We start from the raw sequence: 71147 nt of genomic DNA, 5'->3' as shown, positions 1-71147 counted from the left end.
CTGACTGAGGTGGATGCAGAAGGTGCTATAGAAAAACTTCCCTACTTACTTCCCTTGCTTACCTACCTTCACTGCACAGTTAACAGCTGCTGTGGAAGACTGAGTAATTACTGCAGAATGAAAGAACTACGTTATGTTCTGTGATAGATACGAGCTGGGCTGGTGAGAGAGGATCCCACAGCACATGACATAGAGGAAAGGCAGCAAAGTAGTGAATTGTCAGGAGGGGTTTTTATTTAAGACATTTGAGAAGAAACCCCCAGGAGATGTACGTGTACACATCAAAACCAAAAAACTCCCCTATCCGTTAACAGCTACTGTCAGAATGTTTGATAAAGCTCTTTGTCACACAGTAACTTCATACATGCTAATGAAATGGTGACATATGGCAAGAGGATAAGCCTGTCTGTTCATCCAAGTGAATTAAAAAAAAATAATCTCAGAAGCAGAGCTTGGTGAAGCTGAGAGCAGCTTTGGCATTTGGGGATCTAATGATAACTTCATGAAGAAATCTTCTTCAAGAAGAATAAGTGAATGTTATTCTTTGTCTTGAAAGTCCAGGTTTAGTCTCTTACACTAAACAACTATGGTCAAATCTTCTAACCAAAAGTGATTTTTTACTTCTATTTCCATCAATGGATTTATACGTTTTTTCCTTTGATTTTTTTCTGAGAGATTTTATTTGTTTGTTTGATTTTATACGATGAGAATTCATATAAAAGGCTTGAGAATCATATATAAGGCTTGAGAAGTGCCTGTGTATTTCCACTAACTGTGGAAAGGCACTCGGACATCGGTGCTGAACTTAATGTGCAGGATTTATACCTGGTCTGTCACAAGACATGTAATATCCTTGAACATGCAGTCCAGATTCTCAGTTTCTTTGTGCCACGTGGAGGCTAGAGGGACAGGAGGGACAAAATAATGCAATAAACTCACTTCCAAACAAAGATTTCTACTAGTTTTGCAATGAAATGGAAATTATGAATTGGAGAAATCCTGTGTTGGGTCAAAAACTTGCTGGATGGGATCTTGTAAAGTTCTGTGGGTGTGAATTCCATAAATCTGGCAAAAACCAGATTCAGCTTACCCTCAGCAGCTCAGTGCTCAGGCATGGAATGTCCCTTGGTCAGTTTGGGTCAGCCATCCTGGATGTGCCCCCTCCCAGCTCCTTGTGCACTCCCAGCTTCCCTGAATGCAGGGCAGTCTGAGAAGCTGAAACAATCTTGACTTGGTGTCAACACTACCCAGCAATGGTTATAACATTGGTTTGGTATCAGTTCTGTTTTCATCAGAAATCCCAAATGCAGCACCATGCAGGCTACTATGAAGAAAAGTAGCACTACATTCACCTTTGGGAAAGCAAATAAACTGAGTGTAAATCAGTTGTTTTTTCGTAGTGAAGAAATGCCTTGTAGAGGTTTGAAAGCAATGGAGCAATGATTGCTCCTTGATGAAATCACTTATTTTCCAACTTAGTGGAAATAAAAGGAAATCAGACAGCTACAGGTACTATTGCCTCTTATATCTAACGAATTTATATGTAGCTTGTTGAGGGTCATCTCCTCATGACAAATTCAGTAATAAACTATTGATATCATCAGTTAATATTCTCAACTGAATTTAATTAAGTTTTCTTCTAGGAGAGAAGGAGTTAAAAAGACACACGTATTTCTCTGGATGGTTTTTGTAAAGCACTTGTTGGCTGTGCGAATACAGGAAACTCGAGGGCTGTAACCTTTGGCCAAGGATCAAATCTTTTCATAACACCAAGTAAGTGAAGAAGGAAAGAATTTCATACATCAGCCTTTACAGTCCAGCTTCAGTTTCCAAGGTTCAGCTTGCTATGTCAAAGCAGCTTTACACATTTCACTTCAATTTTTTGCTTGTTTGTTTCTAGGCATTAAATCTGTTTGCAAATCTTGTGTTTAGGAATCTAGTGACTGTCCTGTGTAGTATCCTTAAGACTGAAAAAACTTCTCAGTATTACTTTTTCATATTCCAACTTTCAAATGTACTGTCTTAAAAGGGTGACGAGTAAGGAAGAATTAAGAGATTTTTTTTTTTTCCTCTTTAAAATTAACATGCTGGCATAATAATGTTTGCATAAAAACATTTCATGCTAAATGAAGCCCTCATTTTATATACATATTTGATATGAAATCTCTCAATTAGAAGAAACTTCTTTGTTTTTAGGGGACTCAAACATGTACTGACATGGGTAGCAAAGTATTATGCTGTTTGTGATAAGGTTTGATTCAGCATGCTTTTAACCTACTACAGCAAACTTTTGAGTGTACAGTGATCAGCACAGAAGGACATACTGGTTCTAAGGATTTTGGAATGACAGCATTTAACTCTGTAGTTCAGCAGTGATTCAGAATCTGCAGTTTATGTAAAGCGCCTTGTCACAGTGAGCTCCTGGGAGCTATGGAAGGATAACTTTTGGTGGAGGAACTCACCTGTTTGTGCTTCCAAGTGAGTAAAAAGAGTGATCTGAAATCATATGGCTTCAGCATATTCCCAGTTCAGCAACATGTCCTCAGTGGAGCTGGATGTGCAGAAATGTTCTTGTGCCCTGACCATAGCTGCCTTCTTTCAGTGCATCCGCACACCTCTCCGGTGAGTGCAGATCCATCCTGAAACTGTGCAGCAGTACAAATCACACAGCTTAGCATCAGCTTTCTGCTGAATTCTCTTCTCCCCTTAAAACTACAGTGAGGTACCTTAGAAAGGAGATTGTATTCAAGCCGTTCAGTGACATGCTTTTATTTACAAGCTATATTTTGGATAAAGTGAGGGCACTTTTTCAGGGACTGTGAAACAAGTCACTACAAATTTTCTGTGTATTCTGGTACTTCAGCAAGGCCTGTTCACAGCTGTTTTATTGCCCATGTAATATTAAGTAGAAAAGTAATTAGCAAACTTAATTGACTGCCCTTTTCATCTCAGATACCTAGATACTTAAAATCTTGTTCTGCGAAGATGACTGACTTCATTGTCTATTGAATCTTTGTGACTAAATGGTCATTCAAACTTCTGTTGAGAAGCAGAGACATAACAGGCAAATATACCTGAAATCTGTAGAATAAAATGAACTTTATGCTCACTTACCAGAAAGAAGTCAGAACCATCATTCAAGAAGAGGACAGAAATTTGCAATTTGTGACTTTAATTCAAAGAAAATATTTGAGGCAAAGGAAGAAAACCAATCCAGATGACATTTAAAATATTATTTTTCTATATACAGCTATATATTTTTTTCTATTTTATCTTCCAAAAGTCACAACTTCTGCCTTACACTCAGGTCCTGGTATGACAGGGAGGTTTTTAGCCAAGAAATTCTTAAGTTCAGACTTCAGAGCTGACTTTTTACAAGATTTTTGGGCAGTGAAAGTGCAGGAAGAAGAACTGAGCTATTTGGGCAAAGCACACCATCAATTGTGAAGCCAATAAGCGTGGTCTAATTAACAGCACTTTCTTAATTGCTTTTACCTGCTTCTTCTCATAGTCTTTAAGATTTGTAGATCTGTCTGGCTGTGAAGATAAAGTGCAGTGGGGGAGCAGCTGAAAGCTAAAAGTGAATCGTGACACTGTCAGTGTCATCAAGGAGTTTATTCAATGTGTGTGTGTTTTCCCAGAAGAAACAACAATTCTTAACGTATTCTTCTGCAAATTGGTCTATGAAAGAGTGCCAGGATTGAGTATGCTCAGGTGATGAGATTTAACAAAGGACATTAAACTAAAGTTTGAAGGGACAGTTCACTTGCTCTGAATTGCAGTAAAAAATGTCCAATGTTTTTCAAAATTGTACCTAGCTGAAGTTATTAGTACATAATGCTAGCCTGTAGAGAGTGATTTTGTTTCTATATTAAGAACCTCAGGTCCTGTAGGAATCTTATTCACTATTTTCTATCTTCTGTTGTGCGGGGTCCAGATAAATAGTTGTAATAAATCCTAACTCCTGATTTGAGATCAAAGCAGCATTCTTGATAGATTTTGCCTTATATTAGTAGTTGGGGAATCATGGCTCTGCTGAAATCAGTGGCAAGCATTTTGCTGTTCCAAAATTGAGGAAAATAGTGTGTGCTTGTGTAAATTGGGGAGAGGGATATTGGTAATGAGAAGTGAAATCTAAGAAGTGTTGGGAAAAAACAAATTGTTCATAGTAAATGAGCACCACCACATTGTGTGATTGATGTGATTTCAGTTATAGGTTGACTTGAATCCAATCCCATTTTAAATGCAGTGAATGGTTTCTGTCTTGAGGAGGTGGGAAAAGGAGAAAGATGTGAGGCTGAGTTCATGACATCTTCAGTACTGCATTGCTAAAAACCTTACAGTAAAAAAATCATCCTCTTACATGTATGTGAGACTGCAGAATTAATGCATATAAAGAGCTGAGACATGCATTCCTTCATGCTAATGCATTAAAAACACAGTTAGTTACTGGCCTGTAAAGGCAAGTTCTATTTTTCTTGTCCAGGTGGCTTGCAGATGGAAATATTTTTCATGAGCATTCTTTGCTGGGCTGAATAAGTCTGAGATGGGGGTCAACTTGGTCCATTTCTGTCCAGAACTCATCACGGATAAGGTGTTTCCCTGCTTAATGCACAGCTGCAGAACAGGAAAGGTATTTTCAAAGGAGTTAAATGATGTGTGACTGCAGGAGGCAGCTACAATGAGCTGAAGTTTGGCGGAGGAACAAGGCTCAGTGTTAAAGCGAGTAAGTGCATGATCTGAACAGATGATTTTGAGAAGTGCTGGCAATCGTGATGCTTGGAAATGGTACTCCATAATGATCCTGGTAAGGGGATCCACATCCTCTACTTTTAGGGCAGGAATGAATGTGTGCTGGAACTTTTAGTTCAAGGTCTGCCAAGAGAAGTGGTGGAGTCTGTACTTAGGACTGTGAAAGTACTAAGAAACATATGGATATGACACTTAGTGGTGAATTTAGTAGTGGTAGGTTGGTGGTTGGACTTGATCTTTTCCAACCTAACTGATTCTACAATTCTATTTTGACGACTCCAGTCCGCAGTCATAAGACTTTTTTTTTGTAAAGGAGATTTGGACTGTGTATATTCAGGAAACGCAGACAGACTCAGCTTTGGAAGAGGAACTAGGCTGCTGGTGAAGCACAGTAGGTATCTTTTCACAAGTACAATCACCTAAGAACAGAGTACTTAGTTTGCTGTTTTTGTTTGTTTGCAGGACGTTAAAATACAGAGGGAAGGGATTTTATAAAATGAATAGGGAAGAGGGCATAGGGAAGAAGTGCACATTCTAAATAACTCTCCTGTAACTTCTCTGTCCCCTTGATGTGACTGAAACTAATCAGAGTCACTACTGACCTGCTAAAATACATGAATTACCTCTGTGTTGTGGAAAAATCATGTTGGTCGGAGGAACCCTACAGTAAGATCCATTTGAGGTGATAATTCATAACTTCTGTTAGGTGAAACTGGCTCCAGAGACTTAGGTCTATTTTGGATCCTTCACCTGACTTACTGCCCGCTGAATAAACAAGAAAAAATAGGATGTAAATCCTTTTCTCTGGCACTTTCCTTCCGTTTAGTTTATCATGGCTTCTGTCTTTATGACGCTTTCTTTATGTGCTTTTCTTCTGAGACTGACTAAGAGTGAAGGAGTGTATACAGATTTCCCAATGAGAGAAGCACTAAAAGCTGCTATGTTGTTCAAAATAACTGCTGGAAATTCCACTCCATTAAAGCTGTATCTAACAGTGTGTTCAGGCTTCTAAATGCTCAGACTTGTCTCCCCCAAGATTTCCTGGCAAATTTTTTGCATAGGTGTTTTCAACCATGGGAAAATTGGATCTACCTGGAAAGTCATCTTTGGGAGAAGCACCAAACTAGTGCATCTTAAAACAAAGATGCCTTTTTTCAGTATTAACTTAAGACTGAGATTTTCCTGTCTTCCTAACTGTGGCAAAAAGTGCTCTACGTGTAAAGTAACCAAGGAATTTCAGTGGAGTTGTGCTGATGGGCTATTCTGCCTCATTTTCCACTCATGCACTTCTGTGCAAACGTGTAAGGAATTATCCCAACACAGAACTAGAGGTATGTGATCATGGTCTCTCTCTTGATATCACTAGGAACAGGAAGTTGTTCTTTTGGACCAGAAGTTGTGTGGGGTTTTTGTTAGTGAATGTATCACTGTGTCTTCAACATCCAACTGGAAAGTTATCTTTGGAAGTGGAACACAGCTGATGGTGAAACCTGGTAGGTAGAAACACAGCCTGAGTGAGAAGTGATGGAAAAGTCAAATTCTTCTTTCTGTGTGAAAGCCTTTGAAATTCTGCTGTCCTCTCATTTTGTGGATGATCAAAAGTCAAGTTTGATCTTGAGTCAGGAAGAAAATATCTTATATAGCTGAATAGGTGTTTAGAGCTAATGGGAAAGTCTTACAAGAACATCCAGTTTTCAGCTTTTCTGTCGTATTGACAGCTAAATGCTTTGTTTCATTTGCAAATATTCAAAACAAGTTTAATACGGGTTACTGGGAAGCCTCTACTAATGTCCATAGTCAACTGCAGGACAGAGAGCACGCATCCCAAAGGTCTGCATGCTGGATGTTTCTTTTTCTATAGAAACAACTCAGTTACAGATTTCTGTATGTGTGGAGAGGAGTCCCACCCTCCTCACTGCTATGCTTCAGCACTTTATGTTCCTAGAAATCTCAGGAACTCCAGGTACCCTCATTACCCTTTTATTTCCATTCTCCAGAACCTTGTCTAGGTGAGAAGCTGAAGTTTGTGCTGCTGCTGATAAACAAAAAGTTTACAATGACCATTTTCATTGACAAAACTAGTGGGTTGTAAAGGAAGCAAAATGGAATAAGCAGGGTGTATTTTGGGGCAGATCAGAGAATTGGAATCAGGAAAGATACTTGGAAGGAATGTGCAATGTGCAGGAGGGCCATTTGAAGGTTGATCTGACGTTGAAAGTGCAGTTTGCTAGTAATTCTTGCATCTTTTCTTTGTATGGATGAAGGAGAAAATGTACAGTTAGTGGTGGTGCCTGTCAAAATTTAAAGGCCAATTAGGAACATCTTCAAAGGAAACGTATGATGAATTTCTCAAGGAACTCACTTGGGAAGACTGTACGTTTGCTGTTGTTGTTTGAAGCCATTCTTGTGAAAAAAAATACTGTGCCTATGGAGGAAAATCCACCTTCGTAAGTGGAGTCAAACTAAGAGTAAAACCAAGTAAGTTTTAAGCCACTTTCTGCTCAGTGTTGAATAACTTTAAGCAAAGAAACACACAAAAAAACCCACCAACCCCTAATTTACTGCTGGGCTTTCTTTTTACGTTCTTTTAAAAATATGAACAATATATGCTATTGATTTAGAGAAAAGATGCAATGAAGTAGAATCAATGATTCAATTCTATCCTCTAGTCACGTAGAACAGAAAAATGAAGTTCCAAAAACACCACTTCTAGGGAAAAAGCTTATGAGCGGTGGCCATCGCAACTTGTGACATTTGGGTTGGCTCAGATGGCTCTCTAACAAGTTGGGAGTGGATGGCCTTTGCACTGGTGTAGAATAGCCAGAACAGTCGTGCTCTTCCTTGAACGCAATCGTCTTTCCTCCCATAGATGGGATTCCCCAAGAACTAGTGGTAGGAGTGCTGAACTCATGTTGGATTCCTGTGCTCGTAGGAGCAGTAACTGTTGAAATTTCTAGTGGTTTGCGATAAAGTTGTGAGAGGTGATTGCTCTTAGTTCATTCCTAAAACAGGCTTGAGATGGTGACAGAAATTCGTGGCTCCCGACAGATGGTTTTGACGGAAAGGAGCTGTTCTATTTTGAGTTGCTTTGTGCAGTCAGTGGCGGGAGACGTGATGGTTTTTGCTGTGGGGTGAAGGGCTGTGTGAATGCTGGAAACTCCAAAGTGGTGCTGGGCACAGGGACGCGCCTGGTTGTGAAGTCCAGTGAGTACAAGTTCTGTCCTGCTTGGCCATTCTGCCGCAGAGGTCAGCACTTTCCAAGTCCCCCAGCATTCCCTTTATCTGCTCAGAGCAGGAATGTTCTTGTCTCTGGCAGCCCCCTGAATGCCCATGGCCTTTCCTGACCTGAGCTCAGCTGGGCCCTCCTTTCCCAACTTAAATGTCTTCCTCTACTCGTGGATCAGCACCTGGATTGTCAGGGGAGCGCACCATGGAATGGGGACAGGTTCTGCCTCAGAAGAGCCAGGGTGAGCTTTTTGTTAGGGGAGGAAATGCTGTGTGATTATAACTACAACAGCAAGCTGACCTTTGGCTCAGGGACCAGGCTCTCTGTCCAGCCACGTGAGTGTGCAGCTTCCATAGGTCTTCCTTAGGTGCCTTTTCCATTAGATGTAAACCTGTGTTCTTGTAATTTCACCCTTGCAGAGCTGAAAGCAATTCTGTAGCACTGCAGGTTCTGAGAATGCCCTCACTGCTGTAGTAATTGAAACTGGGGGTGGTGGGAGCCAAGCTGAACTGGAGGTCTGCAGGCTTTTGGGAAAGGCTTACCTGAGTATTGCTGGGAAAGCATTTGGCCAGCCACACAAAGGGTCTTCTTGTTATGGGGAGAGGAGAGCGTTTGCGTAAGGGCTTTTGTTGCTGTGAGCAATGTCCAGAGCAGGATCACCTTTGGAGCTGGAACAAAGCTATGTGTAAAGCCCTGTGAGTACTGCTGGTGGTATTTTGAATCCTTAGAGAGTAATGAGAAATGCCCAAGTCAATTGGGATTGATTTTCTGCTTGGTGTGTGTTCCGGGGTCTTCCTTTCATGGAGAATTCAGAAGAGCATGACCAGAAGGTCATCCGAATTTGGAACTGGGCGTAAGGGAAACTGAGAAACATCTGCTGTCCCCCTGCATTTTTCTGGGGAACCTGGTTCTGTTTCTGGAGTGTATGGTTGTCTGTAGTATTTGCCATTGTGTGAGTTCAGCACCCAGCAGGAAGGTGGTCTTTGGAAGTGGGACACAACTGACGGTGAGACCTGGTAGGTAGAAAGCAACCCTGAATGAGAAAGGATAGGAAATTTGCTTTCCCCTCCATTGCATTAACTAGCTGTACTGCCTTGGAAACTGCTCCCCACAGGGATGGACTCATTGTGTGTTTGAGTGCACTGTGTGTGTTGGGCATGCTGCAGTCAGGTGTTAGAATGACACACACTGTGAGCAGAATGTCCAGGTGAAATGGTCTGATTGTAACACTGATCCAGGTCTGAGACTGAAATGGCCGTGGCCTTCCCAGAGCTGCGCTCAGCTGAGTTCTGCTTTCCAACTTAAACTATTCTTCCACAACTCATCAATCCGTGACTGATTTGTTTGGCGAGTGCAGCACAGAGTTGGAAGGAGTGCTGCCACTCAAGTGCCTGTGTGGGCTTTTTGTTAGGGAAGGAAATGCTGTGTGATTCTGGCTATGGCTCCAGCAAGCTGACCTTTGGCTCAGGGACCAGACTTTCTGTTCAGCCATGTGAGTGTTCTGCTCCCACAGCTCTTCCGTATGTGCTCAGTGAAGTAGAACTACTTTAGTGTTCCACTTTTTGATTTCACCCAGGCAGAGCTGAAACCCATTGCAGGCTGTGAGAAATGAAGGGTGTGTTGTGAGCAGAGCTGAACTGGAGGTCTGAGTACCTTTGGGAAAGGGTCATCAGTGCTCTCAATCCGTGCTGTGTCACGCTGGTATTCTCACATCTGGTCGGGGATTTGCCCTTGAGATGGCAGCCTCTGGGACAGCATGGGTGGGTGGTGATGAGAAGAGAAGAAAGTCTGGGGGTGCCCCTCAGGTACAGCTCCAGCCTCACCCCATACTGCATGCCTGATAACTTCCACTCTTGCTTAGGGATGAGGAGGACCCTCTTACCCTTCTGCTGCCTCTCCATGACTTACCATGGTCAGACTGAGCCTTGGGAAGCACTGTTAGTTCTCAAGTGACTGGATGGGCTTTTTGTTAAGGAAAGCAATGCTGTGTGAATACAGAATCCAGCTACACGAAGCTGACATTTGGCACGGGGACCAGACTCTCAGTTCAGCCCCGTGAGTGCGTGGTTTCCATAGGTTTTCCATAGGTGCTTTTTCCAATAGACGTAATTTTATGTTCCCATACGTATTTCCGACTTGCAGAGCTGAAATTTCTTCTCTGCCATTGCAGACTCCCAGCATGTCCTTGCTGCTGCAGTTATGGTGGTTGTGCGTGGTGGTGGAAGCAGAGCTGAACTGCAGATTAAAGCTTTTGGAACAGATCACCTGAGTGTTTTTTGGGAAGGGGTTTGGCCAGCCACGCTAAGGGCTGTGTGTTATGGAGTGAGGAGCATGTTTGCGTAAGGGCTTGTGTTGCTGTGAGTGATGGCGTGAGCAGGCTGTCCTTTGGAGCTGGAACAAAACTACATGTAGTGCCGTGTGAGTAGCATTGGTCCTGTTTTCCAGCCTTGCAGGTTGATCCAGGAATACCCAAGGCAACAATGTTAGCACGTTCATTTAGGACAGGCTTTCTGTGAGCATGCGTGATCCTGTGCCTGCTGTCTGCTTATGGAAAAGGAGCTGCAGTGTGGCGTGGGAACAAAGGGAGACAGAGCAGAATTTTGTATTTGAGCAGAGAAGGCTATCTGCAAAGCAAGCTCAGTGCTGTGGACTGAGAGAAGATTCTCCACAGGAATGTCCCAGGCAGAACTTGCCACTCCTGAATAATCACAAGGGCAAATATCTGCTAGATAAGGGCAGTGTTGGTGGTGGAGCCACTATTTTTGGGGAACAGCTTGTGATAAAGGGCTTTGCAGATTTCATAGGAATGATCTGCTTTGTCTTTCATCATTTATTCCATGCCCCATGATGAGTTATAAATGTCAGCCTCTTCTGAGGATGACTGCTTCTTTTCTCTCCGAGCTGAGAGGTTTCTGTAAAGCAGGCTGTGACTGTGGCAATATGGAGGCTCTGGTTTTGCTGGCAAGCTCAGCTTTGGGCAGGGCAGCAGACTTTCTGTGAAACCCAGTGAGTACCTCTTAGTTACCTGCACATGTTGAACTGAACTGCTGAGGTGGGGCAGGCAGTCATTAAGGTGAAGTTCAGCCTGTCCCAAGGGAACATTTGTGTGCTCCTAGAAGGTCCCTGTGAAGCCACAAGCTCTGGCAAACCTGAGGTCATGCTGTGTGCTCAGAGCTCCCCGCTGCTGCTTCTGCTTGTTGTTGTGCAGCTGGAAAGCCTTCTCTACCTCAAGATGTTGATCTGTGCCTGTATTATCGGGAGTGTGCACCACAGAATGGGGACAGGTGCTGCTTCCTGGGTGCCTGAGGGGCCTTTTTGTTAGGGCAGGAAATGCTGTGTGATTCTAACTATGCCTCCAAGCCGAGCTTTGGCTCAGGGACCAGACTCGTTGTCCAACCAGGTGAGTGCAATGCAGTTTCCGTAGGTCTTCCACAGGGGCTCCTAGCAATAGATCTTGTGCTCTGTTCCTCTTTTCCATCTCAAAATTGCACTGCTCGAGTTTCTAATCTGCCGTTGAAGACCCTGACGGTGCCCATGCTGTGGAAGTGAAGGATGTGTTGAGTGCAGAGCAGAACTGGAAGTCTGAATGCTTTTGGGAAAGGGTCTCTGGTGTTCTCAGACAGTTCTCTGCACTCACACTGGTATTCTCATAACTCATCAGGGAGTTGCGTTTGTGGTGGCAGCATAGAGGACACTTTGGATGGGCTGTGGGGACAGGAGAAAGAGGAGAATGTTTGGCATTCCCCGCAGCTTCAGCCCAACCTCACCCCATGCAAGCAGTCTGATAACCTCCAGTCTTGCTTTGGGATGAGAAGGACCCTCCTCATCCTTCTGCTGCCCCTCCATGACCTGGCATGGTCAGACTGATCCCTGGGGACCAGTGTTGGTTCTTGAGTGTCTGGATAGGCTTTTTGTTTCCTGTGTGAATACAGGATCTGGTTTCAGAGAGCTGACCTTTGGCACAGGGACCAGACTTTCTGTACAACCATGTGAGTGTGCATCTTCCAAAAGTCTTCTATAGGTGCTTCTCCAAACTGATGTAGTTTCATTTTCCACTTTTTGATTTCACGTTTGTTGAGCCGAAAGGCATCCCAGCCACCCCAGGCATCGAGAATGCCCTCACTGCCAAAATTAAGGATGTGCTGGGAGCAGAGCTGAGCTGTAGGAGGGAATGCATTTGGGATAGGGTCATCTGTACTCCCGATCTCTGCTGTGTCACACTGGTGTACTCACATCTGGTCAGGGATTTGCCTATGTGATGACAGCGTCTGGGACAGCATGGAATGGCTGTGATGTGAGGAGAAGAAAGTTTGGGGGTGCACCTCAGTTACAGCTCAAGCCTCATCCCATACAACCAGCATGGTAACTCCCACTCTTGCTTTGGGATGAGAAGGATCCTCCTCACCCTTCTGCAGATTCTCCTTGACTTAGCATGGTGAGACTAAGCCGTGGGGACCAGTGTTTGTTCTCAAGTGTCTGGTTGGGTTTTTTGTTAAGGAAAGCAGTGCTGTGTGAATACAGGATCCAGCTATGCTGGCGTTAAATTTGGCTCAGGGACCAGACTCTCCGTCCAACCATGTGAGTACACAGCTTCCATAGCTTTTCCATATGTGCCTCTTCCAGTAGTTTTAATTTTGTGTTCCTGCATTTGAGACTTGCAGAGCTGAAATCGTTCTCTGCCACTGCAGGCACCAAGAATACCCTCATTGCTGCAGTTAATGTGTGTCTGTGTGGTGGGAGCAGAGCTGAATTGGAGGACTCAATGCGTTAGGGAAAGGATCATGCAAGCGTTGTGAGGATCAGGCTCTGCCAGCCACACTCAGGGCTGCCTTGATATGGGGACAGGAGAGTGTTTGAGCAAGGGCTTGTGTTGCAGTGAGCGTTAGCTGGGGCAGCTTCACGTTTGGAGCTGAAACAAAGCTTTGTGTAAAGCCCTCTGAGTACTGCTGGTGGTATTTTGCATCCTTGCATGGAAATCCAGAAAGACCCAGGACACGAATGACAGTATGCATATTACGGAAAAGCTTTCATTAGGCATGCACGAACCTTTCACTTTTGTCTCGTTATGCCAAAAGAGATGCAGGGTGGTATGGGAAGAAGGGGAAACAGAACAGAATTTTAAATTGTGTCTGGGAATAAGACTGTTTTCAAAGGCACGTCAGAGCTGTGGATTGAGAGAAGACCATTCTTCTCCTCAGGAATGTCCCAGGCAGAACTTGCCACTGCTGAATAATCACAAGGGCAAATATCTCCTGGATAAAGGCAGTGTTGGTGGCAGAGCCACTACTTTTCAGGACTGGTGTGTGAGAGAGGATACTGGAGATGACTCATCAGTGGCCACCTTTGTCCTGTATCATATAGTTCATGCTCCATCACAGCCTATAAATGTCAGCCTCCTCTGAGGGTGACAGTGTTTCTTCTCTCTGAGCTGAGAGGTTTCTGTAAAGCAGGCTGTGACTGTGGCAATATGGAAGCTCTGGTACTGGCAAGATCAGCTTTGGGCAGGGCAGCAGACTTTCTGTGAAACCCAGTGAGTACCTCTTAGTTACCTGCACATGTGAAACTGAACTGCTGAGGTGGGGCAGGCGGTCATTAAGGTGAAGTTCAGCCTGTCCCAAGGGAACATTTGTGTGCTCCCAGAAGGTCCCTGGGAAGCCACGAGAAGTGCATTCCCGAGACCACAATATCTGCTCAGAGCTCTCTGCTGCTGCTTGTGCTTGTTGTTGTTCTGATATGAAGCCATCTCTTTCTCAACACGTCCACCTGTGCCTGTATTAACAGGAATGTGCCCACAGAATGGGACAGGTGCTGCTTCCCAGGTGCCTGAGGGGCCTTTTTGTTAGGGAAGGAAATGCTGTGTGATTCTGGCTATGGCTACCAGCTGACCTTTGGCTCAGGGACCAGACTCACTGTCCAGCCATGTGAGTGCAATGCAGGTTCCATAGGTTCTTCCACAGGGGCTCCCTGCCATAGATGTAGGTTTGTGTTCCTTCTTTTGATCTTAAATTTTCCAAGCTAAAAATCCATCTCTGCCATGGAAGTCTCCAGTAATGCCCACAGTGCTTCAGTTAAGGATGAGTTCTGAGCAGAGCTGAGCTGCATGTCTGAATGCTTTTGTTAAAGGGTCACCTGTGTTCTCAAGTGACTGCATGGGCTTTCTGTTAAGGAATGCAATGCTGTGTGAATATAGGATCTGCTGTCAGAGAGCTGACCTTTGGCACAGGGACCAGACTTTCTGTGCAACCCTGTGAGTACACTGCTTCCATTGGTCTTCCAATGGTGGTGGGAGCAGAGCTGAATTGGAGGTTTTCATGCGTCAGGGTAAGGGTCGTGCAAGTGTGGTGAGGATTGGGCTCAGCCAGCCACACTCAGGGCTGCCTTGATATGGGGACAGGAGAGTGTTTGTGCAAGGACTTGTGTTGCTGTGAGTGTTGGCTGGGGCAGCTACAGCTTTGGAGCTGGAACAAAGCTTTGTGTAAAGCCCTGTGAGTACTGCTGGTGGTATTTTGCATCCTTGCATGAGAATGCAGATATACCCAGGGCAATAATCATTCATTATGGAAGAGCTTTCTAAGAGCGTGTATAGTCCTATCTTCTGTACAGTTATGGCAACAGAGATGCAGTGCGGTGTGGGAAGAAGGGGAGACAGCAGAATTTTAAATTGCCTCTGGGAATAAGATTGTTTACAAGGCAGGTCAGCACTGTGGATTGAGAGAAGACCATTCTTCTCCACAGGACTGTACCAGGCAGAACTTGCCACTCCTGAATGAGCACCACTGCAAATATCTCCTGGATAAGGGCAGTGTTGGTTCATGATCTGTCACGACTTATAAATGTCAATCTTTCTGAGGGCAGTTGTTTCCTTTCTGGGAGGTTTCTGTAAAGCAGGCTGTGACTGTGGCAATATGGAGGCTCTGGTTTTGCTGGCAAGCTCAGCTTTGGGCAGGGCAGCAGACTTTCTGTGAAACCCAGTGAGTACCTCTTAGTTACCTGCACATGTTGAACTGGACTGCTGAGCTGGGGCAGGCGGTCATTAAGGTGAAGTTCAGCCTGTCCCAAGGGAACATTTGTGTGCTCCCAGAAGGTCCCCGTGAAGTTACTAGCACTGCATTAGCAAGGTCACACTGTGTGCTCGGAGCTGCCCGCTGCTGCTTGTGCTTGTTGCTGTGCAGCTGTAAAGCCTCTGCAGTGCTGGCTGAAGTGTGGGCAGAGGAACAGGAGAGCGATCTCTGGGCATGGCACAGAGCTCTCTGTGAGTGCCCACACGGGTGGTGGCTGTTTCCTTACCCTGCTGCCTGAGCACTGGATTGGTTTCCCACTTGGGGCGTGTTCCAGGATGGTTCCTGTGTGGAATGGTCCAAAGAGCATGACCAGAAAGGCATGCTAATTTGGAGTCAGTGGCAGAGGGCAAGGGAAACATCTGCTGTCCCTCTGCACTTTTCTGAGCAACCCGGTTCTGTTTCAGGAGTGTAGGGTTGTCTGTAGTATTTGTCATTGGGTGTGTCAGGGTGTGAGTTCAGCATCCAGCAGGAAGGTGACCTTTGGAGGTGGGACACGACTGGCAGTGAGTCCTGGTAGGTAGAAAGCAACCTTGAAAGAGACAGGATAGGAAGTTTGCGTTCCCTCCTTTGGTAAATCCAGCTGTACTGCTTTGGAAACTGCTCTCCACAGGGATGGAGCCTGTGTGTGCCTTTGCTCATGCACGTGTGTGCGTTGGGCGTGCTGCTGGTGGTAAGACACACACTGTGAGCAGTACGTCCAGGGGAAATGGTCTGATTGTAACGCTGATCCAGGTCTGAGCGTGGAACATCCTTGGCCTTTCCAAAGCTGAGCTACAATTTAGTTTAAATATCAGGGGGAAGTTATTTACTAAGAGAGCGGTGAGGTGCTGGAACAGGCTGCCCAGAGAGGTTCTGGATGCTCCATCCCTGCACCCAACGCCAGGTTGGATGGAGCCCTGGGCTGCTAGGTCTGGTATTAGATATGGGTGTTGGTGGTCCTGCCTGCTGCAGGGTGTTTGGAGCGTGATGGTCCTTGAGGTCCCTTCCAGCCCAAGCCATTCTATGATTCTATGAATCCTTGATACCTTCTCAACTTAAACTGTTCCTCCTGAAGTCATGGATCAGTGCCTGGATTGTCTCGAGAGTGCACCACAGAATGGGGACAGGTGCTGCCTCTCAAATGCCTGTGTGGGCTTTTTGTTTGGAAAGGAAATACTGTGTGATTCTAACTCCAACACAGGCAAGCTGAACTTTGGCTCAGGGACCAGACTTTCTGTTCAACCACGTGAGTGTGCTTTTTCAAAAAGTCTTCCATAGGTGCTTTTTGCAGGAGATGTATTGCAGTGTTAATCCTTTTATTACAGCTTTGTGAGCTGGAACCCTTCTCTGCCATTGCAGGCTGTGAGAATGCCCTTGCTGCAGAAAATAAGTGTGTGTTGTGAGCAGAGCTGAATTGGAGGTCTGAATGCTTTTGGGAAAGGGTATTCAAGTGCTCTTGGGTCTGAGCTGTGTCACACTGGCATTCCCACATCTTGTCAGGGATTTGCCTTTGTGATGGCAGTCCCTGGGACAGCATGGATGGGTGGTGATGAGAGGAGGAGGGGAAGAAAGTGTTGGGTGCCCCAACATTACAGCTCCAGCCTTATCCCGTACAACCAGCATGGTAACTTCCACTCTTGCTTTGGGATGAGGAGGTCTCTGCTCACCCTTTTGCTGCCCCTCCAAGCCCTGGCATGGTCAGACTAACCCTTGGGGACCAGTGTTTGTTCTCAAGTGACTGCATGGACTTTCTGTTAAGGAAGGCAATGCTGTGTTAATATAGGATCCAGCTATGTTGACCTTACATTTGGCTCTGGGACAAGACTCTCTGTTCAACCATGTAAGTACACTGCTTCCAGAGGTCTTCCAAAGGTGCCATTCCCAATAGATGTAATTTTGTGTTTCACTTTTGGATTTTAACATGACAGGGCAAAAATCCCTCATCGGCCATTGCAGGCACTGAGAATCCATCACTGCTGCAGCCATGAGCTGCACTGAAGTTCAGAAGTGCTTAATTTTTTCTTGATTTGTGCTGTGTTACGAAGGAAGGTCGGCGCGACAGGTGGAGATAAGAGCGTTCTTCTCAACAGGAACATCCCGAGCAGGACTTGCTGCTCTTGAATGATCTGAAGCAAAGTTCTCTTCCGAACAAGAGCAGTTCCTCTTTCTCAACTTCACCTCCTCTTCATCTACACGTCGATCTGTGCCTGTTTTACTCGGAATGTCACCATTGAACGGGGACAGGTGCTGCCTTTAAAGCTGCTGTGAGGGCTTTTTGTTAGGGAAAGAAATGCTGTGTGATTCTGGCTATGACTACCAGCTGGTCTTTGGCTCAGGGACCAGACTCGTTGTCCATCCGCGTGAGTGCAGTGCAGTTTCCATAGGTCTTTCAAGCTGTTTTTTGTGACAGATGTAGGTTTGAGTTCCTCCTTTTGAACTTAAATTTTTGTAGCTGAAACTTCCTCATCTGCCATAGTAGGTTCTGATAATATCCTCACTGAAGAAATAAAAAACGTGTTGTGAGCAGAGCTGAACTGGGGTCTAAATGCTTTTGGGAAATAATCTCTCCTGTACTTGGACAGTCCTCCGCTGTCACACTGTTATTCTCACATCTTGTCAGGGATTTGCCTTTGTCATGGCAACATAGAGGACAGTTTGGATGGACTTTGAGGTCAGGAGAAGGAGGAGAATGTTTGGAAGTGCCCCTCAGTTTCAGCCCAGCCTCATCCCTTACAACCAGCATGGTAACTTCCACTCTTGCTTTGGGATGAGAAGGACCCTCCTCATCCTTCTGCTGCCCCACCTTGACTTAGCATGGTCAGACTAATCCCTGGGGACTAGTGTTGGTTCTCAAGTGACTGCATGGGCTTTTTGTTAAGGAAAGCAATTCTGTGTGAATACAGGATATGGTGTCAAAGGGCTGACCTTTGGCACAGGGACCAGACTCTCTGTGAAATCCTGTGAGTACACTGCTTCCATAGATCTTCCAAAAGTACCATTTCCAATAGATGTCATTTTGTGTTTCACCTTTGGACTTACAACATGACAGGGCTAAAATCCCTCTTCTGCCATTACTAAGAATGCTCTCACTGCTGCAGTTAATGTGTTTCAGTGTGGTGGGAGCAGTGCTGAACTGTAGGTCTCAATGTTTTAGGGAAAGGGTCACCCGAGTCTTACAGGGTTAGGCTCAGTCTGCCACACCAAGGGCTGCTTTGTTATGCAGACAAGAGAGTGTTTGTACAAAGTCTTGTGTTGCTGTGAGTGTTGGCTGGGGCAGCTTCATCTTTGGAGCTGGAACAAAGCTTTGTGTAAAGCCCTGTGAGTACTGCTGGTGGTATTTTACATCCTTACATGGTAATCCAGAAATATCCAGAACAATAGTGTTATTTTGTACATGTGGGGATTTTTTCTGCATGTCAGCATGCAGAATTTTTTGTCTTCTGACTGGTTATAGCAAACAAGCTGGAGGGTGGATTGGGAAGAAATAGCAATTGAGCACAATTTTACCACTTTAGAAAGGGGAAGATATTTACGATGGAAGGTCAGAGGTGATAGACTGCGTGCATGGGCAGACACACTGTGAGCAGTATGTCCAGGGGAAATGGTTCTGATGGAAACACTGATGCAGGTCTCAGAGTAGAATGCCCTTGGCCTTTCCAGTGCTCCGGTCATCTGCATTCCTCTTTCTCAACTTCACCTCTTTTTCTCAAGACATCAATCAGTGTCTGTTTTATCATGAGTGTGCACAGTCAATGGAGATGTGTGTTGCTTCCCAGATGCCTGGGGGGAGGAGGGTCTTTCTGTTAGGGTAGGAAATGCTGCATTATTCTAACTATGACTCCAACCTCAGGGACCAGACTCTCAGTTCCATCACGTGAGCATGCAGCTCCCAAAGGTCTTCCATACGTGCTTCTTCCCATAGATGTAGTTTGTTGTTCCACCTTTTGATTTCACATTTGCTGAGCTGAAAGCTTTTGCCTGCCATTACAGGCTCTGAGAATGCCCTCACTGCTGCAATTATTGTGGTGATGGGAGTAGAGCTGAACTGGAGGTCAACATGCTTTTAGGACTGGGTCACCTTTGGACATGGAGAGTGCTCTGTGACACTGATTTTCTGAAACGTATGAGGAATTTACCACTGTGATGGCAACCTAGGGGATAGTATGGATGAATAGGGAATATGAGGGGAAATCTTGCTGGGGTGGGGGTCAGCCACCCACACTAAGGGCTTCCTTATTATAGGGGGAGGAGAGCGTTTACGTAAGGGCTTGTGTTGCTGTGAGTGATGGCTTGAGCAGGCAGACCTTTGGAGCTGGAACAAAGCTTTGTGTAAAGCCTCGTGAGTACTGTTGGTGGTATTTTGTAGCCTTGCATGACAATGCACAAATATCTAAGACATTAATGTTAGTATGCACATTATGGACAGCATGCACAATCCTTCGTCTTCTGTCTGGTTATGGCAAAGGAGCTGCAGGGTGATGTGGGAAGAAGGGGTGACAGAGCAGAATTTTCTCTCTGGACATAGGAGAGTCTATTTACAAAGGATGGTCAGAGGTGGTTAATTAAAGGTATGAATTAGAGTGGACGTGAGCCAAGACTTGGGTTCTTGAGGCAGCAGGAAACACTGTGGGTATAATGCAGCCGGTGGAAAGATGACATTTGGTGAAGGAACATTGCTGACTGTAAAGCTCTGTGAGTACAAGCACTGAGTCCACTCTGGCACTTTGCAGCCTATGAGACTACCAGGTGCTTTCTTTCCCTATGGCTTTTCCTTTTTTTGCAAACCAATGTAATTTAGGGCTTCTTTTTAATTGGTAAAAATCTGTCTGTATGGCCTGGCCCAGAAAATGGTGGTGAATCAAATTAAATCTAGGCTGCAGTAGGTAGTGCTCCCCAGACATCGGTACTGGAGCTCTTCCTGTTTATTATCTTCACTGATGATATGGACCAGGGGATTGAATGCACCCTCAGTAAGTTTCCAGATGGCACAAAGTTTGGGGGGAGTTTTTCTGCCTCGGGGTAGGAAGTCTCTACAAAAGGGTCTGAACAGGCTGGATCAATGGGCTGAGGCCATTTGTACGATGTTCAACGTGACCAAGTGCTGGGTCCTGCGTTTTGTTCGCAACAACTGCATACATCACTGCACGCTTGGGACAGAGTGACTGAAAACTGCAGAAAGGATCTGGAGGTGAAGGATCTGGAGGTGTTAAAACATAACATGAACCAGTAGTGTGCCCAAGTGGTCATGAAGGCAATGGCATCATGACTTGTATCAGAAGCACTGTAGCCAGCAGGAGCTGGGAAATCATCTTCCCTTCATACCCAGCACTGGTGAGGCTGTGCTTTGAATGTTGTTGTTGTTGGCCCCTTATTAGAAGAAAGACATCAAGGCCCTGGAACATGCCCAGAGAAGGGCAAGAAACTGTTGAGGAGCCTGGAGTACAAGTCTGATGAGGAGTGGCTGAGGGAGCTGGGATTGTTTAGTCTGGAGAAGAGGAGGCTCAGGGAGACCTGAGGAAGGAGGTTGTGGCGAGGTGAGGGTTGGCCTCTTCTCCCATGTAACCAGTGGTAGGGGTCTAGAGGAAATGGCCTCATGTTGTGCCAGGAGAGGTTCAGGTTGGATAATATGAAAAAATCCACTCAGAAAGAGTAGTGATGCATTGGAATAGGTTGCTCAAGAAGTGGAGGTGTTCAAGAAATGTGGAAATGTAGCACTTTGGGACATGGTTTAGTGGGCATGATGGCAATGGGTTAATAGTTGGACTAGATGATCTTAGTGGTCTTTTCGAACTGTAACAATTCTGTGATTCTAAAAGTACAGGCTTGGGTTCTCAAGGACATGGGGTTGCCTTTCTCACAAAGGATGTAGAAGGGCTTGTGTTCTTGTGAAGGTGAAAACCACTGTGGGAACTATGGCAAGCTCACCCTTGGACAGGGGACACAACTTCAGGTTCTGCCCAGTAAGTTCAGCTGCCTTCCACTTCCTTGGCTTCCCATGCAACATGTTATGGCACTTAAACTTCATTACATGCTTGTTTCTGCTTCTCCCTTCACTCTGAGCATAGATGGATGTGTTCTGCCCTTCCTGGCTTTGGCATTTGTTGGGCTTAGCCTTGAGGGCTCAGGCTGCTTCTCAAGATGTTGGATGAGCTTTTTGTTGTGGGAGGAAATGCTGTGTGATTATAGTTCTGCATATGGCACAGTGACCTTTGGTTCGGGGACCAGGCTGTCCGTCCAGCCAAGTGAGTGTTCAGTTTTTCTGTGTCTCCTTTGTCATATTGCTTATGTATCCACTGTAGATATCTCTGTGGCATCCATATCACCTTACAGAGGTAGAGGAAAAAATAGGTGCTATTTCATTTTATGTAGATGTTGTAGCCATCAGAGGACTCTCTGGAAATATGACCTTGCGTGAGATCCCTACCCAAGTTAGAGATCACCACTGAAATGTGGTCTTGTCCTTAAAAATGTTTCTATGAGGTGGACTTATGCTGTTGAGAGAAAGATGCTTTGAACATCGCTCTCCTGGTTGCTGATAGTCTGTGAGCAAGCAGGAAAGAAGGCAGAGGAACAGGTAGATCAACTTATGCCCAATGCCTGTATGTGGCTATGAAAGGTGGTGGGGGATGCAAAATTGGGTTTTGGTTCTCTTTCTTACTTTTTTCCTTTCAGGTATCTCAGGCAAGGCCCAGAATTTGCTTGGTGCAACTCTTTCCTGTTAGTTAAACTAGATAGCTCTCAGTACGTAGACTTTTTCTGAGTATAACTGGAGTGAAAAGTACACCACAGTTGCTTTCAGCCTAAAGAAGTATGGACAGTGATAAAGGCCACCTTATGTGGGTGAGCAGACAGCCATAAGTGGGAGGAGGACTTCCAATAAAGCCAAGCAAGTCCACTGTCAATCCAGCCTTCAGAAAGGCAGACTGTTTCCACCTGAATGTGAGCATTCTACTTGCCCAGGGTGTAAGCAAGGAGGCTACCAGTACATCCCCAGTGCTGGTTTCACCTGCTGGCAGCTGAACCCTTCAAGTTTCTGTCAGTTGCCATGCTGTTGTGACAGCACTCTCAAATTCACCCTTGGCTCTGCATCTAAAGCCACCATCTTGCCAATTAGGTGAGTTAATGGTACGATCTCATCTCACAGTCACGTCCTGTGGCTTTGCTTTAGCAATAACACAGGAAAGAAAAGCAATCTAAGCCCTCACAGAATGCTTGTTCTATTGCTAAATCAAAAAGATGGCAAGAACACTACATTTTGTTTGGCATAACAGCACTTTGTGTCCAAGCTCTTTTGGGACTGTGATTGAAAACCAGAGTCAGCGAATGGATGGTATTCTCAAAGAAGCCCCACCAGGATGAACAAGTGTATCTGAAACATTGTTCGGGGAACAGATTCCACTGTGTTCCAGGTAATTACACTGTTTTTGAGCATGTTGTGACAGAGCTTTGCAACAGCTTATTGCACAAGGCCGTGCACAAGGCTGACAGAAGTATTTTTGTAATGAATTATGTTAGAGTGTGTATATTGCAGACAGAGTCACATTTGAAAAGGAAACTTTGCTTTCAGTTGTAGCCTGTAAGTAGCCAAGTACACTGGAAAACAGAATTTGGGTGATTTTTTCTCTCCATACTTTTTGTTTAGTGGAGATAAACTTATGAGTTGAACTGTGAAAATCTCCAGAAGCTCTTAGAAAATGACCACAGGCATGTCTACCATGGCCTTGGTCTCCTCTGCAGTATTTCATAGTGTCTAAGTTAACAGAAAAAGACTTCTCCCTTTAATCTAAACTTAGCAGCATGTGGTGGAGATAATGGCATTCCAGATAAATTTGGAAACCTGGTCCTGTTGAAGCTCAAGCAGATTTTGGAGCTGTAGTGGTGCAGTAAGGGTGGCGTTTTCAGAATGTGTCCTGCAAAGCTATGTGCCTTTCAGCTTCTATGTCTGAAAAATTCTGGGGTACTTTCTGTTAAGCAGTGAATAAGCTTTCTAAAATTGAGTTGTTGTGTTTTCCTTTTCTTGTGATGTCTGAAGTTTTAGGTGTCTGTGTATTTTAAACTTCATTTTCCAATGATCCGAAATCACTTGAATTCTTTGGAGATGATATAGGTTCCTCAGTACTCCTTGATGCTGCTTCCAGAGGGCTTGCTGCAGATCCAGGTTCTGCTCATCTCTCTGGATAAATTCATTGCCAGCTCTGACACTTCACATTTCAGGATAACCATCATGTTGACCTCATCAGAACAGCTGCTATGTTTGCTACCTCCTTGGCCACTGTGTGAATGCTGGTGTGGGGAAGGTGATGTTTGGTGGAAGGGTTATTTTAACCCTGAGACCTGGTAAGCATTGTAACATGTAGAATAATCAGTAATTTACATTTTCAGTACTGAGCTGGGCACTCAGCTCAATAGGTCTACATGTCTACGAATGCAGAAGAATTTTTCCAAGGGCCTCAACTCCTCCACAACGTTACAGGAGCCTATAAGGCAACAAAACAAAGCAGATCCAAAGCCCTTCAGTGCTTGGCTACCCTCAGGCTCCAGATGATTTTGCTGTTGTCCTTCTGATACTTTTAGCTTGAGTACTTTTTAATGAGATGGCAATAAAAATGGATCTGGAGCCTAAGTATGCAGAAACAGTTTGACATCTTTACTCCCTGTCTGTTGATAAATAATGGGATTTGTAGAGGGAATGATGGTGTCTGTGCAAAGAGAGATTTTGACAGAGTGCATTGCACTGGGTGTATGATGCAGGAAGAAGGGTTCTCTTTGCTTCTGGAACAAGATTGGCAGTGCTATCTTGTAAGTACACAGTGTTATTTTCTGGAGAAAACGGTCATGAATAAGCCTGCAGAACAAAATGTGATATTAAATTCAAGGGTGGGGATGCAGATGCGTGATGGTGTGTTCTGTCCATAAACTTATCCTATAGTCATCATATATTCAAATCGTGTTCTGGTAAAAATAAGGTTGTATAATTGGATGTGGCTCAATTTGTCCTTTACATGCTTTCTTCTGAACATACTTCTGGTTTATCTTTTTGAGAGGTCAGCTACTGATCACACTGGAAAAAATTAAAGAGTAAGTGGAGCTAAACTGAAAGTTGATCTTAGTAAGTATATATAACCTACAATTTGACCTTATATAGAGAGAGAGAGGGAATGAACAAGAAATGCTATACCTGAGCAGGGTATTAAGCCTCAGTTTTATTCTATTCTGAATTATATCCACACTGCTGTGCAATCCATTAAATTGGGAAAAGTCAAAATGTCTGTTTTAAAACAAGTCCAAATGAAGTTGACAAATTCCTGCTGAATTCTGTGGTAATTCATGTAAATTTACAGACACAAGGCTGACAAAATATTCAAACATAGGTGGGAAAAGATAAGAGGGTATAAGAAGTAGATAGGTCCAGTCCAATTACCAGTCTTCACAAAAACAAGAGCTAATTTGATAAAATGCCTTAAATGTATTGAAAATATGGGCAAAAATTAATATTTATGCAGTAGAATATTGGAAGAGTCAAGGACGAAATGCTTAGACTTGGAAATTCAAATTTAAAAAAAAAAAAAAGCCTAAAGGAAATTTAATACAGTTCACTTTCTTTAAAATGTAGGGTTGTACTGTTGTTGTTTAGTTTTTCTACGACTTTGGGCCATTATTGCATGAGAGCAGTATGTGGCACAGTGGATTCTGGATGTGCTTGAATGATGTCTTACTTCTCATACCATCATTTGAAAATCCCTACACGCAGAACATCTGATAGAAGAACAGCAGCTGGATTAAACATTTAAATTCCCATATCACAATCTTTCCATGAAGGAACTGCTGTATTTCATGTTTAAATTTCCTGAGATAGATCAGACAAACTGTAGTTGTGCCCATGGATGTGATGGCTTCAAGGATGGTTTTTGTTGGCTTGTTTTTCATTGTGTGAACACTGGCTATAAAGTCATCTTTGGAAAAGGGACAGAGCTTATTGTGAAACCAAGTAAGAAACATGTTTATTATATATGCTTGTGTTTTTTATTGTGAATTTAGACTTGAATAGCAGAGTGGCTTTTCAGATCGTGACTTGGTAGTGAAAGGAATTGGCTAGTTGAAATGTGTAGTCCTGATTTGAATTACTGTATTTTTTCTTGTGTTATCTACCCATTTGATGTATCATGGAAAAAAAAGCTGTGGAGGGAAAAGTGGACTGATAGGAAGATGGTCCTCATCAGTTATTCTGATCCTAAACCATGGTCACGTTCTTGTTCCCATCCTTTTCTAGCCCAACAAGGCTTTGTGCTGAAGCTATTGTACCACGTCCAAACAACAAAGTCAACAAATTGTTTTGCTTCAGTGGGGATCATAAGCAGCTTCGTTACTTACAGTAACTATCTATTGGTACAGTTCAAAAACTTCTCATCCTTTATTGGTTGTGGCAGGGAACATCGCCTCCAAGGATGAGGAAAAGGTGGGGATACTCAGTGTCTTCTGACTTTCAAAGTCAGCGCAGTTATCTTCAAGGTACTCAGCCTTGTGAGATGGGAGGCAGGGATGGTGAGCAGCGTACACTCCTCACAATTCTGGAGGAGCATACAAAGATTTTTGCTATGCCAGACAGCACTGTGTGTCTACGAATACCTACCAGCTTACCTTTGGAGATGGAACCACACTTGTGGTAAAACCAAGTAAGATTTCTGAGACTTGGGACTTTGAGTTGTTTGGTGGAAAAATCCAGCCCACCAAAAATAAAGTGAAAGCTTGCTAAAAGAGTAATAAAATGCAGTTCAGATGCAGGTTGTTGCCAAATGAGAATTGCAAAAATTTCATTCTTACTATACTATCTGCTAGATATTATAGGACAGAGATCTTCCTTAGTGTAATTATTTAAATTTCACAAGCTGTGGAGTTTTGCTATGGGGGAACACTTAAAATCTGGCAACATAGGTGCATGCAACTTACCTTCCCACTGTGAGTAGTTCCACACTTACATCATGGCGTAGGCAAGCTTTGTGTCCTGGTGTTTCTCCTGGAAATTTTAAAAAACTTATATTTGGAGTTGGAGATAATTTCCTTCTATTTTTCTCCAGATATGTGAACTTTTTTTAGCTTAAGTAAATACCTAACTATAGGTATGCTTAGTTTGCAAAATATTCACAGCAGACTCTTTATTCTTTCACTTCATCTGAAATAAAATTAGGAATTGGTCCCTACAAATGCAACCAACAGAGACTTCCTTTTAGCTGCTTGAATTTGGAGACATATAATAATACTGATGGAAATTTTATATATATATTCTCTCCTTTGAAAATTGTGTGTGTGTTCTCACACCTAACAAACTGTCCTGGGCATTTCCTGAGTCAGAAACCTCGTGTTAATTTTTTATTACTTCAATTAAATCTCAAGCAAATTTTCAGTAGTCCTGTAGATTCATCAGGGAATTTCTAAATTTGGAAAAGAACTATATAAGAAAAGCAAAGTTGTTCAGGAAGATAGTAAAAATACTTTTCTTTTTTCCATTGGAGGAGAGTGAAAGCAATTAAAAATTCTTCATCTGTGTCTTAGATTTTATCTATACTTTCTTAGAAATTCAGTCCCACTTTCTTTTTGGGATGGAGAGCACATTTAATTATGGTCTAGGTTTTGCAGAGAGAATGAGAGAGGTATCACTGGTGACTGGATTTTGTTCACATATTAACTAATGATTTAATTATGATTTCATTCTCCATTTAATATGCAGCAGGGATCTCTTATGGGTTGTATTCTTAAGGAAGGATTCGTCTTGATGTTAGCCAGTGGCTGAGGTTTTGACGTGCTTTGCCTTGATATCCATTGTGGTGTGAATGTATTTTTCCAGCTACATAGAACATGGTACACAGAGCTTTCACTATGTTTAGCCCCCTTTTGACATGCAAAACTAGATAGCCCTGCAAACTGGGAGCATGTTGGTTTATTATGTTATTTATTGTGTTATTGTCTTATTTTTACTCCTTTTTTTTTTTTTTTTTTTTTTTTTTTAGCTCAGATGCAAACTTCCATGAATATATGGCCTGAATTCAAATTCTGGAATTCGATTTTTCTGTTTTTTTTTTCCTTTCTTTCTTTTTTTTCCAATCCTTCACATTAGTTATACTGTTCAGTTTTTCTGCTATCTGGGGCAATTGTTGTTTCTGGCTCTTGGTAATGGAAAATGGACTATATATTGCACTGAGAGTGCTTATTAGTGTGTGTAGTTGAGTACACATCAGAGTTCAGCCCAAGCTGCCATGGAAGACCTGGTTCTAGAGAGAATGGAGGGGAGATTTCTACTGTGTCCTGAAAGGCTGTGTAGAATTCAGGGCAAGATCCAAGCCCATGTTTGGTAGTTGCACTCATCTTTGGGTGAAATCCAGAAGGTGTTAAATAATACAGTGTAAAGTGCAGCCTTGAAGAGGAGGATAGACAACACAAGTGAACTGAGCAGAAAGGCAGCACAGACTGGTCAGACTCAACAGCAGTGGTCAGAAGGCTTCTAAGCACCTTCTGGAAGGCTATGTATGCATATACTAATTGATACACATAGGAAATAATAAGCAGATGTCTGATTAGACTGTGGGCAAAGGCCAGAATAGTGAGTGTCAAAAATTAGAGTAATGGGTCTAACATGTTTATTTCACTGTACATGCTGAGGAGATGGCAGTAACTTGCCTTCCTTAGATTATTCCAATAAGCATCTTGCATTGCCACGTGTACAATGCAGCATATAAGCATACAAAGGCACCATTTTGCAAAGCGTGGTGTCACAGTGTAATACTGGGGGTTACGGCAGACTCATATTTGGAACTGGAACCAAACTTACAGTTTCTCTAGGTATGTCTGAATTCTCAGATGTGATTTCTCTTGAAAATACTTATGTCTTTAGAAGTTACTTTGCCTCTTTAGTTGCTTTACAGTATTGTGGAAATGGGACTATACATTTTCAGCTGATGTAAAAGTGACTTATATGACTGTATATATATTTTCCCCTCCCTATGCTCGATGATACCCAAATCAGACATTTAAAATATTCAAGTTGAATTTTCTTGAAAAGTTGAAAAGAGATGACTGTTTCTGGGCTAACAGTCCAGGATAACAAAAATCTTTATATGGAGAATAGTCAAAGGGAAATGGAAAAGTCAGCACTGGTGAGCAAAATCCAGAGTGGTGAGAATTGTCCCATAAAGCTGTAGTATGTAAAATAGACTTTTCTGGTATGTGGACGCTAATGCTTTAATATAAGAGGATCCTGATGAAAAGTAGGAGCACATAATGGGTTTTTGCTTTGGAGATCCTGAATGAAGCTGTAATGATAGGGCTGGGTTTCTACTGTAATGTGAAGTGCGAATAATTGAAGCTCAAGAAGCAAGTTTATCTTTGAGAATATGTCATGGCTGCCAAAGCATGACAGAATGATACCAAGTTTGTAGTCATAGCCAATTAGTGAGGAGTACTGTGAGGATGCCTCAGCACATGAGCATTAGAAGTTGTAAGAGATTATTCCTTTTGCACCTTTGTCTCAAAGCTTGTGACTGCATGAGAATTTGTGGTGCAAAAGGCCTTAAAATGCCAGACAGAGGAAAAAGAGTTCAAGAGGATGCATTAGTAAATTATTTCTGTGGAAATATGATAAATAATTAGGTCTGGACAAAAGTACATGAAAAAAAATAGTGTTTTGGTAATTGCTCCCCAAAGTAGTCTCCCAAAGTAATTTTAAGCAGTGACGAGTGAGCAGTTACGAGCTCTGCGTGTTCTTAGGTGGCAATTGAACATGATGATACTGCTACAACTTGCAACAACTTCCAGTTCAAAATTCACAGAAATTTAGAGTGGACTGTAGGGGTAGAGTACAGTCTGCTGTTGCATCTGTGCTCTGTTTCTTATGTTCTTTCTCAAGTAACTTGTAATCTGATATCTATGGGTTGTGGCATGGCGTTAATACAGTTTAACATAGAAATGCTTTTGGATCATTGACTAAGCTCCTGTTTTCTCAAGTATAGTTGATTTTCCAAACATATGATGTATGGGTCTTTTAATTCATATCCATTCCCCTGATCAATTTTTTTCGGCAGTGTCTGAAAAAAATGAATGTTCTTCTCTTTTGTGAAACTTCTTGGAGAAGGGAAAGAAAGGAAGGCAGATACCATGAAACCAACCTTTTTTCTTTTTGTAAATGTGTCATTTTTTCTAAATTTCTTTATGAGACATTTAATCTAAATGATTTTCTTTTTACTCTGAAAAAGTAATGCTTCCATTTCTTAAAATGGTGTCATGTTTAAGATAACTTCAAAGTGATTTTATTCTAAAAGTAAAAATACACAACAATATAAAGAAATGATCAATTCTGAAAATCTCTGGGAAAAAAATCTTATATTTCAAATGATCTTTCTGAGCCTGTTGAAAAATATATGACAAAAATAAGAACCTCCAGTTTATATGGAGCTATTAGCAAGCTAAAGTAGTGGTGATTCATAGCTCTCCTTGAGTTCATTTGTATGTGTCCTCAGATTGACTTGTTATGGCCATATCTGTATGCAACTGTTACAGATCTAGCTCTGTTCACAACTTAGACTTTCCTGAATGCATACCAAAACCTCAGCGTTTTTTGGCAGAATAAGCAATGGTCTCCCTGTAATGTAATTAAAAAAAAAAAAAAAAAAAAAAAGCTTTTCAGTATGCTTTGACTTCTACTTAAAATCTAAATGGCAAATTTGAATTGAAATCACTCTTGACTAATCCAGATAGCAAATCCAAGAAAATGGGATGATGGACTTGATACTATCCCATCAGACCCTATGTGAGCTGTGAATTAAAAGTAGATACACTACATTTTGAGAGATTACTCTGGCTGACAGTGAGATTAAGTAAATGAGGAATGAAGAACAGATTTGTGATGCAGGTGGTTGTGTGGAAACAAAACATAAATAAATACAGGGGAATATTCAAGAGGAAGAGTTTGAAAGTTTGAAAAACATAGAATATGACAGTGCTTCATAATGAAAATATGAATAAAGGATTGATGCAAAGTCCTAGATAGACCGTTCTGTCTAACTGTGGAGATAAATGGGATTTCCTTTAGTGGAGTGTTTCATGGCTGAAGGTTCCATTCAGTACCACTCTGAATATTGTAGAGGCCTGTATTATTGTGTGACTATGGAAACAGTTATAAACTCACATTTGGATCTGGGAGAAGACTTCTGGTTCTGCCAGGTACATGCATCCTGAATTTTTGCCTAATTTGCAAGCTTGTTGAGGATACACATTAAGATCTGGGAAGATGCTGTAGTAACCTGAGGTGTCACCCTAACTGGTGGAAGTTATTCCAAGGAAGGTGTCCAAGCAGTATTTCTTGAGGCAGCTGAAGGAAAATGTGCTTACAGTGCTCTTCAGTCAGTTGCACTCCTGTAATAGCTAAGACAAAGACTAATTCTGTTCTTCTGACAAGTCACTAGCATTTCTTCTATTCTAAGGGTAAATCCATGACACTTCCATTGGCCTCAAGCAAAGTCATGGACAATATGTCAGATGAACAAACATTGAAATAAAAGAATTGCTATAATATTAAGAAAATATCTACATGTGTACCACCATTTTATCGTTACTGGCAGGAGAATCCACCAAGGTATAATACACTCATTCCTTTTTAAACTGTTAGTGTCAGAATGGAACTGAACTATCTTGTTGGACTGTCTTGTTGGACAATAGTGGTATTATCCACACATACTGCAAGTGGATTCTGTATATGACTGGAACATGAATCCAGGTTTACCAAGCTGTCAAAGCCACAAGTCCATCCTTAATCCTTACTTCTGGTACTGCTTACCTGAGTGAGAGTGTAGGAACCTTGATGTGTAAAGGCTCAAATGCCTTTACAACTCCTCGGTGAATCTGCAAGATCTGGATATCAGTGTGCCATTGAAACCTGGAAGGAGATAAATATAAGCAAGGTCAAAGTTTTCCTGGTACATATGAATTATGGGGGTACAGAGGATACAAGCTGACGTTATCAAAAGGAGCCCTGCTGATGATTAAGCCAGTAGTAAGTAATAAGCAATGAAATGTTAAGGAAAAAGTTACCACGCGGTGTGCTGAATAGAATTTTAGGCGATTTTACAAACACAGATTACTCTAGCATCTCAAAATGTGCAACACACAGCTGTAACCAAGGAAAGAATGATAATTTTTTTTTATCCCTCTGTTCCTGACTATTTTTCTTGTAGATTTCTTTCATACTTTGACAGTGTTTAAAATCAGTGTGTTTTGCCACTGCTCCCTTAAGTTACTCCCTGCTCTAGAATGCCAGTTGATCTGGCTGTCAGTATGAGTTTGGAAAATGTGCCTACGTTTTTGCAGAGATTGGCATCAGTGTGCAAACCAGGGATATGCAGAACTGGCATTTGGAGCTGGAACCCAGCTTCTTGTCACCCCGAGTATGTTTAAATTTTTTGTACCATGTTAGCACCAGGAGTTGCTTGTTCTTTAGGCAGGTGGACTAGGGGATTACATGAGAGCATTTTCCCATCTTCTTTTAGACTTCCACTGACAAAAATATGTTGAAATAGAGATGCTGTATTGAAAGCCAAGGAGTGCTTGTATATGGTGTGACAGTGACTCGCTACAGAAAAGAACAGCTAGATAAGGTGGTCATGTTTCTTATGGTTTTCTATGGCTAACCAGTTTACTGATGCTTAGCAGTCACAGCGTGGTGTGGTCAGGCATACAGCACGGCAAGGAGTTTGCATGCTGCCAAATACTACATACCAAATGTAATGCATGCGTTGAGTTTTTGGTTATTAGCACGTTCAGATTTGATTTATCCATCTTTAAAATAACAACTATATGATGTTTTGGAGTCATTCAGCCTAATGACCTTAAGATTGGATTTTCTAACTCTTTGCCTAAGAATATATCAAGATTTTTTTGTTTTAAAATCCGAAAGTGAAGTCCTCATTTGTCTAAACTAATGTTGGAATGTGAGCAGTTAGGAATTAGAAGATTTGCATTTGCAAAGGAGACCAAACTTCTTGTATGCTTTTTAAGCCTCTTTCCTTTCCTCAGTAAAATTTTAAAAGGCTGTAGAAACCTGTAAAGATGGAAAGAAGTTTCAAACAAACTTATGTCAAGTAGACAGCTTTCCTACATACTTTGGATGAGAAGACATTGAAATATGCAGCTACTAGACAACGATTGATTGCAAAATCTTATTGTTGAGTGAGAAAGATGTACTACATTTGTAAGAGGAAATAGATTTAAAGTCAGCTCAGGTGCTTAAGATCTGGAGGTGTTTCTAAATACAGCTATCTTTATGGAGAATGAACATACCCTCTAGATGAGGGAGGAAAGAGAGGAGGCTGAAAGAAAATGAAGGCAGCATTATTTCTCAACACTGTAATGGTGAAGATGCATCAGGGATCCTGGGAATACTGGGAAATGAGATAGCATCATCAGTTTCTTAGACTAGTGCCATTGGCATGTCATTGAGCTTAATGTAGAGTCAGACAGTATGAAGACTCATGCTGTCATTCTGAAAAGGAAAATGTTAGCCTTGCTAACATTTGCACTTGCATGCTAACTTTGTTGCATGAACAGCAGAAGTTGCATTTTTTTTACTTAGGATGGGGAAAAATTCAGACACTTCTGAGTTCATATTTAAGTCACAGTTTCACACTGAATAAGGAAGAAATTTCCCAGGTGACTTAAGCTGTGTCATTTGTAATGATTTGAACTTGGATGTCTGGGATACTGGAGCCACAGGAGTAATTTTTGGAAATTGCACAAGACTGTCTGTAGTCCCAAGTAATTCATCTAATTAAAAGTGCTCATTAGATAGACTGGTCAGTGAAGGGTATCATTTTGTTGCACAAAACACATGTATCTTTGAGGCAATACCACAAATATAAAATCAAAAGTTCTTTTCAGAACTGAGTTTCAACAACAACAAAAAAATTTCTTCCTGTATTTAGAGAGGGATTTCAAGATTAATTACTTGAATACTTCTGTTCTTGCTCACTATAAAAACTGGATTTTTTAAAATTCATTTATTTATTGGCTGAATGGATAGTTAATCTCAGTTCAAGAAGTTCATTGCTTTGAGTTGAAATCATTTTTTCCCCCTATAAATGAAATTTCTGGTATAAAAATACTGAAAGCTGTTTTTGATAGTTAAAACCCATGCTGGTTTTGGAAGAAAAAGCCTACACAAGTGTTTTATGAAAATGACAGCTCTAAGAAAATTAATACACTGCCTCCTCAAGCCTCTGTTTCCAGGGACAGTTATTGCACAAATGGTTAAACTCTAAATGGTCAACAAACTCAATTACACTAATTCCAGTCTGACCAGAGACTGAAAGATTCTGCTTTGGAGGGAATGGATAATAAGATAATTCTTTATAGAATACCAGTTGTGTGTTAAATCAGTTCAGCTTTCTGTCTGGGGAAAAAGTAAAAGACACAGATCTTTGATGTTGAAACAAACTCAAACTGCTCTCCCACTGAACTCTACTGGAGTTGGCTTTCATTGTAGAATGGTCAGGGATGGTATTTAGATAGCTCCTTTTCATCCACCTGGAAGATGTGCTTCAGTGAGGATGCAGTTAGGCAAGGTTGAGAGATCAGAACATCCTTATTTGCTTCTCAAACTTTTCTTAAATAAAGGTCATAGACACCAACACAGCAACTCCAACACATCCACCAACTTGTTAAGACAGAATAACAGGAAATGTAGGTCACAGTGCTGTAGTCATATTAGCTGGTATTTACCAAGTTTGCTATCTGCAGACTTTCAAAACAGCATGCAAATATGCAAAGGAACAAATTGGAAAATGCTTCTAGTGACAGAACAAAGCCAGCAGCCACTAAGAGCAAGAATGAGAAATGAGTATTTTGCAAAGCAGGTGCTGCTGAAACTGCCAGCAAAAATAACAAATGTTTTTAAAATCTGCACAAGATAAAAGCATTGCAAAGGCAGTGGGAAAAAAAAACATACACCAGTTTAGAGAGAGAGTTGGATTTGCGGCTCTTCTGATAGCAGAGCACTTTTTGTGAACAGAACAGATCCAGCTCTTTTTTTTTTTTTTTGTATCCTTGTACTCCATATTAATGATACAGACTGGGTCATTTGTGTTTCTTTTCTTGCTGTCGCTTACTTTTTAAATGGTGTCTACCATCCATGTCCCTTCCAGGCCTACCATCAAGGTCCCTTCTAGTCCCTGTTATTCTGTGATTTTGTGATTCTGTGGTCCAGCTTTTTTAAAATCTGAATATATTGCTGAAATCTGTTCCCAAAAGAATAACCATACTAAAAAAAAAAAAAAAGTAACAATAAATCGTACTGTCAGTTGGTGAAATGTAATGAAGCATTTATTTAATCTTTCTTTCCGTAACATGTGTTGCTACTTTGCACTGGCTTTCATATCTTTTTCCCATAGGAGCATTGTTAGCTAGACTGGCAGTAATATGGACACATTTAAGATCTGGCATTATAACCAGCATCCTTCAAGACAGCTTGAGGAAGTGGGAGTATGAATATCAGTGCTGGATTTGACAGTGCATCTGCAGAAAGCAGAGAATGCCCCTGGGCCAATCTGTCCTTCCCAGACATGACTTCTCATGGCCGTGAAGCAGGAGGAAAGTGATCTCTGCCTGTTTTACACATCTCTGAATGCAGTCAGGTCATGATCCTAAAGGAATCCCAGGCGGCAGTGTAGAGTTGAACAAGCTGTTACAGAGAGGGATAACTAGGTTAGATGTAGACCTTTAGGCTGTGGGTGGCCACATGAATATCATTTCAGATGCTCTAGGGATCCAGATTGACCATCTGTGGCTCAACATATGTCAAACTAAGCCTCATGTAGCTCTGTATCTGCCGTGAATGCCTTGGTTCACAAATGGTGTCCTAGCTCAAGATCCCTATGATCAGACAGCTTCCCATTTGAACAATGGAGGAACATCCATACCTGAAGTGTCAGTGTGTCAAGATTGACACAGCTAATGTGTGTCACCTAATGTTCTAATCTCACCTAATGTCTCTTCTCCATTTTCAGATATTACTCCATCTCCTTCAGTCTACAGGCTGACCTCTAAAGATGACAAGAATCTGGAAATGTGCCTTATCACGGATTACTCCCCTGAAAAGCTTAATCTTAGCTCAATTGATAGTAAGACAGAAACTGTTGTGGAGTTGGCAACATCTGAGAACAAATATGAAGCGAGCTACCTGTCAACCTACTGGGCCAAGAAGGATGAAATGCACTGTGGTGCCATGCACGAGGGATTTGGAGAACTAGGAGATGATCCTGAAGCTGGTAATGTTGGTTGTGTGTTCAGGGCTATATGTGGTCTCTCTGCTATTAGTATGAACAGGACTTGTTCACATCTCCTAACACTGTAAGCAATGCTGAGCTGTGCTCCGACTCTCTAAAGGAATGGTGTCTTTTTGCCTCTGCTTTCTTTTGTGTTATTCCTTAGTAGAAACAAATGAAGGGTCAGCAGGCTGGGATAGTCACAGCAGAGAGATCTCAAAATCACAACATGGGAAAGCTTGAAAATCCTTTGTCTAGTGGGAAACTAAAGTTTAATTACATCTTATAATATGCTTGCACTGAAAGTAGTGTGTGTGAGTACTTATGGTTTAATAGCCAGAAACTCAAATTCAACCCTTCTAGGTAGAAACACCTTTGTGAACTTCTGACAAAGTCAATTTCTGTTAATTAAATTTCTTGTTACTATCTGCAGGTGCCAGCACTGTCTGCATTACAGGGATGCCACTGCACTTCAAGACAGGTATGAACACAGCATTTTACGAGGAAAGCTTGATTTAAGAAAATTCTTCCTAATTTTTTGCTGATGTCCCCTGTTTGCTGATGTAAAGTACAGATATGTCAGCTTGACTGAAAGCCTGTCCATATTTCATAAGAGATGTTTTTCTGTTCGGGTGCACACCTAACAAACCAAAAGATAAGGAGGTGGTTTCTGCAGTGTGTGTGCACTGCAGATACAGTGCACGAGAGTAAGCTCTGCAAGTTGAAAGGAGCTGAGCCTGCTGCTGCACAAGCTGGGTTTGCAGAATAGCTTTACTCTTGCAAACACACAGCCTTGCTGGAAGAAAAAACAACAACAAAAAACAAAAAACAACAACAACAACAACAACAAAAAACCAAAAACACAAGAGGAAAAACAAGAAACAACAGTAACAGCAAAGCACACCAAAAACCACTTAGCCAAATGTTTCCAAAACAGTACTTCAAAAAAAAGAACTCATAAGCAAACTTGGCAGATTGGACCAGATGTTTCGGAGAGAGATTTTCAAAGAGAACTTTAAAATGACATTTTGGTGACCACATCCTCCTTCTCCAATATAGATCAGTATATTTTCAGGTGAAAACAACATTGTAGCTAAGATTTGGGTGTTCAAGAAATGTGTAGATGTGGCATTTAGGGACATGGCTTAGTGGGCAATATCAGTGGTAGGTGGATGGTCTTGGATGCTCTTGGAAGTCTTTTCCAACCTTAATGATTCTATGATTGTAAAACATCCGAGTAGATTCTGTGTTCTTTGGACAAAATTTAACTTGTTTTCCCTTCTGCCACTCTTAAAAAACTGGGGGGAGAGGATGGATAGACTCTTCCAGCATCCCAGTTTCATCCTACACTGTTAATAACAACCAAGTGGTTGGCAATCCTCCTTGTTGTAGAATTAAGCTCATACTGACTGAAAACCTGGCCCTTGAAATAGATTCTCAGTGGGGTGGTTCTGTTCACTGCTTCTTTAGTGCCCTAACCAGCTCGGCCATGCAAAGTGGAAAAAGCTTCATTAAGAAGTACTGTTAGGTCTGTCTAGAAGTGGGGATGTTACAGTGCTCTTATGACTTTCATTCCTTGTTACTTCAACAGATGAGAACCTGAACACGCTGACCTTTTCACAACTGGGCCTGAAAATAATTCTAATGAAAGCAATAATTTTTAACGTGCTGATGACGATGCTTATGTGGAAAAAAAATGTGAGTATACAAAGGGGGTGGTAAGGCCTCTGAGAAAGCACCTGGATCAATTCATTATCTATGTTCGTTCTCTGTAACTGTTTGTGCAGTTCATTCGTACACCTTTTACCCGTACACTCCCTCCACTTCTTTGCAGGTCATCATGCTATCATTGTTTTCCCCACTCTTCCAAACTAATTACCCTTCCTTATCCTCATGCAAATTTAACTTCTTTCTAAACATCCCTCCTTTTCCTGCAACCTTCTCCTCCTTTGTCTGCACTCATTCTTCAGATTCATCCTCTCACAATCTCCAGATGTGAAAGTTTGATGGGCATTACTTTAAAGTGCTCAGAACTAATATGTTGGTTTTGGCCCAGTGTCTTTTTCCTCTTTCTATTCCCACATGCTTCAGATATACCATTATGTAGCTGTGACTCTACCTTAAATAATGAGTTAACTTATTTTGTTTGTTTGTTTGTTACAGGAATGAAAGTAAGCAGACAGTGCAGATGTGAAGTACCAAAAGAAATCTGTTGAAGAATCATTATTGGAGCATTGGGTGCAAAAGGTTCTCCTACTGCATATCTATCCTGCAATAGATATCATTGTTTTTTTCTGTATATCACACCAGCCATTATAGTCTAAATTGCTTTGTGTGCATTTTTATAAAGCTACTCAGAAATATGTTACAATTCTTAGCATTCTGCTCATTTAGTATGGCAATGCCTTTTTTGGTTTTGTTTTGTTTTTTTTTGGATGAAGAAGAGATTGCTGTAACTGTGTATTGTCAAACATCTCTATTATTTGCATTAAAATGACATAAAATTTCTGCCTGAATTGAGTCACACTCTCACTTCTCAATTATTCACCTCTCTATCACAGAAGAATGCTTTTAGCAAAATTTTAAGGTCGATGTGACATTTCTTTAGGCCTATTAAATAACTACTGCTGATAAAAAGAAACTTGTGTTTTTTTGTAACTCTCATCGGAGGAGCTTGTTTTATCTTTCGCGTGAACTTTAGGATCCAGGTTAGCCTTTGGGATGAAAGAGGGAAGAGGTGCCAGGAAAGGCAGAACAAAAGTTAGCCACCAGGTACTGTGTGCAGCAGTCAGCTTGATTCACTGTAGAGGGAACATCTACAGCTCTTTTTTAGGACATCTGCTTCCCTGCTGTGTTTGGGGGAGGATATTGTGACTGTCCCAGAGAGGGAGGAACATCTCCTCCAAGTCTAGGCTCTGTGCTATGTGAAGACAATGGTGAAACACAGCTTGCTAACAGTGAATTAGAAAGCGATCCAGGCACTTGAAAGATATTTACTGACATAGGGAATGCAGCAGTCTGTAGCATCCCATTCTAAATATCCTCTGTTCCCTTATTCTATGCCCTGTAGAATAAGGTGTCTGCCTTGCATTACAGACATCACTTGACTGGCCTGTCTCTTCAGGTTCAGGCTCTTGCTGACAAGATTAAAAAGGCTTGAGCCTTGCTTGTACCTCACATCACTGCCCATCTGAGTGGTAGGGAAAGTGTTACTATATTGAGAGGCATGATTCTCATAGGATAGCCTAATATCACAGAATCATAGTATGGCTTAGGTTGGAATGGTCCTTAAACATCATCTAGATCCAATCCCCTGCTGTAGGTAGGGTTGCCAACCCCTAGATCAGGCTGCCCAGAGCCCATCCAACTTGTCCTTGAGCACCTTCAGGGATGAGGCAGCCACATCTCTGGGCAGCCTGTGCCCCTCACCACTCTCTGAATAAGGAACCTCAATCTTTCCTCTTTTAGTTTAAAAGTTCCCTCTTGTCCTGTTGCTATTAGACCTTATGAAAAATGAGTCTCCCTCTTGTTTATAAACTTGCAAGTGCCATCTCTTTTCCAGACTGAACAAGCCAAACTCCTTTAGTGTGTTTTCACGGGAGAGGTGCTCCAGCCCTCTGATCATTTTCATGGCCCTTCTCTGGACCTGCTCCCACAGTTCCACATCCTTCCTGTGCTGGGGGCCTCAGGTCTGGACACAGTACTCCAGATGGGTCCTCACAAAAGCAGAGGAGAGGGGGACAATCACCTTCCTTGCCCCACTGCCACCCCTCACGTGATGCAGCCCAGGATACTGTTGGTCTTCAGGGCTGCAAGAGCCCACTGCTGGCTCATGTCCAGCTTTTCATCCACTAGAACCCCCAAGTCCTTCTCCACAGGGCTGCTCAAGGAGTTCTTCTTCCAGTCTGTATATGTATCTGGAACAGTTCCAACCCAACTGCAACACTTTGCACTTGGCCTTGTTGAACCTCATTAGGTTCACATGGGCCCACTTTTCAAGCCTGTGCAGGTCCCTCCAGATGTCGTTTCTTCCATATTAACTGTACCACTCAGTTTGGTGTCATCAGCAAACTTGCTCAGAGTGAACTCAATCCCATCATGTATATCATTGATAAAAATGTTGAAGAGTGCCAGACTGAAAACAGATCCCTAGGGGACACCACTTGTCACCAGTATTCACCTGGACATTAACCACATTACCCTCTACCTTGTAGTCCACCCTCCAAATCCATCTCTCTCCAATTCAGAGAGAAGGATGTTGCATGGAACCACATTGAATGGCTTGCAGAAATCCAGTTGAAGTTCTATCTTTCCTTGTCAATTGACAGAACATTTCTTATTCTGATGATTTCACAAACCCTTACAGGGGTTTCTGATATTGGAACACCTCATATTTCAAATACTTTCAGTCCAAAGTGCTGGTGTTCAATATGGAGAGGGTCCCTTTGTACAGACCTTGTCAGCATGTCTGCCATGGGGTCTGAGTCCACAGTTCTGAGCAGCAAGAAAATAAACTATCCCTGATCTCGTGCCATGGCGCTGCCACCTGACCTCCTTGCAGACGACCTGTCACTGAGCCACTTACTGGCTGCTGCTACCCAGGGACAGCATCGAAGTTTCCAGGTCTGTAATTATCTTATAATAGAGATGTTCAGGGACTCATTCTTGACAAAAAGTGTCAGCTTCCTTTCCCTCCAGCTGTAGAAAGCGCATGGCTAATTTTAACTCTAAATTCCAGCCAGTTCTTGAACCTTCCATTTTGCTCATGATGAGGGCTGCTGCATCAAAAGAAAGCCACTCTTGATGAAACTGCCTAAACCATTTCCGTGTTACAAAGCAAAGCAGTCCCACTTTAATACATTTTCAACAGACTAACCTCATTCTGAAAACCTTCCGAGATACTTCAGAAGGTAAGTTTCTGTGCTCATTTACCTTTAACACCACTTTTTAATATTATTGTTGTGTTGTAATTAGAGTTCTCTCCTAGCTGTAAGGACAGTTTGCAGCCTGTGGTTCCATATCTCAATATTTTCCAGGTTAAACAACCCCATTTATAAGATTTGCTGAGTGAGGGGATGAGTATTTAGCTGAAGTTAAGTATTTTGACTGAAATGACTCCTAATGTGATCTCCAAAGCACTGAATTTGTAGGTCTAGTTCAAAGGTACTTTTAGAGATTAGGGTTTTGATCTCCCACTACCACTATGTACCTTCCTCCTTCTCTCAACTTTGTGGTTTCTTGTTTATTTCAAGAGAGAAAAACCACAGTGCAAAGCAAAGGCAGGAAATAATACAGAGAGACAGGATGTGGAATGGGTCTCATGGCCCAGGTGGGGCAGGAAAGGGCACACCACTGGTTCCATGACGTCAGTGCCGAGATCTGGGTCATCTTTTGATGCTCCTCTATACTTTACCACAGAAACCTCTTCCTCTGCAAAGTGGAGTGTAAAATAGTGTGGGGGAGCAGGGCTGGTGTGGTACGTGGCAGGAAGGAGGAGAAGCATGTGGAAAAGAAACAGCAGACGTTAGACCACAAGCCAAAGTTGAAAGAGATGAAGAAACCCCCTCTTCATATTCCCCCACCAGAGCCTGCTCTTTGGTGTATGGGGGGGAAGTTGTTCTGGGTACAACAGGAAAAACTGAGCTATGTATAGCACAGAAGGAGGAAAGGAGGGGAAAAAATGAATTACAAAGCTTGGTGGGCTGCAAGGGGAGATCTTAGAAGAGTGTAAGATTTCTGAATTTGCCAATAGGCCTCTGTAACCCATTATAGAACCAGTGAATCGATGGAGGAAAATCTTTCCACTTCTGACATAAAAAACAAAGCAGGAAGATGGGGAGGCCAGAGTCCTCTCATATTGCCAGGAAAGGAGATGTTTCCAAACCTACAGCACGTTATCCCCTGTGCAAGCTCCTGCTCCCTAATGCCTTCCTTCGGATTGGAGATAAACTTGCATCTTTTCTAAGGGTCTTGGAGAAAACACCCTGCCCTGTGTTTGTTATCCCTCATGGCCCCCAAACACAAAACAAGCTCTCTTGCCTTTTTATTTGTGGTGAGCAGTGACCCCAGGAATGGCCCTTCTAAGGAGTAGAGGCTGAAGGTAACCACAGACTTGTTGAAATCATTCAGGTGTGGGAATACTTCAAATAGGACTTGAAGTTTTGGGCTTAGTTTGTAGCAACAAGAGACACTGAAAGCATGTAAACTTAGAAGAAAACAAAAGAACAAAAAGGGTTTTTCTCTTCCCAGAGGCTCCTGCTCAGTGACCACAGGAGGGCCCCAGTCTCCTGTTCTCCCCCCACCCAAAGAGTGAGGAGAACCATACAGACAGACCCACAGGGAGGCACTGGTGTCTTGCAAATCATAGAATCATAGAATGGCCTAGGTTGAAAAGGACCACAGTGATCACTGAGTTCCAACCCCCTGCTATGTGCAGGTCACCAACCATCAGACCAGGCTGCCCAGAGCCACATCCAGCCTGGCCTTGAATGCCTGCAGGGATGGGGCATCCACAGCCTCCTTGGGCAACTTGATCCAGTGCCTCACCACCCTCTGTGTGAAAAACTTCCTCCTAATATCCAACCTAAACCTCCCCTGTCTCACTTTAAAACCATTCCCTCTTGTCCTATCACTATCCACCCTCACAAACAGCAGTTCCCCCTCCCATTTATACGCTCCCTTCAAGTACTGGAAGGCCACAATGAGGTCCCTGGAGCCTTCTCTACTCCAGGCTAAACAATCCCAATTCCCTCAACCTTTCCTCATAGGAGAGGTGCTCCAGCCCTCTGATCATCTTATTGCCCTCCTCTGGACCCGCTCCAAGAGCTCCCCGTCCTTCCTGTGCTGGGGGCCCCAGCCCTGGATGCAGTGCTGCAGATGGGAGCTCACAAGACAATCACCTCCCCCTCCCTGCTGGCCACCCCTTTTTTAATGCAGCCCAGGACACAGTTGGCCTTCCGCACTGCAAGCGCACACTGCTGGCTCATGTCCAGCCTCTCGTCCACCAGGACCCCCACATCCCTCTCCGCGGGGCTGCTCTCAAGGAGATCTTCCCTCAGCCTCTATAAATACCTGGGATTGCCCCGGCCCAAGTGCAACACCCTGCACTTGGCCTTACTGAACCTCATTAGGTTCACATGGGCTCACTTCTCCAGCCTGTCCAGGTCCCTCTGGATGCCTTCCCTTCCTTCCAATATATCAGCTGCACCACTCAGCTTGGTGTCATCTGCAAACTTGCTGAGGGTGCACTCGATGCCATCGTCTGTCGTGGATGAAGATGTTGAAGAGCACCGGTCCCAAGACCGACCCCTGAGGGACACGGCTTGTGACCGGCCTGCACCCTGACACAGAACCATTGACCACAGCCCTTTGGCTGCATCCAGTCAGCCAATTCCTAATCCAACAGTCCATCCTTCAAATCCACATCTCTCCAATTTAGAGAGAAGGATGTGATGAGTGACCATGTCAAAGGCCTTGCAGAAACCTTTGCAAATACAGCAACTGCAGTGACAAAGGGGAAACCTTGTGTATGTTCCTCCTTCCATGATGACTGTCTGCCATGGGTCTGGATCAGAAGGCCATTCTTATGGGAAAAAACACACAACGGCTCATTTACAATTTCTGCATGTTCTTGAGTTCTCTGCCTGCTTCCAGCACCCTATAATTGGTACAGAGCTGGCACTGCTATCATAAATAAACGTCATGTCAATGTCAGTCTAATGCAACTAGTCAGAGCTGGCATGAACTTTCTGTTCGCGCCACAAACTGACAATATCTTTCAAAACAGTAAAGACCCTGCTCCCTCATACCTCACTATTCAGTCTATGCTAAGCAAGTGCTTAGGAGCTCTATGTTTCCATTTTCACTGGTTTAATGGCTGTAGCACAGCTGGAAATGCTAGATCAGAAACTATCAGACGACAGCCAGTGGTAAATGCTGAAGCTATTGGATCATGCTTTAACACCTCAGTGTCAGTAGACAAGCATTCTTTTGTCACATACCATTACTGTACATATTTCCTACTCTGTGTTTCAGCTGCAGAACAAACAAAACAGTTGCAAAGCCGGAGGATGGAGCCTCAAGCCTGAAGGTGACCCAGGTTCATTCCTCATCCAAAGATCTGGATGGGGTAGCTATAGTTAATATATATAATATATATATATATATATATAAACAGGCCACCCTGTGCCTGATCTGATCATTAAAGGGCTCTAAATTCCATCAGAACTAAGAAACAATTGGACTAAAACAGACACTAACTGAGATCAAGGGCCAAAGCCACCGAATGTAAGCATTGCACAAATGCCTTGGAGGTGAGGGACTGTTAAGGTTTAATTTATGAAGCCTTCGTCCACTGAGCCAGGACAGCTCAAGTAAAGCTCTGTCCCCAAGCTGACACAACCTGGCAGCCTCTTCCAACATTCTTGGGTTTATCAGCACTTTGAACTGCAGAAAAACTTAGTTCTAATTACTACTAAGCCTTAATGAGCCTTCAGTTTCAACTGGCACACCTAGCTGTGCCCCATACGGCCCTGACGTATATGGAAGGGCCTGTGAGAAGATGGGTACATGTGAGGATGTGCTGGAAAACATCTGCAGCTTCTCTTCATTCATGATCACTAACCACAGCCTAAACCTGTGGTTATACATAGCTTTGAATCCTGAAGGCATGTTGGCAATGTACTCTCCATAAGATAAAGGGGCACAAAACAGGGATATGAAAGGGGAAGATGATAATTCAGTTTCCATGACAGCCTGTTTCTTGCTTCCCTCTGAAATTAGAGAACATTAAAAAAAAAAGAAAAGAAAAGCCCAAAGGGTACAAAGGAAGGGAAGGAGAAAGGGAGGAGGAAACACCTGAGCAGGAACTTAAGCATCATGAGAAACTCTCTATTTGTAAATAAATAAAAAGGTAAATAAATAAAAAGGTAAAAAAGACTGCAGTATTATGAAGGGCTTTATTTAAAGAAAGAATTACAGTAACTGGAATGAGGCAGCAGACCACTCCATAGGACAGTCTGTGGGAATTATCTTTGACTTCTGCTTCTCCCCTCTTTGACTTCTGCTTTTCCCCTTTCTCATCAAAGCAGCAGCTACTGCTGGAAAACAACACTTCCCTCTAAAAAGATTTGGCATTAGAGTTCTAGAAGAATTCAAGACCTGGAAAGAAAGAAAGATAACATGAAGCATCTGCAAAGGGAGAAAATACACCATGAACTTTAACAACAGAGCACACTCTTCCCATTCTGGTATCAAACTCTCCCTATTCTTAACTCTCTTCTCTCATCTGCTGATAAACTTCATACTTGGATACCAGCCATTATACAACCTCTAAACAGGACAGCCCTCAAACACAGAGCCTCGAAGTCTCAGCCCAGAAAGTTCCTTCTGCATAGAAAAATAGAGGTATTTTTAAACTAAGAGTAAAATATGGTTAGATTTCTGTGACTCACGTAGTTAAACTGACTTTTAAATGAGTAAAGCAAAAAAAAAAAAAAATCATAAAAACAAAAAGCAGTAAGTTTTACCCCTATATCAACATAAAGAACAATGGATTAATTGTACTTGCTCATGAGAAAGCTTGGGAGCTTTCTAGTTTTCTCCCAGATCTACAAAAGTATAGAAAGTGTTGTCCCTTTCTATGGCCACATGGATCAGTACCTCAGACTCTTCTAGGGTTCAGCCAACAAAATTGATAACAACGAGATGCAGGATGGTGTTGGCAAAGAGGAAATCAGCAAATGCCCGCTCTGGTGAAATGCCCTGGAACTCGCCTTTGTTCTGGGGGTTAATCTGGATCCGGAGACAAACTGTATGACAGAGAGAAAATGATACATCAGAGATCACAAAGGGAATTCATGGTATGAAGCATGATCTTGCTACGGCAGTCCACCCTGGTTCCTCCAAGACATAACAAGTGAAACCAACTTTATCATTGTTATAAGAAAAGCAGAACATTGACAGGGGATTTGCATGTGGCTGATAAGCAACCAGTTCTCTCACAGCACTACACTATCAGGAATGGCCATGGAAAACTTGAAGGAAGTGGGCTTACAAAAGGATTGGTTTGGCACAGACAAGGAGCCAACAAAACACTGTTAGCTGTGCTGGAAAGGGCTGCGCAGGGACAAGATGTTTTTAAAAGAGTGCATTATAGGGGAGCACCATCCTGAAGCAGTTATTGCTAGAGTTGGGTTCACCATAAAATGAACACTAAGGAAAGAAATCAATACACAATGGTAAAAGGGAAGATTCCCTGACCACCCCTGGAGAAGAGGGACACATGGGGCTCATGAGGAGCTGGGTTCTGTAGTGCACAAAAGTTCACAGTCTGCTGCATACCATCTTGCTGGGGGGCAGGACCAGCCAGCCAGGACCAGCCCTCAGTGACGGGGTGCAGATCTGGGCACTGTCAGACAGACCTAGAAAGGTATGCTGGGAGGAGAGCTGGTTGCTTTAAGGTTACCAGGGAACATCCTGGAATTCTCAGGTTTTACCCTTTCTTACGTTTTTTATCTTTGCTATGGCAACTTTCTGGTTTCTAGAGAGGGTCTGGAATTACCCAAGGAATGACAAGCAGCAGCACTGCCTGGTTGCTGGGCAAGCTGGGGGCTGCTGATCCCTGGGCTGTGGGTTTGGCCAAGAGGGGTCTGCAGCTGGCGTAAGAGATGTCATCCAAAGGACATCCTGACAAACTCGAAAGGTGGGCCCACATAAACCTGATAACATTCAACAAAGCCAAGCGCAAGGTGCTGCACTTGAGTCAGAGCAATCCCAGATATGTACACAGTCTGGGAGAACTTCCTGAGAGCAGCCCTGTGGAGAAGGATTTGGGGTCCTAGAAGAGGAAAACCTTAACATGAGCCAGCAGTGTGCACCTGCATCCCACAAAGCCAGCAGTTTCCTGAGCTGCATCAAAAGAGGGGGGCAAGGTGATTGTCCCCCTCTGCTCTGCTCTTTGTGAGACCCCATCTGGAGTACTGCATCCAGGTTTGGGCCCCAATGCAAGAAAGATGTGGAGCTTTTGGAGAGAGTCCAAAGGAGTGCCATGAGGATGCTCAGAGAGGGAACACCTCTCCTATAAGTTCAGGTGGGGGGGAACTGGTCTTGATTAGTCTGGAGAAGGCTGCAGGGAGATCTCATTGTGGCCTTCCAATATTTAAAGGGAGATTATAAACAGGAAGAAAATCAACTTTTTATATAGTTAGCGATAGACAAGGGAAAATAGCTTTAAACTAAAAGAGGGGATGAGATGTCAGGGGAAGTTCTTCACAGAGAAGGTGGTGGGGAGCTGGAACAGGCTGCCCAGAAAAGCTGTGGATGCCCCACCCATGGAGGTGATCAAGGCCAGGCTGGATGGGGCCACTGACAATCTGATCTGGTGGTTACCAACCAGCCCCCACAGAGGGGCTGGAACTAGGCGATCTCTGAGACCCCTTCCAACCCAATTCATTCCGTGTTTCTATGTGGCCGTTACTGAGGGAATTCCGATAGCTACGGGGCTTCGTGCACTGCGAGGAGCCCCCTGGGTGCTGCGGGAGCTTCAGGCAGCGCCACGAAGAAATCTGACGGGACGGCCTGGGTGTCGGGGGCAACCGCGCGGGGTTCTCACTAACCGCCGAGGATGAAGCTGCCGACGGCGGAGATAAAGCCGCTGAGGAAGGAGTTGAATGGAAAGGTGCCGACGCCCAGGCAGTAGCCAAACTGGAGCGCCCCGGTGAGCATCACGTACAACAGGTATGCGTCCAGCACCTTGAGGCGGCTCGACGTGCCGCTGCCGTACTCTGCCAGGAAGCGCCGCACCACAGAACCTACCGAGCCCGCAGCCCCCGAACCCGCCGCGCCCGACATGGTGCCCCCCAAGAAAGCTGAGGTGGCCGGAAGCAGAATGGATAAGCTTCCGGGACACAACCGAACAACGCGAGCGCGTAGCCAGGCCACTTCCGGGTCAGAGGTAGTGCGCAGGCGCAATTGTCCTGCCCGCAAAAGGGCGGAACTAAGGTGTTATTAGAGATAATACGCATGCGCATAACTACGTGCCGGATTGGCTGAAAGGTGTTTCTGACTGGCGCGTGCGCAGAAGCCCGCCAGTCTCCATAGGCGTCCTTGTCTGAGCTGGGGGTAGGAGGTGGGCTTGGTTTGCCAGGACGCAGTGTGGGGGTTTATCTGTGTTCCTGCCACAGGGCCTGGCATGCTGAAGTCCCAGCAGTCCTGCAGAAAGCTGAGACCTGAGCGTGTGGGTTTTCCCAGTCTTTATCTGCAGTGCCCAGTATGGAACGTGGGACTTCTCTCCCAAGCCAGTTGTCTGTTTTTGGGGCATCTCTGGGAATGTTCATTGGGGTATCCTTTCTGGTCCAGCACAGCAGCGGCAAGATGTCTGGGAAGATGTCCAAAAACCATCCTTCCTCCAGATGCCTGCAACTGTTACTTTTGTGTAGGTCCCTTCGTATTTATGTCCAGAGAGAAGCATTGTGGTGATGGGGTGATGGTTGCAGTAGGTGATCTTAGAGTTTTTTTCTAAGCCTGATGATTCTGTGATTGTATGATTGAGAACTGCAGCGTTTTCTCTCCACCTTACCCAGCTCTCTGCAGTAAGGGAGTACAGAAAATGTATCTCCTCCAGGTCCAGTAACAGTTCTCCTTGTTTATCTCGTACCTGGACCAGGAGCCTCCTGGATTGTTTGCAGACCACCATGTTGCTTTCCCAGCAGATATGCAGGTAGTTGAAATCCCTCATCAGGATGAGAGCCTGTGAGGATGATGCTTATAGTTGGAGCAAGAAGTTCTCATCAGTGGGATTCTCTTGATCAGGCAGCCTATAGCAGGCCGTGACCACCTGATGTCCTGTCTTGGCATAGTCCCTAATTTTTACTCACAAGCTCTCAACCTATTTATGGCTGCTTTTTTTAGAGGCAGTTCTTTGCAATCTATCCATTCCTTAACACAGAGCTCAAAACTCCAGCTTCTCTTTCCGTTCTGAAAAACGTGGCCCTTGTTTGCAGTGTTGAACTTTTGTGATTGTCATGCCTACATGCCATGGTCTATGTTAAAGATCACTATACACATAACTTCATATAGTCACAGTTTCTTTCTTCACTGGCTAATGCTTCACGCTTTCCTCCTCAGTTGATGATGCATTGTGGTGGATTCCCATTCAATCAGAACAAGAGTTGATACTGCAGATATCGAGTATGTTCACTTGTAGTTTTGGGTCTCTGCTTACAGTATTACCAGTGAGTGGCTGCATGAGCAGATGAATGGGGGAAGGAGCATCATCTAGTGCATGCTTGTGGTAAACTGCTTGCTAATGGAAAGTCTGTGCTTCAGGAATAAAAGTCTCCCATATCCCTTCCTAGGGTTTTCCCAGCTTTGCAGATGAGCACATTAATATATCTTTCTCATTACTTTAGAATCTTTTTAAAGAAATGAAAATGCTTAAGGAGAGCACCTAGATGGTCCACAGAAATCTTGGGATGGACAGCTGCTCAAGATGATTCACCCAAACTCAAATACACATTTCTTTTAGCCTGGGGCTGTGTCTGGAGATGCTGAAAACAGGCATAAAACAATTAGAAGAGCTTACCCCACTGTATGCTGTGATGACTTTCCAGACTTTCAGGAGGGAAAACTTCTAGGCAGGGGCAGAACTAAACCACATCTTCACCTCTAGTTCCCTGTATGTAAGGATCTACTGGCTACATCAGAATACTCCAGAGTATCTTGAGCAAATACTGCACTTTTCTCTAATCTTCAGGATAAAGCCATGATTTTCCTGGTGCCTGGGAATGAAAACCCAGGTCTGAGTGTCACTTTTTTCACCCCATATGCCTTGTCTCCCTGTTCATTTTGGAAACCCTTACCTCACAGGAGGACCAACAGAAAGTTCAGATTTTCCTTCCATAAAATGAGCTCTGAATCTAAAACTCTGGAATGCTTTAGAAACTTCCAGCTTTCCTTGTGGTATATAAATAATCCGTATTTTGGGAAGTGTCTCCTTTGACATTTTAGGGATGGAACGATACGTAATTGTTTCTCTGCGCTTTGCACTTGTCTGTTCCAGACAGAAAAGATGAGTCTTAAAGGAAGAACAGCATTTATTTTTGGAGTTACATAGTGCAATGGAGTGAAAACGTTAAAGCTATAAAGGTAGATCATTAACAACCCAGAAACTTTCCTGCTATAGCTAGAATAAGTCAGCCATCAGTCTGAGCAGATGCTGCTACAGCTAAGATCAAGGCTTTGTCACATGTTGTAGCTTGCAGAAAATTCACTGTTTATTGGAAGATGAACCAGAGACTTTGCCAACATGCATGGCAGAAAGTGTGATGCAGCACATTCTCAGTGGGAGCTATGGTTACTATGCCTTTTGTTGACACCTCTAAACATTCATCTTTTCTAGTGTGCACAGCAATTCTGTATCAAGAGAGAAGCCATGTGTGAGCTGGCCAGTAGCCCATTTTGCCAAAAGTGGATTTGGAAAGGGCCACTACTCCATGAAAAAAGTTATGCTTCCCTTCCACTCCCACCTGCAGCTAAAACAAACATAGTGGAGGCTGTGAACTAGGTTTTCTGTTGTGCTCAAGCATGATGCAGATGCAGCCCAGCTAGTAGGAGACATCTCACAAATAATGAGAATTCATCTGTTAACCTTGTTGGGAGCAGCAGTGGTGTTACAGCATGACAGGTAAATTTAAGCTATGATTTGTGGCCCTATTTTGTTCCACAGATGCTGATGTTCTATATGCTGATGTTGAGCTCATAGCCTAAAGATGCTTGGATTCACACTGCTCCCGAGGAGGGTGTTACTTGCCTCCAGGCATTTGTCCAGCTGAGACACTGCAATGAGGGAGAGACGGGGAGTGAGGCAGGAAGGAGGGTCCACAGAAGGAAAGGAGAAAGAAGGCACAGGACTATTTCACCTGTAAAGGGGTAAAGCAAGTCCCATTGGAGAGAATGGGAAGGAGGCTATGCTGTGTAGATCAGCAAGAAAAGGACCCTTAAGGCTTACCAGCTCGGCTGCACAGCCAGGTTACAGCCTTTGCCTCCAGCAAGTCATATATCTCGTGGCAATGCCTGTTGTGTCTCTGCAGCCAGGTCACAGCCAGCACTGTTGCCCAGAAACTAGGCTCCATGACCTGTAGAAGAACAATGAATGACACTGCTGCACATCCTCCCTAATCCTCACTCCTTCCCACCCCATCCTTTGTGGCTAGTGGTTTCTGATCCTTTCAGTAATTCTCCCTGATCCAGGAGTAAATGCTGCCTCTGAAAGGATCTTCCTCTTACCTCATCAGGCATCTTTCCCTTGATTTCAGCCTCATCAACCTGTAGCACAGAAGCTAAATCTGAGCTGAGGGTCCAGGAGCCATCTACGTTCTGCAGTGCCACCAGGTCTCTGCACTCAGCAATGGCTTCACTCATCCACGGCCCAGAAATTGTAGAGCACAAAACAAATCTTGTTGAATCTACATACTTGAGAGAGGAAATTGATGGTGGCGTCTGTTTAGGTGCTGTGAAACAAGACATGAACAGGGAATCACAGGAAGATGATTCCTCTCCATTCCCCTGTGCAGTGCTCCAGAACACTTCTTTCTACTCTTCCTCGGGCAGCTACCTACAGACTGAGACCCTCCCTGCATGTCCTCAGTGTAGTCTTGTCCCCAACCCTTTTTGGACATCCCTTACTTATCCCTCTTCCCTTGACATTTCTACCCAGCCAGGTGCCCCAGTGGTCTCCTGACATCCTCAACACATATCGTCCCAGTGTGCTTTCATGCTGAAGCATTGGCCCTGACATGGGCATCCTTGACCTGGATCCTACAATTGCTGAAGGACTTTCAGCTTTAAGAATAATTAAGGGAAAGATCAAACGCATTAGTTTCAAGACCAAGCAAGACATGTAGAAAAGCAAAGTAACACTCCTATCAGACATTAATTAATCCCTGTATTTCCTATCTGTGTCAAAGTCCCGTACCTTCTTTGTGAGTCCCATGCTGGAATAAGTTAGCAATGCCATTGGTGAGATGCTTGATGGCAATCCATGACTCCTGCAGTGCAGTGTGCCAGCTAGGTGGGTACCATATAGTCTTAGGAAAGCAGGAAGTGCCACTGAAGGAGCTGTGTAGCAAAAGGATCTTGCAGGGAATGAATGACTGGCGAGGTGGCAGCAGTGCCAGGGGCCCTTTGAGAGCAAAGAGGGAAAGGGTCTAAATAAAGGTCCTGGGGAAAAAGCACCTGTTGATGATGGGGCTTATGCATATTGTGGCTGGACTTCTGGTTCCTGTGGAATGAGAACAACACATGGAAATACCTCTCCAGTTCTTTTCCCCAAGTGTCTTTCCTTACCATGGTACCAGGGGGCCCTCCGTGATGTACGAACACCCACATAGCTGGTGAAGGGGCAGATGATTTCAGATGTGAGACTGATTTCAATGGCACGCTGCATTGGTTCATCCCCTGATCCGCTCGCAACCTCTGGCAACAGCTTCTCCAGCAAGTATCTTGCAGCCAGACGATGACCAGCCATCCTGGGGACAGAGTGGGGTGAGGCCTGACAACCTGGGGAAGTAAGGGCCTGGGTTCTCTCCTTTCAGGAGTGAGAATGGGCAGAGGGAAGACCTGGATGCATAGACCCTTCTGTCTTGAAGGAAGTGATGCCCATGTACCTGGGTCCTGTCCATGTGGGTTCAGAACAGGGAAGGAGACCATGCTTGGAAAATTGGGTTCTCTTCCAGTTTGGCATGGTGCGTGGAAGCTATGAATGTGTGAGCTATCTGTGTCCTTCCTCAGCTGGAGTCCACGTGCAGAAAACAAAGAAATGCTCTTACCGGCCATTTCCCTGTGGGCATAGTGGGAACTGGATCTTGTGAGTGACAACCTGGCCATTCAGGTTGAACTGCAAGGTCATGACACCACTGGCCTCCTTCATATTCTGGAAACATATTTGAAATTACTGGAGACACAGGTGCTGCTGGGGGATATTTGGAAGTTACTGGAAAATTACCAGTGGTTACTGGGAGGTCATTGGAAGGTAACTGTAGTTAACTGGGACAGTAGCCCCAGCTCTCACCTGTTCCTTTCCATGGATCTGTGCATAGAGGAATATGTGCTGACTCTGAAAGATGAACTGAGGGGTGCCTCCCAGCACCTCAACCTCCAGGCCAGAGGGCAAAGTCCAGTCCAGAGAGACTCCCTCAGCTACTGGCTTGAGGGCCTGCTTCAAGCATTTCAGCACCTGGGGAGAAATGGCAGAACACCACAATCTGGCAACTCCATTAGAGTTCAGCATGTGGTCCCTCTGGGTTCTTAGTGGACACTGGGATATGATTGGTGGTGTTCCAGTGTTGGCTGGGGTAGAGTTAATTTTCTTCCTAAGAGCTGGCACAGTGCTGCATTTTGGATTTAGGATTAGAATAATGTTAATAACACATTGATATTTTAGTTGTTGCTAAGCAGTGCTTCCATTAAGTCAAGGATTTTTCAGTTTCTCAGACTGCCCTGCCAGCAGGAAGATTGGGGAAACACAAGGAGCTGGGAGGGGATAAGACCAGGAAAACCAACCCAAACTGGCCAAATGGATATTCCATACCAAATGGCATGGTGCTAAATGATAACATTGGGAGAGGGGAGCTAAATGATAACACTGGCTGCGGCAGGGAGAGTCTGCTGTCTGGGAACTGGCTAGGTGGTGAGCAGTAGCATTGTGCATCACTTGTTCTGTATATTCTTTTAACATTATTATTATTATTATAATTTTCCCTTTGTTTTCTGTCCTACTAAACTGCCATTATCTCAACTCATGTGTTTACCTTTTCTTCCAGTTTTCTCCCACATCCCACTGGTGGAGACTGAGCAAAGGACTGCATCTTGCTTTGCTGCCTGCCAGGTTAACCACAGCAGATGGCCTGCACCAGGTAGCTTTCCTGAGAGCAGTCAGGTCTGTGAGCTATAGCAGAGGAGAAGCCTGGGCACTGCGTTTCTCAGTGGAGTGAGGCAGTTGGGTAGAGTCAGGGAAGCCTGGGTGCCTGGTTTCCCAGGGGCAGATAGGTCTTGGCTGTCATGAGTGGGTTATCCAAGTACCCGGGAGGCTGTGCATTTGTGGAACAGAGGGCAGCAACCAGGGCTTCTAGGTTCCTACCTGAACTATCGCATTGTCAGAAGAAACATAGATAGCTTCACCCTTCGTCTCCCTGGCAAGGGCTGTGGCCAGGGTAGCACTGTCCGTGGAAAAACAGAAGGAGAAACACCTATTGCAGAAGCAAGGAAAGGCTTCAGAAATGGGAGCCAAGCATAGATGCAAGGATGCAGGGAAAAGAGCTGGAGAATACTGGAATTATAGCTGGGGATACAAATCTGGGGTGGAGAACAAGAGGGTAGGAGGAATATCAGCAAGTGGACTGAAGCTGGCATTAGACGGAACTGTCAGAGGAGAGCTGGAGCTTGGAGCAGATCTGGAGCCAGTCTAGTGGAGCTGTACAGGAGTGTATAACCCCTGTACCTCAATCTCCCTGCTCACTTTGTGAAGGCTGCCTTGGGTATGGGAGTATTAAGCAAGGACTCCCCCTTGGAGGCTTGACACAAGATAGAGCTATGCAAGGTGAGAAAAGTCTCTGGACAGTGAATGCGCCTAAGGACAGAGACAGGTGAACAGAGACCCTCATCAATGATGGGAAGAGATCATGGACTGACTGAAAGATGGGGGCAGAGCCCCCATTACCGGTGGCTGTTGCGATGACGGCAGACCTCAGCAGCAATGGCTTCCTTGTCAGGTGGTAGCCCAGACATGAAGATGAAGAGCTGGGGGACAGAAGACATCAGTGGTGAGCCTTTGCACAAGAACCCCCAAATGTGGACAGCAGGTCCCTGAGATGGGGAGAAGGACCCAGGAGAGAGATCCCCTATAGAAAAGCTACCCCCAGAGAGATATCCACTCAGGGACAGAGACCCCTTGAGATGTAGAACCATTTTTTCTGCACTCTTCTGTGCCTCACAATATTCTTCTTGTTCACCTATGACCAGCATTCCTCTTAGGTTGCTCAGTCCACTCCCTCCACCACCTCCCATTTCCTATGTTCTCTCTGTACCCCTGGGACATCTATCCTTCCACCCTTCCATGGCTCTGTGCCCAGACCTGGCGTGCATGTCCACAGGGGCGGGGAGTGTTGTAGATTGTGCGGAGAGTTCCGAGCAGGTCCGTGTCACCCAGCCTGGAGCCAATTGTGGGTATGAGTTGCATTGCCTCATTCAGGTTGTCCTGGGTATATTCAACACTCTGCCTACAGCAGAAAGAATGTGTTTGCAGAGCACATTCATAGAATCATGGAACGGTTTGGGTTATAAGGGACCTTAAAGGTCATTGAGCTCCAACACCCCTGCCATGAGCATGCTTGCCAACATTGCCCTGTGCTGGTCCTGGTGCTCTCTGAGACTGACTATCATACCTATACCCCATCATTTTCTGCAAGACCCTGCCCCCTACTAGTTCATAAAGAGATCTCGAGTCCTAGTTCCTACAAGACTCTTCTCAACAGAACCACAAGAGATGCTCTCCCATACTGCCACAAAGATCCCCTCCCCAGAATCCAGTCCTGCCCTCTAGTACTGCCTCCAGACATGCCTTCCACTACCCAACATTGCCCCATACCAATCAGCCTATTTCAGAGCATCCCGATTTACCCTCTGACATCTCATTCTGTCTCATAGCATCTATCATAGCCCCATAGCACCCAGCCGTGCTCCACAGTATCAAGCCCTTCCCACCAGCTACATGACACTCATCCTGTCCCATGTTTGCTTACGGATAGATGCCCACAGATGTTGCTCCATAGCAGTAGATGTTGAAGTAGCAGCCCAGGGGTAGGCTTTTGAGAAGGAAGAACAAAGGGTCCTGTGGAAAGACATAGCAGGCTTGTCTTGGATGATACTGGTGGGGGATACAGATGCCCTGGTCCTTAGATTAGTCCTGCTAAAGCTCAGGCTCTGCGCACTCTCAGCCTACTTCCTCACTCCAGTTTGGCCCCAGCTTTGTGAAGGTACCTGTGTGTGCTCAAGGGAAGTGCTGTCCAAAACAAAGATGAACTCTCCAGACTGGTCTTGGCCAGGTTTTGCATCAGGGATGTTGGGTGCCAGTGTCACCAACACCAGGGAATCACCAAACAGAGAGCCTGGAGGAGATACACAGTGCAGTGAAGCCCAGTTTGGGATCACTTTCCTCATCCTGGTTCTGTTCCTCATTGTTCTCTAAGCATCCACCATCCCAGAGACCCTGATACCCCATACTGGTGCAGTGATACTCTACTGCACTGTCCACCAATTGCACAGCCCATTGTCCCATCAGCTCAGTGCCTCCAATACAGTTACCCAGTAAGCCCTAATATAGAGTTCCTTGTACCCATCCTGGTAGATCTAATACTTCACCACAGCGTACCCAGCAGCCCACCCTGAGCCTTAAGACCCCCCACCAACTCACCTGAATGTCTCCCATGCAGTAGTCCAATGAAGCCTCTCATCCCACAGTCCCTACCGTCTCCCTGTGCCCCAGCACCTCCTGATACCCAGAGGTGCCCCTGTGTTCCCTCTTCAACTGAACTCACCTGCAGTGGCAGCAGGGTTTCCTTTCTCCACCACAGCGCTAACTGCAGTAGGTTCTCTGTAATACACCAGCAGCTCCAAATGGTGATTTGGGGGAGTGCCAGCCAGTGAGACCTGGAGAAGAGTTGTCTAGCCTTACACAGGAGGAAGAGAGTCAGGCCCAGCATTAGACTGGGAGCACAGCACTGATTCCAGTGCATTCCTTTTGGTTCAGTAGTGATGCTACTTGGCAGCTCTCCCCAGAATTCTGGAATTCAGGAGGACGTACCTGTGCAGCACTGTGGTCCTGGGCAGTGTAGATCAAAGGAGTGAGGGCACAGTTGGCCTGGACATCAGCCACACCACGGGGTGACTGGAGGCTGACAGTGAGCAGGAGGCTGTAGTGTAGCTTGTCAGTGTGACAGTTACAGGCTGTGGGCAGAAATATGGCATAAAGGAGAACATTGGCTCTCCATGCAGTGCATGTGGGATTTGGCATCCATATATAGGACATGTGGAGAGAACAGGGGATGTCAGTAAATTTTTGGAAGTGTCTCTGAGTTTATTTATGGGGAATTCATGAGGGAGGAATGGATCCACTTCAAAGGACACAAGGAAGGAAGCACAGATCTGCTCAGGGGCTGCATTGTGGCAAAATATCAGTGGGTGCAAAGGAGGTTGCATTGGGTCTGTTCATAGAGTGAACAGGGAGTGTGGTTCTTCTCAGTCATGTACCCTTCTCTAGGGCATGTGACTGTCAGGGCAGGTTTCTTTTAGGATTACTCACTGTAATGAATCTTGTAAGGATGCATTGTGGATGGCAGCACAAATTGGGCTGCTCCGTCTGGCTTCCGTGATAGCTCTTGGACATAGTGTAAGGTCACAACCATTTCCTTGCCAGGGGACAGGGAACCCAGGAAGCATGCAAACACCTCGCCTGATTTCTCAACCCCATACTGAAGGTAATGAAAATTCTCCTTCTCCACTGTAGCCTTGTGCAGCTGCTGGGTCTGGATGGGAAGGAGAGGAACAGAAAGCTGATCACTAACCAGGCCACGGGCTGCTCATACCATGCTGCTCTCATGGTTCTCCCATTCTTTCCTAAATGCTGGTACCTCATCCTGCAGCACAGCCTTGAACTTGGCATCCTCACTGCAGGCCTGGAAGGAATAGATGGCCATATGGGGATCCAGGGGGAAGACAAAGGTGACTTCTGAGGATCTCAGACTCTCGTTATGGTAGATCAGTTCCGAGACCACATCAGCTACATAGTCCTGGATAGCAACATCCACCACAGCACTAGAGAGGGGCAGTGAGCACAGGGGTACGTAGAACTCCTTTCCCAACAAAAAGGATCCTGGTTCTGTTGAGAGAGTTGCAACCTTTCCATCCAAACCCACAAACAACACACTGCTTCAAGTATGTGGCTGTTCACATTATGGAGACCAATACAGCTGACAGTTCAGTGTTGCACAAGGAGAGATTCTCCCCCCTCAAGAGCAAAAGGGGATCATAAGTCATTGTACATGGATTAGATATAGCAGTGTTGAGGATCTAGTGTAAGCGTGCCATAAGAAATTTCATTTACTTGTGCATCCCAGTTTCTTTTCCCCATCAATGCCTCTGTTCCCCACCCCGATCCTGTAGACCCCTTCACCATTCCCATCCTTGTTTCCCTTCACAAGATCCAGTCCAGACATTTCCCGCTACAGCAACCTATCCTCCTCCTTTCTTTACCTCCCTATCCCCTGAATATCCCTCAGCTGTCTGATCCCCCCCCTCACCATTGATGTCACTTTTTCCTAAAAGTCCAAAGCTCTGATGCCACATCTCTGGAGACCTGCAGACAGGAAGGGGTCTCATGTAAGAGGAGAGATCCACAACACCACCAGGCAACCTCTGTGTGGTCAAAATTCTTTGTCATTTCACCATGCTTACATACATGCCCGGAGGCCTTCAGCCACCATGCATAACCAGAGCAAATCCAGGGATTCAGAAATCTCTGTTCATAAAGACTAACCAGGAGCATCACTGCATTAAACAGGTCTGCACCCCATTCCCATCATGGGAGAATTCTGAAGAAAAATGAAGAATAGCAAAAGGAGATAAAAGGAAAGAAGGTGTGAAAGCAAGAGTGGATGGATGGATGGATGGATGGATGGATGGATGGATGGATGGATGGCAATACATATCTGCATGGGATCCATTTGGGGACAGGCAGATGCAGAAGTATACAGAGGCAAGAATTTTTGTTTAGTGTGTGGATAGATGGATGGATGGACCAACAAGTGGATGGAAGAATGGGTGGGTGGATGAATGGATGGATCCATTTTAGAAGAGATGAGTGGGTACCCATCATAAACAGTATAGTGTGAATATAACTGCACAAGGGATTGCACCTGTGAAGTATTTTCTTGGAGTAACTTGCAGGAGCAGACTGAAAGGCCAGGCAGTGTGGAGGAACATAGTGCAGAGAGAATTTAAGCCAAGGTCAGGTATTCCATGGTGGCAGAGCAAATAAATCCCAGAAAGGCACCAGTGGGAGGATGTTCTTAAATAATGTTTTGCTGCCCTCTGGCAAAGTATCGGGAGGTGAATGGTCTCCCCAGCTCTACCCCAAACCCAACCATATGTCTCTCTGATATGGAAACATTTGCCTCACTTTCCACAGTTTCTGCTCTGAGGTGGCAGGATGAGCAGCATCAGAAAAATTCCCACCCTGCCATCATGCTGACAGTGGACAGGCAGAGCAAATAGGGTGCACATCCTCTGGGAAATAGGGATGAAGAATGGTCAGAGGGATTAATTGAATAGGGTCAATCTCTTCCCAGTGACTGGGTACAATTAACAGAGAACAGGGAGAAAGTAATAAACTGAAGGACAAACAAGTAGACACTCACCAGAATAATGGCCTAGGTCATCAGCTGGGACGAGACGGACAATCAGATGTAGGGAGGGAGAGATGGAAGAAAAAGAAGGATAGAGAGTAAGAGGCAGATGGATGAGATTTCAGGCGGAAGGGGGAGGGAATAAGAGACAGAGCAAGAGATGGTCAGGCAGATAGGAAGATGCAGCGCTACGTAAACGCAGGGACGTCTGCAGTGAAGACAGTGGAGAAAGGGCGGAGAGATGAGTGGACGGACAAGGGAAGGCGGGCAGGAGTGGGGACAGGAGAGCGGGGGGAGGGAGGTGGGTCGGGGGAAGGAAAGGGGGGGAAGAGGGGAGGAAGGGGGAGGATCTTCAGGGCGGGGAACGTCTTCCTCTGTTGCAGGATGCTCCATGCACACAGGCTTGTGCGCATAGGCATGCCCAGCACTCGTTCCCCAAAGGAAGCTGCTGCAAATCACTCAGCAGGATTGCTCCTGGCCAAGCAGCGTCTGCCAAACCTCCTACCGCCCAGCTCTTCTGCTGTGTCCTCACATCTGATGCAATTAACATTAACTGCCAACGGCATCTGCAAACAGAGTGGTGATTGGTGTGTGCCTGAGGCAGTGGCATTCTTCCTTCTGCAGTCTCATAGACAGATTTGGAGGCTAGGCTCAGGTTCATATACTTGTTAGTGCTGGGCTGTTAAGTGAGTGAGGGATTGCAAAGCTGCAAGCCCAACATTCTGTCCAGCTGAATAACAGAATTAGCTGGTAGATGTACCCAAACTCACAAATCTCCTTTTGACTTGGGTGTCCTCTGTCCTTGCTAGACTGGAATACTCTATCTTCAGTTTCCTCGTATAAGCCAGCTCCATACTCATTCCTTCTTGGCAGCAGCTTGAGACAATCCACCTCATTTGTGGTCTACAGGTGCTCAAGAGGCCAAATCACATCTGATCACTTCAGATGCTTTTATCCCAGAGCATACCCTGATTGTCTCTTTTCTATGAGTATGCATGGGATTGAACTCTCATTTGTTCACCAAACCTGGGCAGCTTCCTTCAAACTGCCTCACTTGCCTTGGTGAGCTCTTCAGACAGAACAACACAGGGGGCTGTGCTGATGATGCCACAACCTTGATCATCATAGACAATTCTGGCTGCTTTTTTTTTTTTGAATTTCAACGAAGTGATTCCATTCTCATTACACTTGTGGAGATCAAGTTGTTTGAGGAAGTGGATAAACGTGCCATTGGGAAATGGCTACCTTCAAGAACTGATTGAACTCCTTGTGTTGTCTCCAGTTGTCCTGGTAGTTGTGAGTAGGAAAATGAATCATAAACTCCTGGCTCCACATAGGACTACCTAAAAATTACACCATATGTCTAACAATGTTGTACAAATGCTTCTTGAACTCTGAGAGACTCTGTGCCATGCCTGCTACTTCGGGGAGCCTGCCCTAGTGCCTAACTACCCTCTCAGGGAAGAACTTTTTCCTAATATAGAATCTGAACTTCCTCTGATGTAACCTAATGTAATTCCCTCAGGATCTAAGGTATTGCGTCCCAGGTGTAGATGCTGCTTGCTGTACCTTAGGAACTAGAAAACCATGCCCATGTTGTGAGGGTTAGAACTAGATGATCTTTAAGGACCCTTCCAACCTAAGCCATTCTAAAATTCTATGATTTTATGAATTAATGAATGATGGATACTTTAAAGACCTCACCAACTCTTGATGGAGACTACTCAGTGTCCATGAGTTACGTTTGGATGCTAGACCCCTGGCATCTCACTCCAGAGCATCTGTGGTGGTTGTCCGCCATCCCAGTTGAAGAGTTAAGGTCTTCTTTTGAAGAGCAAAGGAATGACACCTGGACTTAATGTGACATAACCTGATCAGATCCTCACTTACTTTCAGTCTGCACAAGCTATCAGATTCTGATAAATCCAAAGTAGGAAGCAGTCAGGTGATGGCTGACCTTGGCCTGGTCTAGCGGTTGGTGACCTTGTCCATGGCAGAGGGCTTGAAACTAGATGATCCTTATGGTCCTTTTCAACCCAGGCCATTTTATGTTTCTATGATTCTATGATTCATTGACACCAGTCCCAACTGGTTTCTGTTGGTTTCTGCTGCTGAAGGCATAGTTGCAGTCATCTCTTCACAATCCTTTCTCATGAACACACACACACACACGTATGCATATACACACTCTGAAGTTCTCTGTCATTTCACATACTGGGGGAACCAAGTTGGCACCCCAAACTCCAGTTTTTATTGAAATTCTAGCTTGTTCGGCATGACAGCACTCAGCAGTAGTGTGACTTCATTCAGATGGTCCACTGTTAACCTCCATTCTCCACCAGATACAGGCCTTATGGGTCTAATGTGAAGAGTGGGCGAGTCTTGCTGTTCACTCCTTACCTCTCCAGTCAATGAATTAGCTAATGGATGGGGATCAGGGAGTTTCAGTTGGTGAGATACTGCCACCAGTGCACAACAGTAGTAGTCATCGGCTCATACTTTTCTTCAACTCTCAGCAGCCCCACAATAGAAGGATCTTTTGAGAGACCAAACAAGGTAGACAGCTGTTTCGTGTCCTCCACCTCCAAAGCAACTATATTTCAATATAGCTTTTGAATGCACCCATTGGTGTCCTACCTCCTAAGGATTCACGGAGCATCCAGACTAGTCACAATGGGGTGCTTCTGCCACTCCTTCCCTGGTGGTCTCTCTTTGGCCTTCATTACAATTAGCTGTTGGGATTTCCATGTCATGCCAGAAAAACAGGTGGGTTCTGTCCATTTACAGCTTGGTGGCATTAGGGTGCATCAGCACTGACTAGAGCCTTAAACATCATGGGTCTGATGTGCCAGGCCATTGAATCCACACAGTCGGACAAACTCAGCTGTCTCTTTCCTCCACCTGCTGGAGGCAGGACACCTCTAGTCCTGATTGTAGTATCCATCTTGTGTTCATTCTTGTAAATGCAAATCACAAGTCCCTTCTTTATGTTCAGAAGTAAGATCAGCCCATCTAACCTGCCTGGATAATGGGTGACTAGAAACCACTGTGGCAATTTGCTTGGGAGAACTCCTTTTGTGATTGTTTTTCCTTGCTGCTCATATACCCATGCCATTCCATATCAATATTATATATCACCTTCAGCATGGCTAATTCCTTCATGCACTGAATACTTTTTCTGCATAGTGGTCAACTTGCCTAGGCTACATGCCAGCCCTTTCTTGAAGGGGACCTTTCCTTCCTGGCTGACAAGAGTCACCTCCAGAGGCTGAAGGTTTGTCTCCCTTTTGCAACTTCTTTGTCTTTACCACCTTTCCTAGAGAGGGATCCAAGGGATGTTCTTGCACATCTTCTAGCTCACCCGTGGTTTGGGGTCAGATGGTTACTGCCTCCTTTATAAGTTCTACCTCATGTTCTTGTTACTGTTGCTTAATGGAAGTCTTCCTCATCCTCTCCTTCCAACTCCTTCTTAGTAGAAGTTACTTCCCTTACAAAATGAGGTGAAAAACTTCACAACCATTGTTGCATCTTATGTAAAGGAGCAGCTGATACTTGAAAAGGTTTGTTGTCTGTTTGAAGGACTGTTGAAGGGGTTGGAGCAGTCACAGGGCCTGTCACAAGAGTTGGTGCAGTATTGAGTGTGGCTCAGCAGAAACTCCAGCCCCAGAGATACTAAATAGCACAAGGATCGTATACCTTATGGTACGATACATACAATATATGTAAATATATGTAAATATAAATATAAATATAAATAACATTGTGACCAGCAGCTATTAAACGACAGTAATATAAAAATTTTGTTTTAACATGCTCTGGTCAGACCTGTTGTTATCACAAGCCTTTGTGCCCCATGTTGAGTTTCAAAAAGGATTGTTGTGGTTTAAGCAGCAGGCAGCTCAGCACCACACAGCTGTTCACTCACCCTCTTGATGTGGGATGAGCAGGCCAGTCTGAGAAGCTGGGAAGTCCTTGACTTAGTGTAAATACTACTCAACAATGGCCAAAGTAGCAGTGCGTTATCAACATTGTTCTCCTCCTAGATCCAAAACAGTAAAATTCCATCTCTTAGGAAGAAAGACAACTCTATCCCCACCAAAAGCAGGACACCTTCATATTAGCTCTAAAGAGACATTGCACAGGTGCTGGCAGTTAATTCTGTTACTCTTCTTAAGTAGGATAAGTTACCTCATCTTGGTGAGGAGTGTAGAGGTGTATGGTTTTTGTTTGTTTCTTTTTCTTTCTTGTTTTTTGTTTTGTTTTGGACATCAAAACAATCATGTTTCAGCATGTTTCAGTATTGGGGCATATCTTTTCTTCATCTCTTCTTTCGTTAAGCCACTCTGCAAGTGCTTGTGTCCACATGGGCCAGAATCACTGAACAATGCAGTTTGAAGGCTCTCCGTGAGCCTTACACCAGCATTTCTTTTTTCTGGTAAGGAAATGGCTGAGGTGGCTGCTTTGTGCTATACAAACTTTGTGATGTATCTGGGTTACATGCAATTTCTGTGGCTCCACTTGTTGAGCTTATAAAATGTGCTCTCTCACATGCTGGAGGTCTTTCCTTCCTAGGGGCAATGAGGAACCTTGGGCGGGTGGATCTTGGCCTTGGTCTAATATCAGTTAGGGAAGCAATTAGAGGTATGTGTGCTCTGCAAATTACTTGCGCATCAACTCAGCTCTTATAGGCCAGGACATATTCCCGCATTCTTACAAGCAGACAATATGTAAAAAGAAACAGATTTTTGACAGCTTCCTGGGTTTATGTCGAGGTTTTGGTAGCAGGAGGCTGCAGGTATGGCCTCTGTGAGAAGAGACCAGGACCAATCCCCACATCAGACAGTCAGTTCCAGCTGGCTCAGAAAGTGATCTGCCACTGGCCAAAGTTGAGCCGATCGGTGATGCTGGTGGCTTCTCTGTGATAACATGTTAAGAAAGCATTAAAAAGGCTGTGCAGTAGCTGTGAGAGAAAGGAGTGAAAAAAATGTGTAAGAAACACTGTTGCAGGCACCAAGATCAGTAAAGGAAGAAGGTGTTCCAGGTGCCAGAACAGGGATTCCTGTGAAGGTTGTAGAGAAGACCATGTTGAAGCAGGCTCCCCTTCTTCAGCTCATGAGAAACCATATCAGAGCAGATACCCACACTGATACCTGTGAAAGACCCCATGCAAGCGTAGGTAGCTATGCCCTGAACAAAACTGCTGTCTATGGAGAATTCACACACAAGCTCGTGGCAGGAACAGCTTCTAGGGTCAAGTCTTCTAGTGGGACCTGTGGCCAGTGAAGGCCTCATGCTAGAGCAGTCCACTTCTGCAGGACTGCACTCAGAGAAAAGGAGCTGTGCTAGAGTAGTTCACAAAGAACTGCAGTCCAATCCGGGAATGAAACTGTGCCTGGAAAGAAAGGGGTAGAACAGGAAAGTGATTTTAGTTTTGCCTTTATTCTTTACTATCCACTTCTATTTCTAACTGGCAATAAATTATTCTTCCCCAAATCAATCAATTTTACTGATGATAGCAACTGATAAGTAATTTTCCTGTGCCTGTCTCAACCCACAAGTCCCTGCATTGGAAAGAGGCTCGGAAGATAGGCAAGGATGATGTTGAGCTGCTTGATGACCTCTCCGATGAAAAAAAGGAAGGCCAAGTGTCCTGTGCTGCCTCGTTTCTTCTTTGTGATCCTTCTAAAGAGAAGAGAAGGAATCTCTCCCAGTCCGTTGGATCTTTCCTGGAGAGCTGGAGAGGAAGGCAATAAATATCAAAACTTTAGAGCTGGGACATGGCAGTGAGCAGAGCTGAGAGTGCAGGGCCTGGCCTCCTCACCAGCACCAGCTCCATAGCACGTTGATAATGTGTATGGTTTACCAATCCTAAAAAAAGTACATGGAAATAAGTTAAAACTCAATGATTTAATAGAGAAGTACTCTCATGACTGAGAGCAGTTGGCTAGTGGAATGCCTATGCTACCCCTTAGTGCCATAGCTTTACGTATAACAGCAGGAGACAACACAGCGCTGCACACCAAGATGAGCAAAGACATTCATATAAAACAAGGATAATTGTTTACAGCTCTGAAACAGTTTCTCATAAGCAGGTTTCTTCTAGCTATGTGCAGAAGCACAGTTAGGTGCAGCTTCTTTGTGTTCCCAACCTAACACAAGCCTTTTCCCCTAGGCCCAAATATGTCTAATGCCTATGTCTAAAGTCTAAGTTTTGTAGTACAGTTTTTTTTGTGTTTGTTCTAATTCTTGGTTGATCACCCTGATAGTTTGTAGGGTAAAATATAGTGCTGCTGTAGTGTGATTAGCTAATGCATATACTTGCCATTGATTCAGTAGAAATAACAGCAGACAGTGGCAAAAAGACAGCCATTGCACAGAATCACTAAAATCTTCATTTATATTTATGTATAGTGAGAAAGGTTTGCTAATTGTCAATTTGGCAGTTGTGGTTGTTTGGAATGTATTGTATTGAGTACATAGGGCCATCCCCAAGTACATCATCCACTCCAATTAAATGGCAGGTATAGCCAGCCATATTGACCACAAACCTCAAAGATCTCCATGGCATCACATTCATGAAAGACTTATTAGGGCTCTTACTCAAGGATTTGCATAAGGTGATGTTCTCACACCAGCTTTTGGGTGAAGCTCCTACCCACACAGCAGTTCCCTTAGAAGAATTCCGTTTGACACAATAGGGCAGCTTTTTGTCATATCCTCACTATCAAAGATGAGAGCCAGTCTACACCATCCACGAGGTTGTGTGTGATTCCACATTTGGACTTCATCCTTTATTTTGGCAGCTGTTTTATTGAAGATTGGCCATCCATTTATGCTTCTATTCCATTGAAGACCTTGGTTCCACTACATCTCATTTGGATTAGTGTACCAAGGTAAACATTTGCTGGCATTCGTGAGTAAAATGGCACACACCTAACAATCAGTCTGGTGAACAATGCAGATTACATAGATTGCCCAATCAATAAGTAATTAGCCGTGGACCATAAGGAGAATGAGATAAATGTTAATGAGCTCTAATAACAGTAATTCCACCTTCCAAGGTAATACACAAGCAACCTGTGTCAATACTTGAATAAGGGTATGACTAGGTTGGTTATACCAGAGTTCTTGTCCTGATACTGGAGCTGTGCAGATATATCTGGTGACATAGGAGGAACCTGGATATGCCATAATGATATTATTAATATTCTCTGTAAAATAAAAATTGGTGTGTTAACAAGTATTTTAGCGGGCCAGCTACCAAGCACCTGGGGGGGGTTACAGAACTTCCCTTTTCCAGTAATGTCCTCCAAGGAACAAATAGACCACACCATTTTGGCCCCACTTGTATGTCCCATGACCATTCTACTGTGTGGTTACCAGGTTCAAGGCCAGCAGAGGCAGGGAGATGTATGTTGTTCATGGTGCCAATTTGCAGTTTTATGCATTCTTTGGTCCCCCTTATCTGTATCTTAAGTGGAGAAGTCCAAGTAGTTTGTAGCACACATTAAGCTCTGCGTCAACCATTTTGACATCTTTCATTTAAGTCTCTTAATACCTCATGTAATTGTGTTGTCCATCCTTCCCAAATTGTGTGTGAGCCCTAAGGGCTGTTTTCAATACACCGTTATAATTATCTATAAGACCCACTCTGGTGGGATTGTATGGTAAGTAGAAAAATCATTCAGTGTTATTATCTTCAGCCCATTATTGTACAAGAGTGCTAGTAAAATGTGATCCTTGATCACTTTCAGTGACTTGTGGGGTCCTGTATGATGCTGTTAATTTTGTGAGTCCTCTGAGTGTGTGGGCCTGGTCAGCTCACAGCTCTGGATAGGCTTGTAGAAAACCATTTACTGTATCTACACAGGTTAAGTGGTATTTTGCTCCTGCAAAATAGGACAAAAGGCCTACATAGTTGATTTACCACTTGTAATGGGCCATATCCTCTGGCAAAGTGGGCTGTTTTGGGGTGTAGTGAGTGTAGTTATGTTCTGACAAAGGCTCCACAACCTTGACAGACCTGTGTCACATCAAACATGTAAACTGACAGACCCCAAGATTTTACTGCAGCCCACATGGTTTTCTGTCCCTCATGTCTTCATTGCTTATGCAGCTACCAGGCAGTGTGCTCAGCCAGTGGATCTTCCAGCCACTGGAATTGAGCTAAGGCATCCACTTCATCACTGTTTGGTGATTGTAAAGGTTGATGTCCAGAAACATGGAATGATTATATCGGTCTGTACACAGCCACATTCCAAATATCTTGCTCCCAAATTGGGGCTATGGCCACAAGATACTCATGAGGAAGTAAATGGCCATCACATAATGTCAGCCAGATCTGAGTATTGCTTGATCACCACATCCTCTTATAAGAACATGGAAACATGAAAATTTTGATGGATTGCTATATCTTGTCATTTCTGTGTTAACAAGAGCCATAACTTGCTGCATATTTTTTTTTACCAATAAATGGTTAATTCAGCATTAGGCCTTCAGTCCCCCAAACCCCAAAGACACCCATACCCCGTTTGGACCTCAGCATCCATCAAAACCCAAATTTCAATTAAAAATGTTGAAAATTATAATCATTACTCAATTGCTCACTCCAATTAATAAGTTCATGATTCACCTGTCTGTCTATCTACTCTGCATGTAGACATGCTTGTATCAAATAAAACCATATCTGTTTTCAAGATATCTTCACTGGTTCTTGTTACTTCACCTTGTTACGTTCAGTTTTGCCTAGGTCAGTCCCTGTATTCACTGCTTGTATTGTGACATCTCCTGCTACCAAGGGACTTGAAACTGCCACTAATGTCCCGTACTGATTGGACGGGGCCTGCTGCAGAATCAAATAAGGCATTCCTGCCATAAATGTAATTAAAACAGACTCCTTAAAATCATCATGAATTTTCCATTCATTCCTAATTCTTGGGTCTGATTTTATAGCTTTTTCATCATGATCCACTTTTTATTGGGCATTGGTAAATCACTTTGATTTGACGAAGTAGCCCTGCATGCAGCTGTAAGCTACAGCAAAAGTGAGTTACTCTCATGCTGATGCTGAACAGCAGCATGCTCTGTTGGCGTCTCATCAGGGATATATGGCTCAAGGGAGATCTTATTGCTCTCTACAGTAATCTGAAAGCGGGTTGTTGTGAGGTGGGAATTAGCCTCTTCTTCCAGGTATCTAACGTTAGGACGAGAGGGAATGGCCTCAAGTTGTGCCAGGGGAGGTTCAAGTTGGATGTTAGGAAAAACTTCTCTGAAAGAGTGGTTGGGCACTGGAACAGTCTTTGTAACAAAGCGATAATGAACATTATGTTCACTATGTTCTTGCTTCAGTCATAATGTGGAACTCTGTAGTTCCTTTCTTGGAACCTCCTCAAAAATGGTGAGACATCAAGGAAAGCTGTTAAGCCCCTGGTTTTGGTTTCACCCAGCAGAAAAGGAGACAATCCAGTGCTAATGTGACAGAGGACTGGGTCTGAGGTGCAACATTTAAGCTTGTGTGTGTCTGAATCCAGGGATGAGCTGGATCAGGGTGCAGAGGAGGAAACTGTGAGTTAGAATGGAGCCTGTCAGCAAGTCTGTGATGCATGAACATGGCAGGCACATGTACTGTTGTCACAGTGTTCTGGCTGGTCATTATAATGAAGACTTGGAGAGCATGGCCTGTACATCTGCTGGTCTCTTGGAAGCACAGGTATGCATAAGTGGATCCACAGCACTTTCTTTCCACATTCTGCATGTGGGTATTGCTGACTGAAAGGATCACTTTTTCTGATGCCTGGAGACTACTGCTTGACTTCAGTAAGGGAAGTTTCATACAGAATTCTGTCTTTCTGTTCTGTTTGTAATTAACACCTTTGAGTTTCTGCTCTAATGAGCCCCAGTGGGAACATGTTGTCCAACTCCATTTCCAGTCTTGCATCTCACACTGGGCCCCATTAAAACTCCAAGTAACTAGTTTTGTGCCACTTCCTTCAGCATTATAAACATTGTGCAGACAATTAGGGACCTCTCAGGTGTGTTTCAATGAATACATACAGTACCATTTTGATTTGTCACTTTTTCTAATCATACATTATAAGAAGAATGGAAACAAGTACATTTTGAAAAGAAATTATTCTGTTTTATATGCCAGTGGGAATTAGAGAAAGGAAAATTTTCTTTGTGATCAAGCAGTGGGTAGCCGGAGATATCCTTTATTCGTGTGCTGGGAATAAGACAGATTTTTTTACAGTTTATTTCTCTTGCCACTGCAGCTCACAGCCAGCAGCTATTTGCCTGCTTTAATTACAACTGTCTTTACCTGTTTTTCTAACTACGCACAGAAACCAGAGGAATATTCATAATTCCCCCCAGATTTCAAGGCTTGTTTTAATGAAAGGAAGAAAACTGTTTATTAAAAATAAAAAATTATGTTGTGTGTTAAGAACATTATTGGTTGGGGAAATGCTTGTCCTGCTCTCCTCTGCCTTGATTTGAGCTCCAACTGTGCACAGTTTTGAACATCACAGTATAAGAAGAACATAAAACTATTAGGGAGCAAATGAATAACTAATAAAATGGGCAGTGTATGAGGGGTAGCTGAATGCACTTGCTTCAGAGAAGACTGAGGGCAGGCCTCCTGGCTGCTTATAGCTTCCTCATGAAAGGAGTGGAAAATTTGTCATGTCCTTGTAAAACTCCTTGGCTGATCATTTCAAGTCAGCATAATTTCCAAAGTGGAAGATAATTACAAAGGAACTAAGTAATACTACTCCAAGGGTAGATTAAATCTTTCCAAGTCTTTGTGGTCTCTGACTTATACTTCTCAGCTACAGTTGCTTGCCTTGTGCATGGCCAGGAAGGATCTATGCAGCGTGATCTATTTTCTAAATATTGATGGCTAAAATTGTTGGATGAATCACCTCTTGGAGAGCCCAATCTTCCTATCATGACTGAACACAGTCCTTGAACCACTATCTTGCACTTAGGCTGCCCACTGAGATGAATTCTGTCTCAAATGTGTTTTACATTAACATGCAGCTGTTGGACACAACTCCATGCAGAATATACTGTGGAATTTTGGCTAAGATTCTTGAATCTTTTTGAAATTGCAGCATATATAAAATCATTACAGTTATTTCTCTCTCTTCTTTTTCTGTCACAGAAAACCATTTTTATCTCAACCTGCAGGTTCTCCCTTTTTTTTTTCCGGATTCTTTCCCCAGTCCCACTGGGGTAGGGGAGAGTGAGCGAAGTGCTGTGCAGCTGGAATGTAGCTGCTTACCAGGTTAAACCACAACCAAGATAGGTCAGTATCACTTAAAGAAAATGCAAAATGAAAGCAAATGGCACTAAATGAAGGATTTTCTTTTTCTCCACATTAGTCTATCAGAACTGAACCTTTTAGCAGCACATCCTGTACTTTGAAAGGCAGATTATACATAAAGTAAATACATGCAAACGATTTTTTTTTTGCTGGAATAGAGATTAATTTCATTAAAAAAAAAAAAAAAAAAAAAAGTTGTATAATTGAAATGCCACAAAACAGAATGTGATTTTCTAACTTTCTAACAAGACAGGTCACTGTCTTTCTATGCATTGACCTGTGCGTAGAAAAACCTCCTCAGAAGAGAAGATGACTCAGTAGAAGTGTTTTTTGGCTGATCTAATCTATAAAACATTTCCAGGAGTTTGTAAAACAAAAGATGTTCATCTCAGGAATATTTGTTTCTCTCAGTCTGTATGGTAGGTATTTCTCTTCCTTTCTATAACTATATATATATATATACACAAATATATAGAAAATAATCTGAAGAATGACATGTTGTCCAACTCCCTGCCTTCCTGAAGTGGATGAAAACATGCTTATTAATATAAAATGTATTCCCTGGCTTCAGTGTACCATAAGATTAATGCTGTGTGGACTGTGATGATCATCGATACATACAGTAAATTGAGGATGACTACATAGTTTCATAATGGCCAGGATTGGCATGGCATAGAGAAGTGTGGAAATTCACATACTCTGCATAAATCCTTCTTTAGGTCCACACAGGACAATTTTCCATTCACTCACTCCCACTCCCATGGCAGCATGGTGAGAGAATAGGAAGAGCAAAAGCAAGAGAACTCATGCATTGAGATAAAGGCATTTTAATAAGTCAGGAAAGAAGAAAAAAAATAAATAATCCATAGGCATTCACTTCTAATGTAAATCACAAGTAAACTGATGCCCAGTAAGTTTCTAAGCAATGTCTACCTTGGAAGATGACATCCCCAACTTATTCCAGCCCCTTCCCTTGCCTCTACTTCCCTTTCTTCATCAATTGTCCCAGCTGCATCTCTGTCTAACATCTTGCACACCCCCTTTAGCATG

General features: G+C 43.9%; 2 protein-coding genes across 3 annotated transcripts; both read right to left on the bottom strand.

The window, feature by feature from the left end:
• Window positions 1–44256: 44256 nt before the first annotated feature.
• On the bottom strand, window positions 44257–47210 carry DAD1 (defender against cell death 1). Its single transcript, XM_031608866.2, has 3 exons — window positions 46934–47210; window positions 44979–45127; window positions 44257–44477 (listed from the first exon to the last, which is right to left on the bottom strand). The coding sequence occupies exons 1-2, from the start codon at window positions 47166–47168 to the stop codon at window positions 44997–44999; spliced, it is 366 nt and encodes a 121-aa protein (XP_031464726.1). The 5' UTR covers window positions 47169–47210; the 3' UTR covers window positions 44257–44477; window positions 44979–44996.
• Window positions 47211–49292: 2082 nt separating this feature from the next.
• Window positions 49293–58846, bottom strand: LOC116238928 (von Willebrand factor A domain-containing protein 5A-like). Of its 2 annotated transcripts, XM_090125257.1 has the most exons (18): window positions 58787–58846; window positions 57671–57726; window positions 57002–57249; window positions 56674–56896; window positions 56176–56318; window positions 55910–56021; window positions 55353–55480; window positions 55115–55203; window positions 54448–54592; window positions 54034–54113; window positions 53455–53563; window positions 52387–52551; window positions 52145–52248; window positions 51663–51844; window positions 51292–51498; window positions 50604–50827; window positions 50326–50452; window positions 49294–50153 (listed from the first exon to the last, which is right to left on the bottom strand). In XM_090125257.1, exons 2-18 carry the CDS (start codon window positions 57714–57716, stop codon window positions 50074–50076), a joined length of 2412 nt encoding a protein of 803 aa, XP_089981383.1. In that variant the 5' UTR covers window positions 57717–57726; window positions 58787–58846; the 3' UTR covers window positions 49294–50073. The 2 variants fall into 2 exon arrangements, with proteins under 2 accessions (XP_031464727.1, XP_089981383.1); XM_031608867.2 differs by lacking the exon at window positions 58787–58846 and having other exon boundaries at window positions 49293–50153; window positions 57671–57764.
• Between the last annotated feature and the right edge of the window lie 12301 nt (window positions 58847–71147).

This window comes from Phasianus colchicus, chromosome 26 (genome assembly GCF_987193195.1).
Source record: "Phasianus colchicus chromosome 26, bPhaCol1.hap1.1, whole genome shotgun sequence".
Lineage (NCBI taxonomy): Eukaryota > Metazoa > Chordata > Aves > Galliformes > Phasianidae > Phasianus > Phasianus colchicus.
This window is presented reverse-complemented; position numbering and strand designations above follow the sequence as displayed.

What these genes read in the sequence shown, in the direction of transcription:
- DAD1 (XM_031608866.2), bottom strand. Translation starts at nt 47,168, where the DNA reads ATGTCGGGCGCGGCGGGTTCGGGGGCTGCGGGCTCGGTAGGTTCTGTG. An exon ending in CGGCAGCTTCATCCTCGGCG is followed by an intron (nt 45,128 to 46,933) that starts GTTAGTGAGAAC and finishes TCTGTCATACAG; the next exon opens with TTTGTCTCCGGATCCAGATT.
- LOC116238928 (XM_031608867.2), bottom strand. Translation starts at nt 57,749, where the DNA reads ATGAGACCCCTTCCTGTCTGCAGGTCTCCAGAGATGTGGCATCAGAGC. An exon ending in TGCCCACAGGGAAATGGCCG is followed by an intron (nt 51,845 to 52,144) that starts GTAAGAGCATTT and finishes CTCTGTCCCCAG; the next exon opens with GATGGCTGGTCATCGTCTGG. An exon ending in CTGGCTGTGCAGCCGAGCTG is followed by an intron (nt 50,154 to 50,325) that starts GTAAGCCTTAAG and finishes CCCTCATTGCAG; the next exon opens with TGTCTCAGCTGGACAAATGC.